This window comes from Cajanus cajan, chromosome 2, assembly GCF_000230855.2.
Source record: "Cajanus cajan strain Asha chromosome 2, NIPB_CcT2T_4, whole genome shotgun sequence".
Taxonomy (NCBI): domain Eukaryota; kingdom Viridiplantae; phylum Streptophyta; class Magnoliopsida; order Fabales; family Fabaceae; genus Cajanus; species Cajanus cajan.
The window spans coordinates 3,811,079-3,883,167 of NC_138518.1; the positions used below are offsets into that span (position 1 = coordinate 3,811,079).

At 31.7% G+C, this 72,089-nt stretch overlaps 2 protein-coding genes and 1 long non-coding RNA gene across 4 annotated transcripts; all 3 read right to left on the minus strand.

Annotated features, from left to right (window-relative positions):
* Positions 1–22,670: 22,670 nt before the first annotated feature.
* Positions 22,671–24,315, minus strand: LOC114915031 (uncharacterized). Of its 2 annotated transcripts, none has more exons than XM_029268992.2 (3): positions 23,726–24,315; positions 23,476–23,636; positions 22,671–22,976 (listed from the first exon to the last, which is right to left on the minus strand). In XM_029268992.2, the coding sequence occupies exons 1-3, from the start codon at positions 23,838–23,840 to the stop codon at positions 22,836–22,838; spliced, it is 417 nt and encodes a 138-aa protein (XP_029124825.2). In that variant the 5' UTR covers positions 23,841–24,315; the 3' UTR covers positions 22,671–22,835. The 2 variants fall into 2 exon arrangements, with proteins under 2 accessions (XP_029124825.2, XP_029124826.2); XM_029268993.2 differs by having other exon boundaries at positions 23,735–24,302.
* A 413-nt stretch (positions 24,316–24,728) lies between these two features.
* Positions 24,729–35,274, minus strand: LOC109819106 (ABC transporter B family member 15). Its single transcript, XM_020384701.3, has 7 exons — positions 34,860–35,274; positions 34,332–34,386; positions 34,040–34,218; positions 33,006–33,463; positions 31,741–32,281; positions 27,155–28,075; positions 24,729–26,583 (listed from the first exon to the last, which is right to left on the minus strand). The coding sequence occupies exons 1-7, from the start codon at positions 35,097–35,099 to the stop codon at positions 25,204–25,206; spliced, it is 3,774 nt and encodes a 1,257-aa protein (XP_020240290.1). The 5' UTR covers positions 35,100–35,274; the 3' UTR covers positions 24,729–25,203.
* LOC145954102 (uncharacterized) lies at positions 26,713–27,148 on the minus strand. Its single transcript, XR_014431269.1, has 2 exons — positions 26,909–27,148; positions 26,713–26,841 (listed from the first exon to the last, which is right to left on the minus strand). It is a non-coding gene; the product is annotated as an uncharacterized LOC145954102 (long non-coding RNA).
* Positions 35,275–72,089: the final 36,815 nt, after the last annotated feature.

Here is a 72,089-nt window from a genome sequence, read left to right on the forward strand (position 1 = left end):
TACCTATATATCACTAATCAAAATAATCATTATAAATCATGTCTCATAAATAAAATAAAGCTCATATAATTAATTAAATAATATTAAAACTCTAAAATAACTATATTAAATATCAAAATAATTTCAAAATTTATTTATATAAAGTATGAAAAATTGGGGTGTTACACTACAATCCCTAACTATTCTCTCGTAGTTCCCTCATTGAATATCCCTCGCAAACCCTTCTCTATTTCCTCGCTACATTTTTCTAGCAATTTTCTCGCTATGTTTATGTAGTTGTTTTGTCGCTATTCCTTCACTATGGGTCCCTAGTTATTCCCTCGCTATATTTCCCTAGCTATTCTCTTTCCATTCCCTCGCTAAATATCCCTCGCAAATCCTTCTTTATTCCTTCACTACATGTCTCTAGCTATTCTATTGTGATTTCGTCACTAACATTCCTTGCTATTTGGTCCTTCACAAGATCTCTCTCTCTATTTCCTAGCAAATCCCTTATTGTTATGTTTCGGTTATCATCGCTAATTATTCGCTATTTTGTCGCAATTTTAGTTTTATATTTAAATATTCTACTTTACCTGCATTTTTCATACGAAAACTTTTAGTTGTGATATTAAAATTGTAGTACTTGTATTTTTCATATCAAACATATTTTGAGTCATCAACTTGCATCGAATAAAATAAAAATACTAAATATTAAGTAAAACAATTCTAAATTACCAACATAAGAAAAATACTCAATACCAACTAACATAATAAAACTCTTTTAGTGAGTTAACAATGCTAATGTAAATAAAAAAGACTAGAATTCAACATTTTCATTCTTGATTCTTCCTAAGTTTTTTGATTGGTGCTGGTGATGGTATCTTTAAGGCAGGTAATATCTCTTTCCTTAAATACTAAATTTATGTGTGCATTTGTTCCTGCACCTGCTGTTGTAAAAGTGGTTGCATTTTTGCTTGTGCCTTCATTTGTGCCTACATATCTACTTGTGCCTTTAATTGTGCTTGTGCCTCCATCTGTGCTTGTAGTTGTGTCTGCAACTTCATTTGGGATTGTGTTTGTAGATTCAATTGTGACTGCATCTGCTATTGCATTTGAGACATTTGTGTAGCTAATGTAGTGATGTCTTCTCCAACTATAGCGATGTTTTGATGCATCTTCCCCATACTTTTTTGCCATAGCATTTTCATATGATTCCTACAAAAAAAAATAATGTATCAAGATATATAGTAATAGATAAATAATGTTTAATTTTTACATTAAAAATATATACACACTCTTACAATGAAATTTTTCATTTTGTTAGAGACATATTCTCCATTTTTTCTTTTATGAACTTTGTTGTACAATTTATCATAAGAAATAGGACGTTTATACTCTATTTCATGTGGAATAATATTTAATTTTAAATAAATACATAAAATACATTTAATTAATATACCACAATTAATGAAAACATAATAGTATAAAATTAATACTTATGATATAAATTTTTTTTATCAAATACAATTAGTCAAGTATACTACAAAGAACTTGAAGTGATTAGCAAAATTTCAGAGGGACGATGAAATTTAATTAGTTCGAGCGATGTATATGTTAAATAAGTTGTTGACTATAACAAGTTGGTGGAGCAGTTTAAATGTTAGGACGTGTCGTATGGATTTGACATAGAGATCGTGGAATACCCTCTTTCTAATGGTGAAGTCTGTGATAGACCACTAATGCAACTGGTGCACCATGCACCACTTTTATTTACCATTAGATGCATCCAACTTACTAGCATATTATACACCCTATCACACAGGATCAAAGTTTCCAAATTTTTGACTGAAATAATTTTTTTAAAAAAAATTACCCAAAAAGTAAATGTTCCAATGTACTGACACAACTGCTATTCACGTTCGGAATGGGCCGTTCTGAAACTAGAACGGCCCATTCCAGATGAAACAATAATAGATGACGAATGGATCAGAACGGGCCGTTCCAGATGAAAAAAAAACACATGACGAATGGATCAGAACGGTTCGTCAAAAATTAGAACGACCCGTTCCGAAATCTGAACGGTCCGTTCCAGATTCAAAAACAACACATGACCAGTTAAACCAGAACGGGCGTTCTGAATCCGGAACGGGCCGTTCTAACTACATATTTGCCATAAAAACTTTTTTAAGCAAAATAATATATTTTTTTCATTCTACTAAATTACATTTAAAATTTAAGTATAGTTTTTTAATTGATAATGTTTTTCTATTAGAATTAGAGGTTTACATTAATTATATGCGTAAATTTCTAATTCTAATTAGAAAATAACACCAAACAAAATTTTCTATTATAAATATAATTTTATCTCATTTAAATTATTGCAAAAATTTGTTAGCTTTTTTTTTACATCTCGACATTTCCCTCTTAAAAAAATGATGTTAACAAATATTTTTAAATTTGATTTACATTAGTTTAATTGCTTTTCAGGTGCATAGACTTTCGTCGTTTTGTTGCCAATGCCACAAACATTAGACGTTGATTAAATGTCACCTAGTGTGAGAAGAGATACTCATTTTCTGTTTGGACTTGCATTGGGTGCTAATGTATGTGGCGTTAAACATAAGTTAGATAAAGGCCCTCTGCCTAATTAGGGTCGGGCGTGAGTTTTTTCATACCAGACACGAGAGAATAGGAGACTCTTTGCCTCAATCACATTAGGTGCGGGTAGTTTGGTTCTAAGTGTGAGTGAGATATGAAGCCCCTTCCTCAATGACATCAAACATCCTATGAATGAAGCCTAAAACTAGGCCTAATAAGCTTAAAACCCAAAAAGTCTTTTACTGAGGCGCATAATACAAGACCAAACAATATAAACTCCTATACTACCAAATATATGAGAAAGGTGGTCATCCATGTAAAGCCTAACTAAAGAGAACCCTAGGCCCACCAAACCCATTGGGCTCACTAAGCTTAGAAGCAGTCAAAAGCCCAAAGGCCCATGAAGCCAAAAACTAGGCCCAATAAGCTTAAACCCAAAAAGTCTTATACTAAGGCCCATAATACAAGACCAAACAATATAAACTCATATACTACCAAATATATGAGAAAGGTGGTCATCCATGTAAAGCCCAAGTAAAGAGAACCTTAGGCCCACCAAACCCATTGGACTCACTAAGCTCATAAGCAATCAAAAGCCCAAAGGCCCATGAAGCCCAAAACTAGGCCCAATAAGCTTAAAACCCAAAAAGTCTTATACTAAGACCCATAATACAAGACCAAACAATATAAACTCTTATACTACCAAATATATGAGAAAGGTGGTCATCCATGTAAAGCCCAAGTAAAGAGAATCCTCGGCCCACTAAACTCATTGGGCTTAAGCCCAAAGGCCCATGAAGCCCAAAACTAGGCCCAATAAGCTTAAAACCAAAAAAGTCTTATACTAAGGCCCATAATATAAGACCAAACAATATAAACTCTTATACTACCAGATATATGAGAAAGGTGGTCATCCATGTAAAACCCAAGTAAAGAGAACCCTAGGCCCACCAAACCCATTGGGCTCACTAAGCTCAGAAGCAGTCAAAAGCCCAAAGGCCCATGAAGCCTAAAACTAGGGCCAATAAGCTTAAAACCCAAAAAGTCTTATACTAAGACCCATAATACAAGACCAAACAATATAAACTCCTATACTACCAAATATATGAGAAAGGTGGTCATCTATGTAAAGCCCAAGTAAGAGAACCCTAGGCCCACCAAACCCATTGGGCTCACTAAGCTTAGAAGCAATCAAAAGCTCAAAGGCCCATGAAGCCCAAAACTAGGCCCAATAAGCTTAAAACCCAAAAAGTCTTATACTAAGACCCATAATACAAGACCAAACAATATAAACTCCTATACTACCAAATATATGAGAAAGGTGGTCATCCATGTAAAGCCCAAGTAAAGAGAACCCTAGGCCCACCAAACCCATTGGACTCACTAAGCTCTGAAGCAGTAAAAAGCCCAAAGGCCCAACACTACAAGAAAATTCCAAATTAGAGAGGGAAAGATCCCTCGCAAATCCCTCGCTAAACAGAATAGCGAGGGATTTGCGAGGGATCATTCCCTCGCTAAATTCAAGTCGCTAATTAGCGACGGATGCATATCCCTCGCTACATTCCTTTGCTTTTCCCTCGCAACCAGCTTCGCTAGTCCGTCGCAAATTTGTGCCGCTAATTCTTCGCTACCGCCTCGCAAATGTAGAACCTAAATTCCCTCGCTAATTGTATTTAATATTCTGTCGCTACTTTGTCGCTACTCCGTCGCAATTATCCCTCGCGATATTGTCGCTAATTCCTCGCAACTCTGTAGCAATATATCAATTGAAGTCCTTCGCAAATCCCTCGCTAAACCCTCGCAAATATGTCCTTCGCAAATCCCTCGCTAAACCCTCACAAATATGTCCTTTGCAAATCCCTCGCTAAACCCTCACAAATATGTCCTTCGCAAATCCCTCGCTAATCCCACGCAAATCTATTAGAGCATATGAATTGAGTTCCCTCGCGAATACCACGCTAATCCCTCGCGAAACCTTCACAACATATCTTTTGAGTTTCCTCGCGAATCCTTCGCTAATATCTCGCGAAACCTTCCTAAATTATATATATACATTATTCTCTCATGAATCCCTGTAAATATGCCACTTAATTTGATATTTTAAATAAATCTAAATCAACTACATAATTTTTTTTTCAATTCGACATGATTTAAAATAAAAGTTGCATTTAACAATATCTCTTACAAAACCAAATTGTTAAATGTCTTACAAAATCCAACTTGTGCATACTATCTTAAAGAAACCTAAACTAATTAATGTCTTACAAAAAGAAAAGCCAAATAACGAGTCATCCTAAATAGTAATCAACCTAAGCTAGTAAAATCATCATCTCGTCCTTGATCCTCCCTATGTTGGTTGGTTGATGGTGTTGTTGATGATTGAACTACTTGAATTATTTACCTCATCATCTTTGGTAATTGTGTTTGCAAAAAAGAGGCCAATGCATTATTTATAACTGCAGTGACCCGTTCTTCTGTCATAGGCGTAAGATTTGTAAAGGCACCTGCAACCTCTGGAGATGAAGCTTGGGTAGAGCTACTAGTTCCAAGATCCAAGCTATGTCCCATGCCATGCACTCTTTTCTTCTTGTTTTCACCTGCAGCTTTTAACCAAAGATCAGAATCAATTACAGGATGAGAAGAAGTGTCTTCTCCATATTTTTTGTGTCATTGATTCTTCATATGTTTCCTACAAATAATAATAAATAAAAAAAAGTGAAATAGTAAGAGGTTAAAAAAGTACATAATCAATCTTAAAATATAAAATAACATACAATAAATTTCTTTGCCCTAGTTGAGACAAATTCACCATCATTTTTTTTGTGAACTTTGTTATACACTTCACGATAAGAAACAGGACGATTCTCTTGTGCCTCCTGTAAAAAAATTACAGTACAAATTGTAAGTAATGAAATTTACCAAAGAAACTCATTAATTTTCAAAACCTTCAACTTAAAGTATATAGTATATAGTGTATTTTACTATATAAGGAATATGAACAAATAAATAAATTAAAGCAAGCTAGGTTATAATAATTTTTGTCCACGCAGGTTTTCAATCTTCAATTTAACTTTCATCTCTACCTAGCAAATCCTTAAATTTGAAAAAAAAAACAAAACAAAAAGAATGAACACCGAAATCATTGGCTATCATGTAATGCTACTGTGAGAATACATATCAGAAATATTCATAAAACATTAGCTAAATTTTCAGCTACATAGTAAAACTTAAAGTACTTACCAACCCTGTCCAAATGGTGGCAATGGTATTTCCCAGTTCTTCCCGCGTAATACCGCACTAGTAAATCTAAACAACCAATGTCAGTCATCATAGGTGATATGAATATTTCTTGGGTAAGCATTATAAATTTAAACTTGAATCACGAAACAGTACATCCAGTTTATAATTTCAGTTACGTATGTGCAATGCCATTCATCTAAAACACTATCTAAAATTTTGACAAGAAAAAAAATAAGAGACTTAAAATAATAAAATATTAGATTGATGTGATAAGTAACAATCACTTATATAATACTAACTCATCTATCATATTTATTGCAATTTTGGGAGAGTATTATTTGGAGGAAATAATCTTTTTCTTTTTTCAAATGCTCTCTCAATCACTGCAAAAAAAAAATTGCATTTAGCGACCACCAAAATTGGTCGCTAAATTGCTAAAATCGGTCGTTATTTGCCTTAGCGACCGAATTAGCGACCGAATTTAAGTAGTCGCAAAAACCCTAGTCGCAAAGCTATATAGCGACCAAAAAAATTTCGGTGGCTGTTTAGCGACCGAAAATTTCGGTCGCAAAATGGTTTCAATGATTTTGGTCGCTGATGTGTATGTGGACTAAATTAGTGACCGAATAAATCAGTCGCTAAATCGGTCGCTAAAGATTTATTTTTTATTTTATTAAATTTTATAGACGTTGCAAATTCGGTCGGTACGAAATACTCATATTTGGCCTCTCAAGGATTCTATTTCACAATACTTCACTTTTCAGCATGTTTTGTCCTTAATTACACAATTTTTGAGAAACTTCCCAGAAGGTCACGCATCCCTATATTACTCCAAGTCAAGCACGTTTAACTGTGAAGTTCTTATGAGATAAGCTACAGAAAGACATATGCATATTGTCAGTATAGGTAGTGCAAATTAATTCATTTAAGTCATCCTCAAATATACAATCTCATACTTATACTATCTTTGGATTCATCTCATTTCGGTGTATCCGAACCCTTATAAAAATATATTTAATAATTATATTACCAATAATAATAATTAAATTATATTTAATTAATCTTTATTTATATACTTACTTTTATAATTAACAATCTACTTATTTCTATTTAAAATTAATATTATGATACAATTTAAATTATCTATTATAAATTTAAAAATTTAAATAATAATTTTTATATTTTAAAATGAGAAGGGTTATGATAACACTGGTATAACTTTTACTAAGTATTATATTGTTCAATAACTTTATATTAAATATGAATTTTGTAAATCCAACCGTTAAATTGAAAGTTCATATCACTTTATATGTTTATATCAAGTTTTGTTAAAATTGAACAACAACTTGACGGTAATCAAAGTGTTCATATTTTAATATATTTCGAAATGTATATGTTACGCCAATTTTATTTTACAAGAATGAAGTATCAAATCATCTTGAATTCATATAAAATTTTGTATATATGATCTAAGAGTAAAAAACTTTCAATCTAACGATTGAATTTATAAAATTTACATTTAATATAAAGTTATTGAGTGATGTAATACTTAGTAAAAGTTACACCTGTGTTATTATAACACTTCTCTTTTAAAATATTATTTTTATAAATTAAATTTTAACATTTTAAATAAATTATTAATTAACTTAATTTATTCATCTTAAATCTAAGATATAAAATTCAAAAAATGTATTTATCCTTGTTTTATTTTTTAATTATCAACCATTAATAAAATACTAATTTAAAATCTTATCAAGTTATATCATAATATTTTCATATCAAGTTTAAAACCAAATATTAGTTATAAAATATGTTAATTTATGTTGTAATTTTATTTCAACATGAAACTTTAAAATAAATGTGTGAATAAAAAAAACTCCGTTAAAACAGTCACGTATTCTATTTGATAGAGAAAAAAGCAATGAAACACATTGTGATGTATTAAAAACTGATCAAAAAGAACCAGCGGGTGGTTTGCCCAATTACTAAAAAATATTTCATTTTATAATTGTTTCACAAATTCTTACTAAGTTTTGTATAAGTCAATTGCTTTTAAACAATGAAACTAGCACGATTATATTAATTGAATTGAATGATTAAGCCTAACTTTTAAAATAACAATTGAAATAAAATAAGATTCATGAAAATAATTTCAAAATATATTAGGTAAATAATTTTTATATATAATAAAATTAAAGACAAGGATTAAAATAATCAATGGAGTTAATGTAATATTCATTTATAAATATTTAAATAAATTATAAGTAGTAAGGTATTATTTAATTTATGTTTAAAATAAAATATTTTATAATATCTAAATGAATTGAATTTTAAGATAAACTATTATATACATATTTAATTAATATAATTTTAAAATATATATGTATAATTAGATATATTTTAAATAAATATTTTTATATTAAAAATTAATTTATCATTAAACAAAATAAAAATATTTCATAATATGGTTGTTGTTGAATCAGTTTTCCATGGTAGGATCATATTCATATATAATAATAGAATCATGTCTCCTCAAAGAAGCGATATCTACTCCAAAGTAGTACGAGCATAATCGAAGATAGATGGTATAACATATTTTAACTAATTGATCTCATATGTTATTGGTGTATATATTTATATATATAATTTATTTTATAATTTTTTATTTATTAAACTAATGGAACATTAATTATATTTTATCAATTTTAGATTTGTTTGATAAATTTTTATTAATCCATATATAAGCCAATTATTTTTAATTTAATGGAACTAACGTGTTTATATCAATTGAACTAGATGTTTAAGTCAATTTTGAAAATAATAATGAAAATAAAATAAGATTTATGAAAAGAAGTTTATTTATCTTAACAAAATTAGAAAGCACAATAAATTATGTATTTTTATATTATCTAATAATGTAATAAAATATTAAGCATGGTAAAAGAGAAATAAATTTCTCAGGAGAAAAATAAATAAATTTTCTAGATAAATTATTATTTAAATTAGTCTAATTTTTTTAAAAAAAGATTCAATTAAAAAGATTATTATTTAATTTTCTTTTATAGCATTATGTTTCTCATTTTTTAATGCATCATGATATATTAATTATCTATCTTAAATTACATAATTTGTATTATTTAAAAAAAATTAATTTTATTAGGAGGGTACTAAATTTTATTTCTTATCATTAATATTTTTATCATTATAAAAATAATATTATATATTTTTATATTTTCTTTCATTTAAAAGAAATATATTTCTAAATTTTTTAAAAAATTTACATTTAGCGACCGATTTTAATTTGGTTACTAAAATTATTATAAATAATATTTTTTTTTTATTTTTTAGCGACCGATTTTAATTTGATCGCTAAAATTATTATTAATAAATTTTTTTTATTTTTTTAGCGACCGATTTTAATTTGGTCGCTAAAATTATTGTAAATAATAATTTTTTATTTTTTTAGCGATCGATTTTAATTTGGTCGCTAAAATTATTATAAATAATAATATTTTTTTTTATTTTTTAGCAACCGATTTTAATTTGGTCGCTAAAATTATTATGAATAAGAATATTTTATTTTTTTAGCGACCGATTTTAATTTGGTCACTAAATTTATTATAAATAATAATTTTTTTTTATTTTTTTAGCGACCGAAACCATTCCGTCGCTATTTTAATCAACAATTATTATTTTAGCGACCGATTTTTGCTACTAAAAAATTCGGTCGCTAAATAAAATTTGCAACTAAATCAAATTCGGTCGTTAATTATGTCGCTATTAGTGACGGAAAAAAATTGGTCACTAATTTCGGTGGCTAAATTGACTTTTTTTTTTTGTAGTGAATAAGCTATCAGAAACATGATTATTCCTCTAAAATAAAATAAACCAACATGCATTCGTACTACTGATTAGGCAAGTATTAGTAAAGTATCAACTTTGAATAATTAGATTTGAAAACAACAAAGAAATGCAATGAAATCCAGAAACAAATGAAAAATAATCAAATATACTGTTAGAATAATTTAAAATATCTTAAATAATTTTTTAGGAATAGTTTCCACACTTTCTTATTATCTCAAGATTTGCTTCCTTAAGGGTTAGCGCTTTATGTTTGTTGAACATAATGTAAAGCACCATACCTTATCATATCAAGTCCATATCAATTCAGTATCTTTATCAGCCAGTAGAATTTCTACGTTCCTTCTATGTTTATCAGCCTGCATTTTCATTAATAGTAAAATACACTATATACTAACAGTGTATATACTAACAGAGAAATACCAAGAAATAAGGATGAACACAGAGGTTTAATGTAAACAATCATTGACTGAAAAAAATACCAAGGCAAAAGAGAAGCAAATTCACTGTATCTAAAATTTGTGCAAACAGAATATAAGAAGAGTGGCTGTAGTGTCTAACTGACTATTTAGAGAACCCACAAACAAATCCAGGCAAAGAGAAACAATAAACATGGTGATTTTGTGACGTGAATAACGAAAATGAAAACAGAGAGCCAGAAATTGCCAATTGCATCATTTATATCTGGCAATGGTAGTTTATCCCTCCAACCCTTGAACCCCCACCCCCACCCCCAATTTTATTTTATTTTATTATAAATTTATTCTACCACTAGGGTACGAATCAAATGATCAAAGTCTCCAGCGGGCGTAAATCCACAACAACAAAAAACATTGTTCAGAGAAAAAGCTTTGATGTTCTAAGATTTCACAAGCACAACATACCCTAACCAAAATTACATTCACCTCCAAAACCCTTAATGACAAAGACCAATAGTAACACGATGATAAACCCTAACCAAAATCATAGTCTATAAGATGATGAAAATGTAACTGCATGTCTCAAAAATGAAAAAGATATGCAGAATCATAAAAGTAAAACCCGGAGGTCAGTATTTTGCTGCATGTACCTTAATAATAGGAGTGGGGGAAGTTTACGCAGGGACGTGATGAGTAGGTTTTTATGTGATTGAGGGAGGCGGTCGACCTTTCACCTTTCGCGTCTCTTGTTCGGCAACAAGGAGGAAGAGTGGAGAAGTGGGCACGGCACCTTTCACCTTTCTACTTTCACCTTTGAAAAAGCAATTTCACTCTTAGAATTTAAGAGAGAAACTAAAAATAAGGCGCTAACAACTATTTTTTCCTTTATTTTATATAAGTATAAAAAATATTAGTTAATATAATTTTTTAAGCAGATTATATTATTAAATATAAATATTTTAAACTTTTTATTTGATAAATTTAAATAACTTTTATCTTTATAAATGAATTTAATTTAAACTATAATTAAAAATAACAATAAGCTAAATAGAAATAATACTGATAAAAATATACAAAAAGATATATTATTATAATTTTAATATGATATTATTTTAAATTCCAAAATAATATTAAAAAATAAATATAAGAAAAAAATTATACATAGTAATAAGTTGTTGTTTTAGTTTTAAAAATAATAAAATACTGGTATTTGGAAAAAATTTAAAATACATTAAAAATGAAGTGAAATATTTACTCTATGCAATTAGTTTTGTTTTAAATCTCATGTATTTATTACTTTTACCTCTTATAATATTAATATTGCTTTTATTTTGAATACTTTTAAATAAAAAATTAAATTAAGTTGATTAAAATTTTTACAATTCAAACTACTGAAACGAATATTACTTAATATTATACGTGTTTTATATTTTTTTTTCAGAGGAAAGGTAAGTGTATTTTTTCTTCACACAATGATGCAATATTTATGAGTTATAGAAAATGCATTAGTAGTAAAATAAATACTTTAAAAAGTAGTATTTCTTTTAACAACATTATAATAGAATTTTTATTTAAAATTTATTTATATATGATATAAATGTACTAAAATTACAATTGTATAAAAATATAATAATATTTGGAACAAAAAACTTATAAAAACAAAATTATTATAGCATACTGATGTGGCAAGAGAGAAGAAAGTAAAGTTATGCTTATTGAAAAGAGATACACACACACACACACATATATATATATATAGAGAGAGTTATAGAGAGAAGGTAAATTAAATTAAATTTATTAAAAAAGATAGAGTAAAAAAAAATATGTTGAGCAAAAACGTTTTTGAAAAAATCGTGATACGTGTTTAGAAAAAAAAAACTTCCTTTATATATAATATGATAATTAACAAATATCTTGATAAAATTGATTAATATATCTATATAATTTATGTGACACCCTTACTACCCCAACACATATATAAATATAATCATATAAATAAACTAAAGAATAAAATTTTTAACGTTGGTAAAAGGGTTCACATAAAACTTTCATATTCATTTATCAATAACCAACATAATAATTGAAAATAAAACTTGAAAGTTTACAAATTGTTTTCAAAATCATATTTACAATTCCAAATCCATATAAAATCTATGTCCTAAAAATCCTCTGCCCCGATGTCACAATATCAGAGCATACCCACAATTCAACTGTTGGCATTCTAGATGTCACTCGTAACCGAATCTTCCTCACCTAAAACATCCACAATTTATACGGTGAGAAAAGAAAATATCTACATGCAAAGTACATACAACCACATCATAATGAAATCATAATTCATATATATACAAGCATGTATCACAATTTATCAATCCATCACAATCCACACAATTTTACGATTAACAATATCATTTCCACATCCATAATTCAAGCCAATCTTACAATTAACACTATGTCAAGACCTCGCCACATCTGACACAAGTGATACGGGTTAATTGCCTCACTCAACCCACACCATACTAGGGTTCGTATCATCCCTGATCATCTAGGACTACGCTCGTCCCTGAAGCATCACCTACCCAGGGTTCGTATCATCCCTGATCATTTAGGAGTACGCTCGTCCCTGAAGCATGAGTGTGAGGAACCACAATTACAATCTATACAGTCTCTTGCAATTAACCCTATGCCAGGGCTGCCATAATCGACATAAGTGGTGTGTGTTAACTGTCTTACTCATCTCACACCATGCTAGGGTCACGCCCTCCCTGTAGCACCACTTACTCAGGGGTCGTGCCATCCCTAGTCATTAATGTGAGGAAACATATCGCAATCACATTCTTAATCATGTCCATACAACATCTCATCTCATATCACGATTTCATATCACATACACAATTCCATATCACATACTCAACAAATAAGTTTAACAAAATAAGGGTTTACACATCCCTCAAGCAATTCACATCTAGATCATCAATTCTTATTAAATAATATAATAATAACATTCATAAATTAATATAATAAACAATAGAATTATCAATTTAATATAATTTTAACATAAATAGTAAAATCTCCAATTGTCCCAAAACCTAGCTCACAGACACTTTTCTACAATTTCGTTCTCTTTCCCAGATCACCATTCTTACAAATTATTAGCATATTTATAATCCTCAACACATACAGAATCTAATGAGATCCTCAATTCCTCAAATAGAAATCATCCAATTTTCACAACCTAACTTACAGGTACTTTTCTATAATTTCGTTCTCTCTCCCAGAGCATCATTTTTACAAATTAATCATATATCCATATTCCAAAATAAATACAGAATCAAATAAGACCAATAATTCTTCAAACATAAATAATTATAAAATTACTCATAATCCTAAGAGATTCTTCCTCTACCCAATTCCCTCATGCAACTCTACATATAAATAATTCCCTTTTCCCCCGTACCTGGATAAATAGGAACTAGGGCATAACCTCCTCCTTTCTTTCCTTAAACAAGGACCGAGACTAAAACTGGGGCAGAACCTCATCCTCTGAGTTTCTCTTGGTCTTTAGAGAGAAGAAGAGGAAAAAAGAGCATAAGAGAGAAGGAAGAAAAGGTGTGTGAAAATGAGAGAAATGAGGGTCTATTTATAGGAATTCTGGCTCACCTACCGGAACGGCCTGTACTGAAAGCGGAACGGCCCATTCCGGAACCTTCAAGTATACACAAAATTTTCCACTGGAACGGCCCGTTACAACTAAAATATTTTAAGTATTTTTCTTATTCTGGAACGGCCCGTTTCACTTTGGGAACGGCCCGTTCTGGAACAACCCAAATAGGCAAATTTTCTACTTTGGAACGACCCGTTATGCTACTTAAAAATGGGTTCATTTTCATCATTTGGAACGGCCTGTTCCACTTTTGGAACGGCCCGTTCTGGGCAATCAAACATAGGTATATTTAGTCATTTGGAACGGCCCGTTCCAATTTTGGAACAGCCCGTTCCGGGCTACTGATCCACCCTAATTGGGCCCTTGGCCCAGTGAAAATTGGGCTTTACAATTTATGCTTACTTTAATTTTTCAAGTATTATATATGAAATATAAGCTAAATATTTATTTAGAGTTTTTTAATGTTGATCCTTCCAATTTTTTAAAATTATTTTTAATCCTTATAGGATTATCCTTTCTCAATTTCAATCTTTATAATATTTTTTTTGAAAGTTTAGTCAATATAAGTTTATATTTTTTCTTTCTAATTTTTAGTTGTTAGTACGAAGTTACATGAACTAAAGTAAAAGAAAATTATAATATATATTTAATGAACTAAAATTTGAAAAATGCATATTTATAAGGATAAAAATTTAAAGAACTAAAATTGAGAAAACATGAACTTACAAAGACTAAATTCATATATAAATCAAAATAAACAAAAATATTTTAATTATCATAATTAAGAAAACAAAACATATACGGACTAAATTCATATTGTAAACATATAAATTATATTTAAAATTTATGATGATATAAATATATATATATATATATATATATATATATATATATATATATATGTGTGTGTGTGTGTGTGTGTGTGTGTGTGTGTGTGTTTTAAAAAATATATATGAGTGAAAATTCAGTTACTTCAAAAGTAACTCTTAAGAGTTATTTAATGAATGTAATTATGTTATATATTGAATTTCTTATTCAATAAATTAAGTCTAAAAATTTGTATACTTTATCTTTTAATCAATAGTTTTATTTAATAGATAATGTTAGATAATATTTAATAATTTTTAAAATTAATATTAGATAATATTTAATAATTTTAAAAATATTTTTAAATATTCAATAATTAAAAAAAATGAAGAGATAACAAATAAGATAAAATATATATAAGTAAAATAAAAAGAAAAAAATATGAGAAATTTCAAATTCTTACTTTTTTGGGAGAATTTGAAATTATATTATTTCAAGAAATTTTACAAATACTTTAATTTCAAATTCTACTAGCAACGAAATCTCTTATTTGCGAGGGATTAGCGAAAAACCTTTTCCCTCACTAATTTGCGACGAATTTGCTAGGCATTTGCGAGGGCTATACTTATAACTCATTAGCGAGGGATTTGCGACAAGAAAACTCCCTCGCTAAATGAAAAATTCGTTTTTATATTTTGGCTCATAATTTTGCGAGGGATTTGCGAGGGCCTATGTTCCTCGCTAATTAAATAAGCACTAGCTTTAGCAACGGATTTGCGAGGAGATGAAGGTTGGTCGCAAAATGATCCTATTTAGCGAGGGATATAAATCCAAGCTATTTCCTCGCTAATTAGCGAGGGATTAGAGAGGAACTGTATTCCTCGCTAGTCCCTCGCTAATTAGTGAGGAAATAGCTTGGATTTATATCCCTCGCTAAATTCCCTCGCTAATCCGCGAAATTCTTGTAGTGCAATAAGCTTAAAACCCAAAAAGTTGAAATGTGTTTATATATATATATATATTCATAAAAGTTGAAAAGATTATATCCAATTCCAAACAAGGAGTGATTTAGTTATTCATTTCCATGGTAGCCTTCAAGAAAAAGATGGAAAGAGGAAGAAAATATACTAATGATTTGATATTAAGCTCCAAAATGAGTGTCAAAAACAAAGTTTATCATGCCCAATATATTTGAGAAATAACTTACTAATCAAGATGTATCTACTTGTCAATGCTTCATCAATTAAGAAATACACAGTTAAATGTGTTTAGGGTTTATGTTGATTTGTGATAATAGTCGTAGCACAGATAGAAAATAGATGGAATTGGACATGTACCATTCCATGTATTCATTTGTGTGAAACAATGGACCTTGCATTGGATGACCTATCAATGTGTGCTCACGTCTGTTGTTCCATATGTTGACCTATCTGGCCAGAACGGCTCGTTCCAAAATCAGAACAGCCCATTCTGGTTCAACTGGTCATGTGCTTTTTTTGAATCTGGAACGGCCCCCATATTCAAAAATAACACATGACCAGTTGAACCAGAACGAGCCGTCCTGATTTCGGAACGGGCCGTTCTGATCCATTCGTCATGTGTTATTTTTTCATCTGGAATGGCCCGTTCTGATCCATTCTTCACATGTTATTGTTTCATTTGGAACGGGCCGTTCTGATTTCAGAACGTCCCATTCCGAACGTGAATAATAGTTGTGTCAGTACATTGGAACATGTGCTTTTTGGGTAATTTTTTAAAAAAAAATTATTTCAATAAAAAATTCAGAAACTTTGATCTTGTGTGATAGGTGTAACACCCCAATTTTCAAAAAGGTTATTATTATTATTATTATTATTATTAGATGGTATTTGGTCATAATTATTTTAATAATTATAGAGGAATATTATTTTGTACGTTTTAAATAATTATTATTTTGGACAATTATTTTGTACGTATTAAATAAGTATTTTTATTAGCATTTTTAAATAAATATTTATATGTTTTAAGAGAAGGTTGATTTTATATGATATTTTGTTATTGAAATTATATTATTATATTTAGGGTCAGAAATATATTATTATTATAGAGAAAAAATATTTTATAATATACATGTATTTATTTTATTTAATTATTTTGAGGAAAATTAGAAGTGGGTTAGAAGAGAAGGAAAATGGGTTGGGTTGACCCAGTCCAATGGATTAATTTTAAGAAAGGAGTCAGGTGGTGTTAACCCTATCTGCCTCATTTGCGTTCTGAAGGGTTAGGGAAAAAAAGAGGAGAAACAAAGAGCTCTAAGGAAGAGTACTCAGGAACGATCTTAGATCACACCAAGACCATTCATCTTCTGCTCATCCAGGTACGGGGGGATGGGTTTCTTCATATGTGAATATAGGGGTGTTCGGGTAGTGAGGGCAATCCCTAAGTCCCTCTAGGAACTCTATTTAAAATTCTGAACGATTATCTGTGCAATCGATGTTCTAAATTCTTAATTCATTTGGAAGAACTTATTTCTTGAATTGTCTTCGAATTCCATTGGGGCTTTCTTGTTAATTCTTTATCCTTAAATTTGATGACTTGAATTTTATGTGTTAAGAAGAGTTTAGATTTTTTTTGTAAAACCAATGGAAACCAATTTTTGAGGCTTGAGATGTGTATGGATTGATTTGGAACGTATGAAGAATATAAATGGAGTTAAACTGAACCAACGGGGTGTAGAAGTAGTGAAAATTGGTAAAAAACCTTGTTGGAACTCGTAAAACGCAGGTTTAATTGCACAGAGGGGAGTCTGGGCAGAGATTTGGGCGCTCAGCGCCAGTTTTGGGCGCTCAGCGCCAGTTTTGGGCGTCGGGCATCGGGACCCCGACATACGTTTGTAATTTTGCGATATCTTTCTGTGTAGTTATCCAAATCGAGTGCCGTTTGTTTTGTTAGAAACTAGACATCTGGGGCTACCATTTAGACACAAGAATCGTGTAAAAATATTAATATTTGATCAAGTTATGTGAGTTGCAATTTGAGCCTTCCAATCTGTGTGCGAACCACAACATCAATTTTTGTGAGCCCTGAATGGTAACCTAAACGACTTTATTAGGATTTGTGTTCTTCATGAAAGTTGTAGATATTGATGTTAGGATTCTAATGGAGTTGGGATCACTTAGAAAGGATATGTATATCTCGAGTTATGGTTAAATTATTAACTGAATGTCATAGATATTGTGATGTGTGTGAAGAATTATGTGAAATTTGTGATCTATGATGTTGATAACTTAATGATAGGTACCTAGCATGTGAGGATGATATTGCATGGATTGTTATTGACATGTGATGATGTTATATAATGGAGATGCATTAATTATGAGTTACGTGGGATGCATGAGTTGCATGAGACTTATGAGTTGCATGTGGTGCTTGAGAAGCCAGACGTGGCTATATTGCATTGGACCCTGGGCCCAGAGAGGGGTTGAGACAGGGGGGGACCATGACGGGAGGCATTCCATGCTTGGGCCGTTGGGTGTTTAACTGCGCAGCTCACTGGCCATAGAGGGTTTAACGGTGGGTGGATTGCCTTTGCACGGGCCGCTGGATGTTTAACCGTGCAACATACCGGCCCTGGGAGGGTGTGAGAACGGTATGCCCGCATTGCCAACAACTAAGGGAATTGACGAGGTACGCCCATTGTGCGGAGTGCCAAGTTGAGACTCTTAGGAGAGGAGATGTGTATGAGCATATAGTGAGCATGTGTATGAAAGCTTGTATGATTGAAAAAAAATGATGTTTGGTAATTATATGAGATGTATTTGTTGTTTATAGTTAATGATGATATTTTGGTGCACGGTGTGGGGTGGGAATTGGGTAGCTCTATGTTCATATATGATGTTATCTATCTCTCACCGTCCTGTTTTTATGTGGTTTTCTTTTAGGTGAAGATGAAGGCACTCATAGTGTTGAGTTCTAAAGGAAAAAGGTTCTACTCCGATAGGATGTGACATTGGGGCATGAATTTAGGATGCTTTAGTTATGAATTGTTATTTGTCGTTTGAGGAGACTTATTTTTAGGAGTTTTATATTCACCTTATATTTGTAAATTCCGGATCCCTTTCATTTTTCTTTAGAGACCTTGATAATTTTCTTTTAAGAGTAAAACTTTATTATTATTATTATTATTATTTCTATTTATTTCAAGACTTGTGAACCTATGAGTTTTTATTAAAATATGTGGACCCTTCTTGATGTTATATTTATTGAATTATTCTTATTGTTGTTACTTATCTATTATGGGGTAGAAGGGTGTCACAATAGGGTGTATGATAGGTAATAGGATTAGATGCATCCAATGGTGAATAAAAGTGGTGCATCCATACACCACTTGTATAAGTGATCTTTCAGAGAATTTACCCTTTCTAATATATATATATATATATATATATATATATATATATATATATATATAGGGACGAATCTACATACAATTAAGTGGGGGTACTTGTCCCCACTACCATTTTACACATACACAATTTTTTTTATTCAAAAAATAATATATTTTAAAAATGAAAGTTATATTCTAATAATATATATATACACACACACACACACACACACACACACACATATATATATATATATATATATATATATATATATTTAAATAATCATATGTATAAAATATAAATTCAGAGAAAATGTTTATTTATTTGATATTTGTCAAACTTTCGAATGAGATTAGTTCTCATATATGATAAAATAAAATTTGTAGCATGCATGTTTACCTTTTGTGCTTTCTGTTTATTGTATATATTGATAAAAAATAAAAATAGTAATAATTGTAAGATTGTATACGTTGATTTTAAAAACATCAAAATAGGAAAGATTGAAAGATTTATGTTTTATTTATAATTTTTATTATAAAATATGTTTTAAAATAAATTATCATCTAAAAATTTATACCACATATTAAAAACATGTTTATATCATAAATAAATTAAACTTGATTTTATAAAATTTAACATATTTATTTTGATGTTTTTATTAATGTTAAATTATTATAAAGTGGTCTTTAAGATTGTAGTTCTAACCAAACATTTAAAAAATGTCTATGACAGATAAATATGTCATATTTAGTACATGTATTTTTAAAGAAAGTTGGATTCAAACCTTTTAAATTATAATATAACATAGTCTGTTCTAGTTTATTTTCATCCTTAATCGTAATTGTAGATATAAAAACTTGTAAAAAATAATTATAATATATATTTATACTTTTAAAAGTTATATGTAAAATTTTTAATATTACAAATATATGAATAAGTATTACCCCCACTATCTAAATTTTTTGGATCCATCACTATATATATATATATATATATATATATATATATATATATATATAGAGAGAGAGAGAGAGAGAGAGAGAGAGAGAGGAGGGTTATAATAACACTGATTTAATTTTTACTAACTATTACACTGTTCAATAACTTTATATTAAATGTGAATTTTATAAATTTAACCATTAGATTGAAAGATCATATCACTTTATATGTTTATATCAAATTTTATTAGAATTGAACAACAACTTGAAGGTAATCAAATTGTTCATATTTTAATATATTTTGAAATGTATATTGTTCCTGCGTGGGAACACTCCTCTCGTCGTTCTTCCTTCCTGATCTCCTAAGTCTTTAGTCCCGACCGAACACTGTCTTCAAAGGGTGTGGAGGGTACCTGCAAAGGCACTCCAACGATCAAGTAAGTATTCAGTATGGAGCAATAAATGCCTTTATGTTGAATAGTAACGTACCTCATTTATGTCACATCACCTGTGTATTTATAGAGACACAATTGGGCCTGGTGGGCCTTCAGTCTTGGGAGATGGGTAACACCTGAATTAACCTTAATCTCTTCCTAATCAGGCATGGTAATTACTGTATAATAAGTGTCTAATTTTGTCACGTGTTGTTCTAACTGGTCTTTGTTGAAGTCCTCGGCCAGGTACAAGGCCGAGAGGGTATTCGGCCTATCCTAAGGCCGAGGAGGTGTTCGGCCTATCCTAAGGCCGAGGGGGTGTTCGGCCTATCCTAAGGCCGAGTGGGTGTGGTAGTGTGTATACGGCTGGTCCTTGTCGAAGTCCTCAGCCCGGTACGAAGCCGACAAGGTTTTCGGCCCACCCTAAGGCCGAGGAGGCTTTCGGTTTAAGTCAATGCCGAGGGTTTTGCTCCATGCTCTTCTGAGTTGGTCTTTGTTGAAGTCCTCGGCTAGGTACAAGGCCGAGAGGGTGTTCGGCCTACCCTGAGGCCGAGGAGGTGTTCGGACTATCCTAAGCCCGAGGGGGTGTAGTAGTGTGCTACACCGGTTCGGGTCCCCCTTTCGGCCTACTATCTGACCGAAGGGGTACCCACTTGTGAATAGCGTCTTTGTCGGTTCGGGCACCCCTATCGACTTATTGCTTGATCGAAGAGGTGCCTCCTAGTACATATATATTACATCAATTTTGTTTTATAAGAATGAAGTATCAAATCATTTTAGATTAATATAAAACTTTGTATATATGATTTAAGAGTAAAAAAATTTCAATCTAACGGTTGGATTTACAAATTTCACATTTAATATAAAGTTATTGAACAGTGTAATACTTAGTAAAAGTTACACCGATGTTATTATAACCCTCCTCACACACACACACACACACCCACACACACACACACACATATATGACTTCTTTCTTGTCCAAAACACTACATTCAATTTTATGCGTTATTTGAATTTCTTTTACTTTGAACACTAAAGTAATGATGTATGTTCTTAATAACAGTTTTGTACTGGGGGACTCTTTACATAGTTTCATTAGTGATGATTTTATCTATGATAGGAGGAATTTAAGTAATTTTAAGTAAGGATGTATGTTATTACTCACAAATTTTATGTGTCAATCTTGTTGGGATATCTACTCTTATAGTGATGTTGCATATTTGGTTTAAAATGTATGTAGTTGTGTCTCAAGTTGGGCACACCCTTTGTTTGTAGTGGAATTCGTCTATGAGTTCTTTTTATTTGAACTAGCACGAAATCGTTTCAATTTAGGTATTTTATAGTAAACTTTCTTAAGAACAGAAAGATTATCAAACAGAGTGATTAATAAGAATTTGTTTCCAGATTTTCATAAATAATTATCAAACAACAATTTTCATGCATATAAACACTCAAATGAACGGAATGAACAATACATATATTGGCAATACAAATCATTGTCCAATTTACACAATTATCAAGTTATAAAATGATGATTTTAAGAACGACAAACTATGAACTATGAAATTAAACTAAACTACACTAATTCTATGAAAAGAAATCAAAACGTGGCCAAGAAACCATACCCAACAGCAATCCCATGCACGGAAGCCATATACGCAGGCAGAAAGTGCTTACAAAAGTGCAAGTATGAAATTTCTGACCCCTCTGAAGTGACAGACTCTTCATATTTATAGAATTAATCGAGAGTGGTTAATTTCCATCATGGGTATGTAACTGCTGCCCACTATACTAATTATGCGGCTTAAAGGTAACTTCTCCCAACCGTTCCATTCAAGTTTTTATTTTTTAACTTGATCTTCGATAACTGCTTTGGTGCACTTATTTAACTGCCTAAAACCTCCGGTAACCACCTCTTGCATTTTTTCGAGTCATTTTCGAGCATGCATGCTTATAGTTTTTGATGTTCGATTTGTCTAGTAAGTACCTTGTCAATCAACTTCTTCGAGTGGCCCTTACATCCATACTAAAAAAGAGGATATTAAAATTGTTGGATTAACAAAATATTTGATCCAAATTTGTTTACTTTTTGTTTTCTACTACAACACACGTTTTTTACATCGGTTCCGTGAAGTCATCTATATCGGTTCTAAAACCAATGTAGAATAGAGCGACATAAAAAAATATATAGATTTTTACATCAGTTCTCAGAACTGATGTAGATTAGAACATAAATCTACATTGGCTCTGCTAAAAATCGATGTAGATTTATGTCTTAATTTACATCGATTTTAGGTGAATCGATGTAGATTTATCTCCCCTTCTACATTCCTAATCTCATTGTTCCCACATAGGACTTCCTTTTCAAGTGGATGGAGGGCATGTGTTTTTTAAAATTGAACATTTTGCAAGCCAAAACAACATTCAATCCAAATATGTATAAACATCTTATTCAAGGAAAGATAAATTAAATAGTACTTCTAATTTCCAATAAAACACTACCAACAAGAGAATGCATGGAACTAAATAAAAGCTGCACAAAACAGAGACGAATGCTTCTTTTGTTTATTTTCTTGCCACTCTTTGATATCAACATCTATCCTTGGCTTCACGTTTGTATTGAATCCCAGATACGATTCATATCCAACACATGATTGGAGGGCCTGTGAAAACCAATAACATCAAACACACACACCCGGTTTCAATTAATACAAATAGTTACAATTATAGTGAATCATAGTGAATTAATACAAATAGTTACAATTTTGTGACAAGTTAGGCAATTCACATATCACCTAGTAGATCAACTTTTTCCCCTATACAACAAACCACATAATAAAAATTCCTTAAAACAACCTAGTTTATGTAAATATATCATGTAGTACCAATTATACGAGTTTGTACAAGTTCCATGTATCTATCTTTAGACCACTGTTAAGAAAATTAAACCCACAATGATGCAGTAGCAGACGTGAAGCCAGTTCACTCCCCATTCAATGATTTAGCCTTCACAATGATACTACACATTCCATAAACGATGTGATTTCTCTATACAACCACTTTCATCTGGAATTTCTAGACCACATACCCCTTATCCAAGCATCACCTATTTCCTTAAACAAACAAGTCAAATCAACTACCAAAAACATAAAAAATCCTCACCTCAAAAGCATTTTCTCCAGGCACTCCATCTTCTGCTTGCAGTTTACTGGATTCCGGATTGACCACATCCCACAAGAAACCATTGTCATGTCCAATAGAAATCTTGTCAAATTCCCTGTCAATAGCTCTACATTGAGGCTCCACATGTGCCACATACTTATCTATAATTCCATACAACAAAAAATGCATTCGGTGTTTAATATAGTTCCAATAAAGGGCCAAAATTTTGGATTTATAACAATGAATTAACCTGAATAACCTTTGTTAACCAACGATATCACGCCTCGCACGTCACCGGAGTTGCCCACCCTAAAGATCCCGCCGTTGCCGGAGAGGTCAGCGAGCACAGCGTCGCAGCTGGCCATGGCGTCGAGGTTGTACCCGATGGAGGGCCCGCACTTCTTGAGCACCACTGCCTTGTCCTCGACGCCGATGAAGGTGGCATGGTCGTACTTGATGAAGCAGCCGTCGAGCTACACGACACCGCTGTAGGTCTGGCGGCAGATGTCGTCGGCGCGCGACGCAGGTGGCGCAGTCCGACATGGCAAGGTCACTGCGGCACTAGTAGAGGTCGTACAACGCGTCCTCAAAGCGAGAAGAGAGAGTTATTCACAGAGAGAGGGCTCTTGCGCAAGTTTAGGGTTTTGTTCTCGATACTACATCGGTTATTAGGTGAACCGATGTAGATCTATTTATAATTATTTACAAAATTGCCACCGCGCATTTAATACTACATCGGTCCCACTAAAAACGATGTAGAACACTCAATATTTACATCGGTCCCAGCCATAACCAATGTAAATATACTTTATATTATATACTTATTTACAAAAATGTCACCGCATTTGATTTCTACATCGATTTTACCTAAATCGATGTAGAATTGACGATATTAAATAGTAACTTTCTAGTAGTGGTTGGATAAATTAGTTGAAATAATTTAGATATAATAAAATAGATGATGGATTATAAAAAAGAACAATTTGATTGCATGGATTTTTTCTCTCGAAAGGTTGACGAAATTCACTTATACACATTATTAATTAATAAATTAATGAGTTTTCAAATATCTTGGTATTATATTGACATTAGAATATACAGAAATTTAAAATTTTCATGTAGTTAGTGTTCAAATTAACTATAACATGAAATGTAAGGTACATTGAATATAAATATAACCACAAATTATGTATAATTTTAGGAATTTGTTTACTCAATATAATTATATAATTATATATACATTTAAGCATGAATGAGATGAAGTTTATGAATATAATTGCATTTAAAACAATAGAGCATCGCTTAAAAATGTTTCATTTGCCAAACATAGTTTCAAGGGCAAACTCAACATTTTTATTTTGAAGATTACATACATTTTAAGTCAAATAAAATTAATTATCATATAACTTATGCATATAATATGAGAAATTTAAGAAGTTGGGGGAGACAAAGACTGTTATAGGCATTGCTTAGCTTACTTTTCACCAGTTACCACAACAACCTCGTCATTCTTCTTTGTAGCTATCTCCTATGAAGCCCAAAATAAAGGTTTAATGTATCTGGCAGCTTGGTTTTTGGTTAGCTTATTTTGAGCCATTTGAATACAAATTTAAAAAAGTTTTTAAAAAATTTTCTACCGAAAATAAAGATTCTTTTTCTTTCTAATAGAACAGTTTTCGGAAGCACGTACTCCTATCTTATAACTAAATAGACCCTTCATGTATAGAGTTAACCTTCATGTTTGGTTGGTCTTCTTTGTAGATTCACCAAAGAGTAATAAGCTCCACTTGGCCCCTCAGCCAACAAAGACGAGTGGGTTCCTTTCTCCACAACCTTTCCCTTATCCAACACAGCGATTTGATCACAGTTTTGTATTGTGCTCAACCTGTGAGCCACCACCACACTTGTTCTCCCCACCATCACCCTTTCTAGGGCATCTTGCACCAGTTTCTCTGATTGGCTATCTAGGGCACTGGTGGCTTCATCCAACAACAACACCTCAGGGTTCTTCAATATGGCTCTAGCTATTGCAATTCTTTGCTTTTGACCCCCAGAGAGTTGCACTCCTCTATCACCACACCATGTGTCATAACCATCCTTCAGGCTTGCGATGAAATCATGAGCATTGGCTGCCCTTGCTGCTTCCATGATCTCACTTTCATCAATCTTGTTAGGTCCCCCATATGCAATGTTTTCCCTTATGCTCCCACCAAACAGTGTTGGTTCTTGGCTCACAAGAGCAATGTGCTTCCTTAGTGACCTAAGGTGGTATGATTTTATGTCCCTACCATCTATGGTCACAGTCCCTTTCAAAGGGTCATAGAATCTCTCAATTAGGCCGATTATTGTTGACTTTCCAGACCCACTTTGCCCTACCAAAGCTGTGGATTTCCCTGCATCAATTTTGATTGAGAAGCCTTCGAAGATCATCACATTGGGCCTAGCTGGGTATGCAAAATGAACATCATGAAGCTCTATCTTTCCTGTTAATTTCTCAGGCTTGAGCCCATCTAGGTCATCAGGCTCAATTTTTGTGTACCTGTCCAAGATTGCAAAAACTGAGCCCACAGCATCAGCACCTTTGGCTAAGTCATTGGTCATGCTTCCAGCATCTGCAATCACCCTTCCTGTGCTCACCAAGATCATGAAGGTCTCAAACAATGCTTTGGCATTGATGTAGCCATGAAACACAAGCTTTCCACCATACCAAAAGTCCAAAGCCCAAGTGCAAAATGTGAGGCTTTGGGAACATGCAAGGCCTACACCTGCGAACCATGACTGTCGAATGCTTTCACGACTTGGGCCTTCTTGGGCTTTTTCGAGCATTTTGAGGATCCTGTCCTGAGAAGAAAAGGCTGTGATTGTTCTAAGGTTGGAAACAGCTTCGGCAGCTATCTTGCTGCATTCATCTTGGGCCTTGATGGCCTTGCTTGACATGCTCTTGAGAAGGACACGCCTTGTGTAGAAGCAAGCAATGATAATGGGCTGAACTGCTATCATAACAATGGCCAACCTCCATGCAATGATTAGGCCCATAGTAAAAGCTATTACCACTGCAGAAATAGTTTGCACCACTAGAGCCATTCTGTCTCCAACTAAAGACCTCACCTGTACCAAGCATGAAATACCATAGGTGAATACAAAGTTATTGAAAGATAATTACCAAGAATTAAGTCATGACAATAACAATGCAAAAGGTAAAGTTTTAATCATGCAATAAATATTTAGAATCTCTTATACAAACTAGCTAGGAACACTTTTGAGAATTTTTTTATTGGATACAAAGAATATTTTAAAGTAGATAAACTCTCAAAAAAACACTCCTACTTGTATCTAAATAGACTCTTAGATTATTAAAAAGTTGACCTAATGAATATCAACAGCATAATAATGATCCAAAAAAGAAGGAAAACTTGTAAACTATGATCAAAACCTAATGAATATCAACAGCATAATAATGATCCAAAAAAGAAGGAAAACTTGTAAACTATGATCAAAAGGGAAATGGTCATTAATTTGTACAAATTTACTTGCATGAAAATTGTGTACTACTGAGATGGCATGGTTTAATGTATCAGATTAATTATGTGTTTGTTCTTTATATACTAGCTACAAAATAAAAATGCATGACGTGCAATAAAGCATATGTATTTGGGCAAAAATAACAAGAAAAGCATACCACATTGGCTTCTTTGGCAAGTCTAGAGCAAACAGCACCAGTGGAATTTTCATCCTGATCAAACCATCCAACTTCAAAAGTGAGTATCTTAGAAAGCATTCGTTCTCTGACCCTCTTAGTCAAGTACTCTCCCATGTAAGCAAAATTATAGTGTTGGAGAATATTAACCACCAAGGAAAACACAGCCAACCCTAGGAAGCAAAGTGAATAGATCATGGTTTTCCTCTTTATCTCATCATGGTCTTGGAGAAAGTAAACAGATATCACCGACCCCATCGCAAATGCATACACAGGCTGAATTGCACCAAACAACACAGCATTCAAACATCCTAAACACGCTTGCTTCCACTCGGGAATGTTCAATGCTAGCAACCTTCGAAACGAGGGAAGTGGAAGCTTCATATCTTCCACAACAACCTCTTCAACAACATCATCGCCAGCACCGCCAACTCGAGAGATCGAGTTTGCGGAGCTGGAACGACTCACAAGGGAGAGTCTACGACTGCTTGAGTTGTGAATGTCTTTGTTTGATATAGATGATGAAGGAAGAGGAGGAGGAGGAAGGTGGAAATGGGTTTCTTCTTTTTCGTTTTTCGCTTGTTGGAGACGAACTAGTGAAGTGTAGAGACCATTGTCATTTTCGATTAGTTCATGGTGTGACCCCATCTCCATGATCTTCCCATTTTGCACCACAGCGATCACATCTGCGTTTCTTATGGTGGATAATCGATGAGCGATGATTATGGTGGTGCGTCCCACTGCTGCTTTGTCCAATGCTTCTTGCACTACTCGTTCAGATTCAGAATCTAGGGCACTTGTAGCTTCGTCCAACAAGAGAATTCGTGGCTTTTTAATTATTGCTCTTGCTATAGCAATTCTTTGCTTTTGTCCCCCTGACATTTGAATTCCCCTCTCTCCAACCTGTAGACATAAAATATCTTCTTGTAAATAGTTTAGTTTTGATACATTGTAAAGGGTTTTGTACCTTACACAAGTAAAAAATAGGGTTAAACAAGCCCATCACAAAATGAAATTAAGAAATTGTACTAATCATCCTAGAGTATGAAAATTGTACCAATCATTTTTATCTGGGATAAAATTAGACAAACCTACATTGTAATTGTAAAAAAAGTTTATATTATCAACATTACTACTTTTAAAGTAATTATCATAAAATTCATTTATAATATGACAATCCAAGACTTACATTATTACTCTGTTACTGTTTTTTACTCTCATATCAATTCAAAACTTTGATTCTTACTGTTTCAATATTTTAGTTCTTTTAGAAGTCTAATATAATTTTATGTAATTTTTTTTTTCAATTTACATTTTTATGTACAGTTGAATAATTAAGATTAGTTTAAATGAGACATTAATAATATTTTTCAGTAGAGAAATAATAAATGGAAGCAATTTAGCCTAAATATGTATAAATTTAATTTTTTTAATCTGTGTGCAAAAAGTTAAAATATCTAAAGAATTGAAATGGTAGAATGAGTAATTAAATCCATAAACGTATATTAATTTTAAATTAAAGTAAACTTAATTGGATTCTATTTACGGAGTCAATTATCATGACACAACAACAGGATTTTAAAACAAATGACTAATTCGAAGTGACAAGGGAAATATTCTTGTTTAATGTATTAAACTTGGGTATGCTAGCTTCGCTAATAAACTATTGACACCTGTACAGGTATTATCTTGACTAGTATATAATAATTATCATAATACGTTCGATGCACTGTACTTGGCAACACTTTTTTTTTTTTTTTTTTTTAAAGATTCGGAAGTATGTGAGAGAGGCTATGTATCAAGTGATTATTAGAAAATGTGGTCTCGTACTATCATAGGCGTGAAATAAACTTATTAATCAATTGCATAAAGTCGATCGTGACAGGGAAAGTGTGAAAAGGGTGCAAGTAATTGTTTATCTATTTTGGGATAGTCAATGATAATGATTGATGTCTCTGTATATTTCTCCCAAGTCTTTCAAGCAGATTATCTATGCTATACATGACATTATTAAAATTCTCCAAATAAAATTAACTGGACATGTGTTAGTGTTTGCTGAAACTTTCCCACCTAATAATTAATTAAAAAATTTAGCCAAGAAGCATAATTAATTAATTCTGAATTTGAAAACCACGTAAAAGCTGGTATCATTCACCAAAATAGCACATAAGTTTGTTCACTAATCGATTAAATCAATGGTGGAGCGGGTTTAGTTTCTTAAATAATGGTGTTATAATGGGAACACGTGAATAGATATTGTTTCTTCGACACCTAACATATTATTTGCCAATAGTTTGAGAGAGATAAAAACATAACTATGATATAAGTGATGTGGTGTATGACATGGTGTGAAAAGATGTAGAGAAAAATAATGAATGTTAATATTGGGTATTTAAAAAATAGTTTTTAACAATTATTATTTTACTTATATCTTTTCAACTACGTGAATAAGGTTCTTCATCGTTTATTACGTGTAAGATTTACATAGCTTATTTGTTTCTTTATTATTATTTATATGAAGAAGTAATTTTTTTTTTCACAAAGTGAATCTATATGGCCTATAAGATAAAATAGTCCTTCTAATTACAAATTTATATCCAAATTAATAGTCGAACCCTATTTCTTAATTAGTTAAAAAACACTTACACGAGTGTTTTTTTACATAAAAAAAATGTGTTGAACTATCTAAATTAACGAATTTTGATAGAGTAAACACTAAATAGCTTTCAAACGTGAATAATGATTTTTCTCATTTAATTAATTAGTGCTAATAACTTCCGGGCAAGAACTACTTAGCTAGAGTCATGACATAACCTTTTTTTATGAATAAATAATTTTGAATTTTTAGCACATAAAATATTAATATTTTTTGTGTACAAGTTTAACTATAAAGATATCTATATGTCTATATGATATATATACAGAGTGTACGCCGTCGTGTCTATTTTAACATTATTTTTTAAAATATTGGTTTTCAAATATATTTTTTTTTTATCGTCATGAGTTGTTCTAAGATGTTTTGAATACATGCTATTAGGTAATGGTTTGATAAAAAAAATTAAGGTCAACATGCCGGCCATATATACGGAATCTGATCTTAAAAACCATTTGATGGTAAGCCATTTGGAGGAAGTTGATGTGCTTTACGTACGTGGACCACCAAATTACTATATGGTGTTTTGTTTTACCATGGTACAAAATTATTAGGATGAACACGAGTCACTTGGATGAAGGACATCATGAAATCAAAGAATCATTCATGTCACTCCATAATATATCGCTATCAAATATTACCAAATGGTTGAGTAAATCATCCATTTAGTCTTTTAAAGTATATATTTTTCTAATAGTTCTTAAATTATTGAAATTATATAAATAGTTTTTAAAGTATTAAAAGTTATGTTATATAATCTCTCAACTATTAAATTCTTTTTCAGATTAATCCTTCAATATTAGTAAAAATATATTAATCAAAAGAGACTAACCAGATGAAATTCAGTAATTTGTAAACTAATTATTATATAATTTTATTAATTTGAAGACTATTAAGAAGAATACAATAGCTTATGATTAAATTGATGGTTTATTTGTGAAAAATATAATAATAAAATATTATATTTTACACAATTAAAAAAATTCTCCTCTTCAACACTTTAACCTCATGTCCTACAAAATCTTAATTATTTTAATTTTTAAATGATTTTTTAACTCAAATTTCTTGCAAACATCCAATTATTAGTTTGAGTATAACAAATTACACTAAATGAATCTAAAAATTAAGCTAAATTATGTTTTTAGTCTTTTTAATTATTTTTAGGATTTAATTTAGTTATATTATTTTTAAAAGATTTAATTTAATTTTTTAATTTTAAAAAAAATATTTAATATTATCTTTTCGTTCAAATTGATGTTAACGATTTTAATAAAATTAAATAAAAGAATAATATTAATTTTTTTTTAAAAAATCAAAAGACCAAATTAAACATTTAAAAAATAGTCAGATAAAATTGAACATTTTAAAAGTAGTAGGACCAAATTAAAAAAAAATTATCTAATATATTTTGGTCTAGATAAATTTAAATTTTCTTTAATTATCTTAACAAGATTATAAATGAATACTTTACGTTAAGAAAAAATGATAAAAAATAAAGGATTTATCTAATAAAAAAATTATTATAAATAGGTAAAAAAATTCAAATTTATCTATAAAAAAAAAGGTTGTTCAATTTAATTAGTCCATCTTTATAACATGTTCATTATTTTTAAATAATTCAATTTGATCATCTAATTTTTAAATGATATTATCCTTTCATCAATTTCAAACAAATGAATAACAATGAATTTTTTTTAAAATTTAAAAGATCAAATTAAATCCTTTAAAAATAATAAAATTAAATTAAATCTTATAAAATAACGACAAGTATAATTTAACTTAAATCTTATTATTTTTCCTCTATTTTTTTATCCAAACAAGCAAGGGTAAATCTTCCATGTTGTGTGACACATATAGCATGCTAACACATATTCATTTGAGAAATGAGAAGTAATTAATTAGTAAGTAGACTGACCTGAGTATGATACCCTTGTGGCAACTGTGAGATGAAATTATGAGCATTGGAAGCCTTGGCAGCCTGGAGAACCTCTTCCTGAGTGGCATCCTCTCTTCCAAAGAGCACATTCTCCATAATGCTGGTTGCAAACAGTGCAGGCTCTTGGCTCACCAACCCCATCTGAGACCTCAACCACTTGAGTTGCAACCTATGAATGGCCACACCATCCACACGTATCTCTCCCTCAATTGGGTCATAAAACCTTTGCAAAAGTGACACCACAGTGGATTTTCCTGAGCCACTCCCTCCAACCAGTGCCACTGTTTTCCCTGCTGGAACCCTTAGGCTGAAATCGTTCAGAATAACACTCTCTGGCCTTGATGGGTACGCAAAGTTTACGTGCTCGAACTCCACTTCCCCTGAAACGTTCTCCAGAATCTCACCACCCATGTTCGCCGAATCAATCTTTGGAACCCTTTTTATCACCTCCATTATGCGTTCTCCTGCAGTGCTTGCTTCTGAGAAGTACTTCACGTTCGATAACCCAGAACCTAATGCTCTGTGTCACAAACAAAATACTTGCTATAAACTCTCACTTTGATCTTCCAATTATGATGATCATCATAGGATTTTCAATGATTGCAGGACTTTCAATTTAGCCGAAATTTATTCATAAATTTTACTGCATTTCATTTAATGAGTTTATTTTTTAATTTTGTAAAAAAGAGTAATTAATATTTGTGATTTTTAACTATTAATAAAGAATATTAGAGTAAGTGTTATTGACATTGATTAGAATTTTCATCACAAATGTTACGTGTAATGCTTTAGATATTTTTAAAATTATTAATGAACTGAAATTAAAATTTTACTTAGATATTTTCTATGATATAAATTAAGATTAATAATAAAAAAAGCACATTGATTATTAGTGAGGTGAACTCTTAATTTTAATTAAAAAATAACGTTGAAAGTTGAAACTACTAGAAATTGTTGTATAATAAAAAGATATCTGTTGTCTATAAAGCTTTGGTTAATCTCCATGCGACAAGTAGTCGAGTATTTCAGTTTATAAGAGTTAATAAAACTTGAACATGTGTCACATTGAAAAGTATGAGTATAATATTTAAGAGCTTCTCTATTAAAAAAAAAGTTTATTTTTTTATTTTTTTATTTTGTGCAGAAAACTTTTAAAACACTTTGATATCCGTGTATTTAACAATTTCTTGAAATTGGTTAAATGAATTAAATGGAATGATGAGATAAAGGTTAGGTGTAATTACAATCCACCAAGAGCTATGGCTGCTCCAACTGCAAACACAGTCCCACCTTTAGCCCCATGGTACATGACCAATCTGCTACCATAGTAGGACATGAAAGCCCATATAGCAAAGACAACACCATTGCTTCCAATGGCCAAGCCTTTTGCTAAGCCTTGTCTCAGACCCAACTCAACAGAGCCTTTAAGAGCATCAGAGAAAGCATCTATGGTCTTGCTTTCCCCAACAAAGGAATAAACGGTTCTGATGGAAGATATTGCTTGTTCTGCTATGGTGCCAGCCTTGTTGTACTCTTCTCTTATCTTGCTGGCCAACCCCATTAGTGTCCTCCCGTACATAAAACCAGGGATCACAAGTAGAGCCACAAAAGGGAACCCCACAATGGCCAATCTCCATAATAGTGCAAAAGCCACTATGTAGCTCCCAACAAACATAGAGGCATTCATCAAAAAATTCGGAACCTGGTTTTTAAATTGGAAAAGCAATTGTTAATGTCACAAATGCAATCAAAAAATAAAAAATTACTAATATTTTAACCCAAAATTCTTAACTCAGTCCTTGTGTGTATTTAATAAGTGAATAATTAGATACAGTTTAGTTTCTCAGGTATTATCTGTACTGTTATCCAATTCTTTTGATGCAAATTTTTATTTTGATGTAAATTATCGAAGTGCAACTTTTTATTTATTTATAGAAAAATAGTACAACTTGCACTTAAAAAGGTTATATATAAGTTTTATATTGATGCAATATAAAACAGTTTTATACAATTAATTAATTATAATTTAACATAAATAAAAAATTCATACTTTTATAATGATTCTTTTAAATATCTTATAAATCATGATTTCTGATTGACTGTGTAAAACTTACATTATTAGTATAACATCATTAAATTCCACACATTATATTTTAATAAATCATGTATCATTCGAGGAATTTATGACAAGAAGTGAAAAACTTGATTTAATATCAAAATTGAAATAGCTTTAATTTAGAAAAAAGCACGTTATTATGAGTTTTGGTTTTTTGCACACCTTTTCACTAAGAACATCTTGAATTACGAGGCTGTCATTGGAGACACTGGTGATGACCTCAGATGTGCTTGTGACATGCAAGTCAAAGTATGCTACTTCTTGCCTTAGCACTGCTTTTAGATACTTGACTCTCATTCTTGCAGCTTGTCTTTCACCAGTTCTTGTCCAACAATAACCCTCTAAAATCCCCCAAAGTTAAAATAGTACAATGTTAATACTTTTATATCATGCAAAAGAAAGATAAGTCAGTCAAAGTCAAAAATCAAAATCATAGCAAAATAGACACACTCACCTAAGAAACAAGCAACAAAAGACCCACCGGCCAGGTATAACAACACCACAGCATTCTGCATAACAAAATAATAAATCTAAATTAAATAATTTTAAGCTAGAGAGAGAGGAATGGAAAAGAGAGAGAGAGAGAGAGAGAGCCTATTTTCTTTGTGTTGAACTAGAGAGAGGGGGAAAGAAAAAAGAGTTAACGAAAACTGAGATTCAGGTCCTTACTACTTAGGTGTTGTTTATGTTGTTCACAGATAAAAATTGAAGTTTCACTTCTATAATCACGTTATCATTTAATGCAAATCTTTATCATACAGATGATTAAAGATTCCAAATCAAATTCTGATTTTGATAAAATAACACAAACACCTCCCATTTAAATTACTTATGAACACAAACACTATTTATAGTACTTATGAAGCATGACTCTGATACGGACATCAGGCACGATATAGACATAGATAAAACGTTATGCAGATGTATCTATGCTTTATAGTAAAGTACTGTATTTAAGTTTTAACTAAAAATAAAACAAAACCTTGTTGACGCTGTGGATGATAGTGCTGCCTTTGTCGCTAGAAAAATCACCAATATTGTTCATAATATGGCTGGTGACAAACAACACCAAAGGGGTGCCTATGCCATCACCAATGGCCCCAATCAGACCCAAAATCATGAGACACCAGTCTAGGCCATCGGCATGCATGAAAATGGACCTAAAAGAGCCATTCTTCCTAGCCATGGGAACAGAACTGTTGTGATCATCACCACCACCCATTTGGCACCCTTTAATTAATAATTAGTTTCCTCAGAAACAACCAACAGCAGTAAGATTCTCTGACCACTAGTGAGTGTGTGTGTGAGGCTTCTTCTTCCGTTATGTTCGTAAGACCCTCTCAGTGGCCTTATTATTCAATATATTGCAACGTTATGATGGATTTTATAGGAAGGAGAGAGTGGCGTGGGGTTGGGAGTGTGGAGTGGTGGGGGCCAAAAGCAACTAAAAAAAAAGAAAGGTCAGGGTTGTGTGATTCTTGGTAACATGTGGGGAGGCTTATTACAGAGTGTTTGCAAATTAATTATAATGCGAAACCACATGTTTGACTTATAATAATGCAGCCCCAAAAGCGTCATTAATGACGTTTCGTAGCAACACAGCATAATCCAATTCCGAACCCAGAGAACAGTTTTTCAAAGAGACATTATGTTTATATGTTCATTTTTTATATATAAATAATATCGTGAGATAAGAATATAAGCGAGAAATTAACGTACCTCTTTCTAAATTTAATATAAATAAATATTTACTCCATTTGTTTAAAATTTGAAAATAAGTTTTTTTTTTAAACAAGTGCTTTTTAAAAAATAATTCTTTAAAAAATAGATAGAAGTTGTTTATAGAAAAAACAAAGAAATTGTTTATTTTAAGAATATAAATTTAAACAAACACATAAAAAATAGAGAGTACTTATTTTAGTTAAAAAAGAATTTTTATAAGAAAGCAAATTTAAATAAATAGACTCAACTCGTGATTCAAAATATAAGTGATTTTATCATTATTAATGAAATTATCATTAAATTACTCTTTATTTAAGTTTGGTTTTACTTACAAAGATCTTTTATTCTCGTGATAGCAATTAAATGGCTCTCAAAATGGAGAAAAATGGATCAAATAAGTCATTAGTCAACTGAAACTACATTTGAATCTCTTAGGCCAGTTTAGTTCAAAAGAGAAAAGGTGGGGAATTTTAATAGAGGAGAGGAGAGAAGTAGTTACAAATTTGGTTTGGTTGAGAAGAGGAGAGAGGAGGAAAGGAAAGGGGAATTTTTATTAGAAATTTTGTATGGTTGAGAAGAAGAGAGGACATATAATTCTTTTCTTGTTTAGTTTTTAAAGGGAGAAAAGAAATTTAAAAATCAATTTATTTTTATATTTTTATAATTTTAAATTAAATAATATAAGTAGGAATATTTTGGATATTATAATAAAAATATTTAAAAATTACTCATCTCTCCTCCCTTCCCTTCCAAATCCCTCTAATATTATATTGGACGAGAACTAAAATTAGATGAAGAGTTTTGCTTCCCTTTCTTCCTAAAATTTGAACAAAACAAGAAAGAAATTTAAAAATTTCTCCTCTCCCTTCCATTCCCCTCCAACCAAACACAATGTTAAACAAAGATTTTGAGTTCAAATTTTATAAATGAAACAAAAAATGTGATTAAGAGAAAAGATTCTATTTAAGGTAGTCAATTTAGTTTCTTGACAAATAGCAAATATTAATAAAGTTGATAGATATTTTACACCAATAATATAATAAAAAAATAAAGAAAAAGAGTATTTTACTTAAAAACAAGTTTCAATAGAATTAAATCTTTCAATAATTAGTTGGAAGGGCATTATAGAAAATAAAATTTATTTTCTTACTGAGATTAAAAATATTAAATGAGGCTAACTAATATTTTTAATTAGCATAAATTATTTATATTTATGCTTATTTTAGAGGTTGGAGGGAAAAAATAAATAATAGGTACAATAGAAAAAGTTAAAGAAAAAATTAAATTATAAAAATTATTATAAGATTAATATAATTTTTAGAAATTAATAATCCCAAAAATGCCAAAAACAAACAGAAAATGGAATAATGATATATTTATATTTATACTGGCATAATTAATTAATTTTTGATAGTTGGTATAAAATTATGGAAAATCTTAAGTTAATTGAAATATAAAAATTTAGAAAGTACTACATTAAGAAATTTATACAATATACTTTTAAATTAATTGAGATATAAATTAAAAATTAAAAAACATGTTTGGTACCTATATATACAATATTGGACATTAATTTAAATATTTTTTAGGTACCCATACTTTTAGACCTTTATGATAATTAATTAGTAAATTTATGTTAAATTCTAACTATGATTTATTTATATTTTATATTCACTAGATTATAGTGTTCACGTTAATTGAATAATTATGAGTGACTATTACATGATGAAACACATGTTCACCATCATTATTGACAAATTTGGGAGTCATAAATAGAGGTACTACATTTGTAAATCAAATTAATTACTTTAATTGATTATCCAACATTTTATCGATTGACTAATGTTTAACTTATCTCTATTTTGAATTAATCGTAGTTATTCAAAAATCAAACTCCATTTTTCCATGAAGACATCTACAAAAGATGAGTATTTTCCTTTCTTAAGTCAATTTGAGGATTGATTTATGTTTTTGTATACTGTTTTAGTTTTCCTTTTGTATATTGGCTAGTTTACTTTAGATTAATTGTTATTTGACAACATTGATACACTGTTATAGTAATTGTTCATTGTTATTAATTAATGTCAGTTATTGTTAACTTTAACTTTATTATTAACTTTCTTAGTTTTCTATGCACTTTAATTTGTATATTATTTCAATTTAAATGATAAATATTATATTTTATATATGTTTATATTGAACTGAATAACAATATGTTGTTTTAAATTGTTTGAAATGTATTTTTATCATACAAGTTTTGAAAAATTTTAAAAATGAACAGGCTATTAAAAAAATGCACGTTATATATAATGAGTGCGACTATAGGTATCATAGAATATGCACCTTCTATTATAAGTGTGGTTACACCCATCATAGAATATGGCTCTCAATATAATTAAATTATCACATTTTGTATTCATATTATGACGGATGTTGATCACTTAACATAGAAAGAGAACTTACTATTCACATGTTAATTCATCATAAAATATGTGAACATTTTATACCGTTGAGATTTATATAGCATCCAAAGCCAACATAAAATATATAAAATAATCGAAATAAAATGCTCCAAACGCATGAATGATATGCACTAACAAAAGGTGGGAAAGTTTTGTTCCACTTATTCATAAATTAGTGTTTCTGCCTTATATTTTCTTTTTATCTTTTTCTGATTTTCTCATCATGTTATATCTATCATTTTCTCATCCATAGTTTTCCATGTTTCTCTTTATCTGTGTTCTCCATTCACCTCAATCCTTAATCCACGCCCAAAACGGATACGTTTAACTTTTCTTTCCAAAATACATTTTTCTCTACCACTAAATATGGAAACCTTGTATTCCCATTTTAGATATATAAACATATTTTTTTTCAACCAAACCAACAGCACCTCAAAATAGAAAACCTATTACATAGGTAAACTTTTTCTATAAACACGGTCGGCCAATACACACCTTAATGCTATTAAATTTTAAACTGTCGATCAAGTGTCTTATAAAGTGTATAATGTAAAAGCTGACCCGAATATATATATATATATATATATATATATATATATATATATATATATATATATATATATATATATATATATACTCTATGTTTTTACGTTTAACTTTGATGTATTATTAATGCAGAAAGTTTTATACTATAATTAATAAGTAATTATTATTGTTATGAATTTTAAGATAGTTAATTATAAAAGTTAATATACTTATTATAGGTAATATAAATGGTGACTGGATAATCATATAAAATTTCTTTATATTATGGATGTATACATTGTTCACTTTATTTTTTAACATATTAATTCTTTTATAAATAAAAAAGTAAGTGATAAATTATTTTTAAAGATTAATAAAGTAAGTATAACTTTTTGCTTATACCATGGTACATTATTAAAGCTGACTCAACAAATTTTTTAGGGGGTGGGTGGTTTTTCTTGAATTTGATACATAGCAAGTTCTCAGTTAAGTTCCATCACCCCAAAGGTAGTACAGAGTGCCTTTCTAGCTACTTGCAGTGGAAGTGTGGAACTCTCTGTGATGCAAATTTAGGAAAGGATATCATGGCTTGTTTCAAACGTTATTGATGGTTAATTATGAATGTCATTAATTATAGTTGTCATGGAATAATGTACACTTAATCACAAGTAGTGCTCAATGAAGAAACTACAAAGATCCACTGGATCAGTAGGGAATATCTTTGTCTTGATTTTCTCTCCTTGTGCACTCATGCAATGGTGGCTTTTGCATCAAAAGCTAGGGTGTGTAAGGGAATCTTGCGATAGAGAATAACCTATCTGGATGTAATCAGTTGCTTTAAATTTTCATCATTTCCATATCACTAACTTTATTCTATTTTTGACAAAAGCGTATCATTTTATCGATGGAAGATCCGTATAATATATATATTTTTTAAATACATGGAATTTAATCGGGATAAAATTTAGACTTAGTATTTCAAGGATTTCTATTAGTGCTTTCTGAGTCAAAATTAAATTTTTCAATAGTGCAAAACAATGATACAACAACAGAATTTAATGTCGTCTACTATCCACCCAACATAATAAGTGAGGTGGTAGCAAAATGGTAATATTAGACAATTTTTTATGTCGATTATTTAATCGATATGGAAAAGACTTTCTCTATCAAATGTTAAATTATTTGACATAAATGTCCTTTTTATGTTGGTTAAATGTGTCGACATAAAAAACCTTTCAATAAGCACGAACAAATCATGTCATAGTATTCTCATTTTCATTCTCTCATTTCTCCTACCTTTCTAATCCTTTCAGCGATGACACAAAACCTCTCGCTCGCCTCCTTGCACCCTTTGGTGACAACCTTTGTGATGCTTAATTGGGGGTTCTATGGTGCATATAATTTGGGGTTGGTTTGGAGTTGGATAGATGATTTGGGTTTTTTTGGAAGGGTTTTGGGGAAGAAGTGTGACATACTTTATTCTATATGCACTATAACAAAATTTAGTATTACCAACAATTATTTAATGACAATAAATTAATTACTTCTATTTTATTATTTAATAAAAATATTAATGACTATTATATAATAGTCACTAAAAAGGTATTTACATCACATCAAAATTTACTATTAACTACAATTATTTGTTAGAAAAAACTTAAGTCCCACATCGACTAGAAATAAAATAATTAAAGAATATATAAGTGAGTGATAACTCTCACCTTACAAGTATGTTTTATAAGGTTGAGTTAGGCCTATAACTATCTATTCTAAGTTGGTATTTAAGAGATAAGATGATTAAAAAAATTAAAGAATATATACTTAGAAGATGACCTTCATCTTTTAAGTCTCACATCAATTATAAATAAGGTAACTAAAGAGTATTTGTACTCATTTTACAAGTCCTACATCAATTTGAAATAAGATAATTAAATAATATTATAAATCTTTTCTTAAACTTTTAGCGGCAATTTTAAATGCCAGTAACAAATGACACAAAAAGTTATACACTTTTCCCGACCATTATGAGGGTCTTTACCAACATATAGAATAATTGTCGGTAAATGTTTTAATGACACTGCATACAATGGCTAATGTGTGAAATGTCGGTAAAAGATTTTGTAGCAATTTTTATTGCCACTAAAAATTATATTAAATGCCACTAAAAGTCCATTTTATTGTAGTGATGTTAAAATAAGTGTATAATTTGAAATTGAAGAACAAGATTTCTAAAAGAAAAGTTAATTAATTGAATAAAAATAATTCTCCAAGAGGGATATCAAATAACAACTAGAACAAATGTTACTCCAGCATGAGTGTCTAATAAAGATAAATGACACCAAATGAAGTATAACATCATGTCCTAAACATAATTAAATAGCAAAAACTCAAATTCTAATTATGTTCTAATGTCACATCTATTAGAGAATAAAACCCAACACAAGGTCTAGGTCTCGTCTCCAACATTATCAACGTCACTTGGAGCAACATGCATGCACACAAAAATACAATAAAGAAAATAGGAGTGAGAAATATCTCATTTAGGCTCAAGGTGTAGAACATAATTGGATAGTCAAACACACATAAAAAATATATAGCAACAAGAAGTTGTATCAATAGCATGATAAAGCAATAAAAACACATAACATTAACAAATATAGCATTGCATGTTCAGCCATGGAGTCAGAATATGCTTCATCACACAATTACTCATTTCACACTTAATACAATAGGCACAGACTTCAAGAACGGGTTAGATTGGATTGAGTAAATTAGATCAAACATAATTAAATTATTTATTTATTATTAAAATTTAAATATTTCATAATCGAAGTAAATCATTTAATATCTTGTCACAAATGCAATGTTATCAACTCAAAGTAAATAATAATACAAATTAAATTAATTGATTTGCTACATTATTATCAACTCAAACAATTAATATTAATACAAAATAAGATTTAAAATAATTAAATATGTTATATTGATACAATGCAATCAACCCAAAAACACAAAACTTGTTACTGATCAAGAGTTACAAAATGTTTTGTCTTGAGCATGTGATCATCTAAACACTAACTTGTTATTATATATTTTTATTATATATGATTGAGTAAAGTTGGATTATGGATAAAAAAAATGTTAGCCGACCTGTATAGTGCTGATTTTGACTGGGTTAGGTTGGGTTTGATCTAAATACTAAAAAAAATTCTATTCAAACTTACTTGGTTGATATAGGTTAGTTTGAGTTTGTGAGTTACCCATACCTGTTTACACCCTAGTCGGATCACACCCTCATTATACTCTACACTAGGGGAGATACACCAAGATGCATCAAGACAACGATGTCATGCAAGTTTCATCCCATGCACATAAATGGACAAAATTAGGGCTCCCGAATTCATTTGTTCCCAAGGTCATAAAAATCTCCAAGCTTTTACACAAAGAGGACCTTCCCTAACATTGTATTTCATATCGTATCCATTAAAATTAACACTTATGCATATAATGCATGTTACGCAAGACTTGATGTAATTATCACGTTATCACATTATGGCAATATCATAAGTACATAATGTACACACATTACTCATATCACTACTAGGCCAACATGCCTAAACTTTGTCCATGCTACGCCTTAGCTTAGACATAACATAATGTGACCATCACATGGTCCACACACAAACACAACACATTATATTCCATAAGTGTCACATGTTCATAATTCAAACACACAATGTCCATAATAGCACCCGATAATATCTCATGATAGAATATTATGAAATCATCTAATCATATATTAATACCTCAACCATAGTCATTAGTATATTAACATCAAACTAATAATTTAAATTAATAACTTAATTAGTCTCATTGATGTCACACATTAATTCCATAGGCATCACTATCACCAAAACACCTTAAGTCATTAGCAATGAACTTAGGTCATCACTTAATCACAATTGTTCTCCTTTATAATTTCTCTTTCCTAAACATTGATGTAGCTAGATACCTCAACTCATTCATAAGATTATGCACTTAGGGTAAAGTCATTCACCATTACCACTCACAACTATAATTCCATAACTTAATCTTGTATGACCTTATGTGGTACAAACATGATATATATATATATATATATATATATGTTATCTTAATTTTTTTAAAAAGCTAAGACAATTATCAATAACTTCTATATTGATTTCAAGAGCTAATTATGTCATATATTATTTTTAAAATTTACAAAATTGCAGTTTTTAAGCATAAATTTGACAGCTTGACCTATGTTCACTATTTTTATCATAACTTGAGTTTTAGACCTCTGTTTTGAATGTTTCAATGACATTGGAAAGATAGAATCCATGATTACATTCATATGAAGATCATAAAACTTAATTATGACATTATCAAGCCTAATGTGGAATTTTTTATGCTCGATGTCGAGAAGACAAAATCCTTATTGCAACATTTGCACCCAACATGAAGGTCACGTCTAGTGCGAAAACCACATAGGAACATTGTCAAATGGTTCTCAATGAGGCTTATTTGATGCTCGATTCCTTAAGAATAGGGAACACTATGTATAACCATGCCAAGTGCCATAAATTTGCACCTAGTGTGACACCAATTCATGAAAACCTTGTAAAATGTGCAAAAAGTCGCACATTATGAAACCAAAACCCCAAAACTTCAAACAAATCAGTAAAAATCATGATTAAAAACTAATAATACTCTATTATACCACCAATTACTCAAATCAAACATCAATTTCATTTACTCATGCAATTAACATCAAATTTTATTTTACTCTAATCAAGGGTTTTCTAGAGGAACTATAAGCACTCACTAATCCTGAAATAATTCAAATTACACAAAATTAATTGCATAAATATATATATATATATATATTTATATATATCTTCACAAATAAGACACATAAGAAGAGCTTGAAACACAAATTTATAGTTTATAAATCTGAATTGAGATGTCTTTCTCACAACATATGTACATGAACAAATAAGAAATTGATGGTCAATCTCACTATCCAACATATATTCTATACACAAAGTGAGACTACATACTCATCCCTTTACCTTGATGAGTTCTAGATGTAGGGTATGGATATTCAATGTGATCTTTAATAATGTCTGGTCACTAGTGGAAAAATGAGTTTTTAAAATTGAGGTTTTAAGAACGGTTAAATGAGCACCGATCTAAAAAGTTATGTAGTGGCATTTTTGTAAATATAAACAACATTTTTAATATTAGTTAACTTATAATCGATATTAAAAGCCCTTTTAAAATCGGTTATTAAATAACCGATCTTAAAAGATATGTCTAAGAGCACTTTTTAAGATTGGTTACTAAATAATCGATCTTGTATGGGATCTACAAGATTGGTTATAAGTTACCCGATCTTAAATGGTGTGTCTGGGAGCTCCTTAAGATCGGTTATTAAATAATCGATCTTGTAGACCCTATACAAGTCGATTATTTAGTAATCAATCTTAAAAGGTGCTCTCAGAAACACCTTTTAAGATCAGTTATTAAATAATCGATCTTATAAATCCCATACAAGATTAGTTCTTGAAATAACCAATCTTAAAACTCAAATATAGGAGCTTATGTCTCCTATATTTGATTATAATGCATATGTAATGACATGGACTACATATTATCATGCATGTGGTGCTAGTAAAGCATCACACTTGTGCATTATTGCTAGCAATATACTATAGTAGTTTAGGAGTATATGCTAAGTCACACCCTCTCACTAAAAGGACTTACTACCAGGGTCTAGTCGAGATATATCCCATACTCACGAGGGCAAGACTAGGATTTCCAAACAGAGTTATTCCCAAGGTTAGCTCCCAAGCTTTTACACAAGAGACCTTTTCTGATGGTGTATTTTGCATCGTGCCCTAACAAAAACATTTTTATGTATATGATGAATGACAAACAGACTCTATGTATTACATTTGTATGATTTCATAATCTCACATTTTACACATTCAACATGTCTCATTACTCATCACTTGCCTTCATATATTTATTAATGAAGATCAATTCACATCTACATCAACATAACATTACAAGAGTTACAACATAGCAGGGTTAAACAATAGAACAATATAAGAATCATAGGCAGAATGATGCCCAACGACACACTTCCTATGCCCGATGCAATACCTTTAGAGGACCATATTGGTCTTTGTCTAGATCATGCCCAGCGTGACTGAGTCTATGCCAATGAGAACACCACTGAGAGCTTTCTAGAGTGCCCACACCTATTGTGAGTCAACTCACACTTAACAGAAGCATCATCATAAAACCCTGAGGCTTTCGCACCTAGCGAGGGTCATCCCACACCCGATGTGATAGACACCAAGAGCAAAGTTTACTCTCAAACTCGACAACACCTAACACGTCCCAAGTGGCACTTGACGACGTATCAAAAATAACACGCAACAGAAACACAAAATTTGCGAGTCACACTTCAAATTAATTACCCAAAAACATACAATTGAATCAGTAAAAGCATTCTATAACAAGCAATAAACATTTCATATCATTCAATTTACACATACAACCACTATCCTTTCACTATCATCACAACAAGTTCTCTTAAGGTTTACCATGGGAACCCACAAGAACCTCAAATCATACAATTACCATAAAGAAAATAAAATTAATCATACATTAATTTAAACAATTCATATCATTAATCACGTTCAAGAAGAACAAGAAGTAAAATAGACACATTTGGAGAAGACCCCTCATACATGAACACACAACATACATAGAATTGGGGGTCAATCCCACTACAACATACGTACCCACACCCAAAGTGAGGTTTCTCGCTTTCCCTTACTTGGATAAACTCTAGATGATGGGACAACTTCGGGATGATTTCCTTCTTGCTTCTATTCTCTGAGTTCTGAAACACGTACGTAAAAATAAAGGTGTAAAAATATTTGATCAGAAAACTTCTCTTTTTAAAACCCTAACCTCCCTTTGACCCTCTAGTTAAAACATACTAACTACGATTACAAATTCTTTTCTTTTTTAATAAAATATTATACTATCCTTTTAATAAAATATCATATAATCCATTCTAAAATATGTTATATAATTAGATAAATATTAAATAGATCCTATTAATAAGATAAAATACCAAAATTACTAATCTGACACCCTTACTACCCCAACACATATATTGTAATAATAAAAACTGACAAATAAATTTTTCAATTTCGGTAAAAAGGGTTCACATAAAAATCTTCAAAATTATTCTTCAACAACCACAATAATAATATAAAAAAATGAAACGCAAGAGTTTACAAATTGTTTTCAAAAATAACGTTTACAATTCCAAATCTATATAAAACCTATGTTCTAAATTCCTCTGCCCCGATGTCACAATATCAGAGCATCCCCACAATTCAACTGTTGGCATTCTAGATGTCACTCGAAGCCGGATCTTCCTCACCTAAAACATCCACAATTTATACGGTGAGAAAAGAAAATATCTATATGCAAAGCACATACAAACACACCACAATTGTAATCTCATCATAACTCGTTGCTTAATAAAATAATTACAAGCGTTCATATATATATTATAATTTATCAATCATTCATCATCTTCACATCTCAATTCACAACTACATCAATCCATCACAATCCACATAAATCTTACAATTAACACTATGTCAAGACCACGCCACAACTGACACAAGTGATACGGGTTAACTGCCTCACTCATCCCACACCATGCCAGGGGCACGCTCGTCCCTGAAGCATCACCTACCCAGGGTTCGTCTCATCCCTGGTCATTAGTGTGAGGAACCACAAGTACATTACAATCCACACAATCTCTTGCAATTAACCCTATGCCAGGGCTGCCATATGTGACATAAGTGATGCGTGTTAATTGCCTCACTCATCCTACACTATGCCAAGGGCACGCTCGTCCTTGAAGCATCACTACTCAAGGTTCGTCTCATCCCTGGTCATTAGTGTGAGGTTCCACAATCACAATCATAATCATATCCACACAACATCTCATTTCATCTCAATTCCATATTACATGCACAACATATAAGTCTAACAAAATAAGGGTTTACACACCATTCGAACAATTCACATCTAGATCATCAATTCTTATCAAATAATATACCAATAACATTCATAAATTAATATTATAAATAATGGAATTATCAATTTAATAAAACTTTAACATAAACAATAAAACCCCCAATTCTTTCAAAACCTAACTCACGGGCACTTTTCTACAGTTTCGTTCTCCCTCTCAGATCATCATTCTTATAAATTAAATATATATTTCTAATCCTCAACACATACAGAATCTAATGGTATCATTAATTCCTCAAACAGAAATATTTCAATTTTTCCAAAACCTAGCCTACAGGCACTTTTCTATAATTTCGTTCTCTCTCCTAGAGCATCATTTTTACAAACAAAATATATATTTATTGTCCTAAATATATACAGAATCAAATAATGCCAATAATTCTTCAAACAGAAATATTTCTAAAATTGCTCATATTTCTAAGGGGTTCTTCCTCTACCCAATTCCCTCATGTAACTCTATATATAAATAATTTCCTTTTCCCCCGTACCTGGATATGAAGAAGCTGAATCTAGACTAGATCTGGTTGATCTCCCTCGCTGGGTTCCCCCCGGTCTGAAGCAAAAAGTAGAGGAAAGAAGAGAGAGCAGAAGAAAAGAATTCAGAATCAAAATGAGAGGTGTGCTTTTTGGGAGTGACAAACAACTCTATTTATAGGCTTTTTACGCCGGAACGGCCCGTTCCAAATACGGAACAGCCCGTTCCGGACCTTTAAAACATGGCTAAAAATCACATCCAGAACGGCCCGTTCCAAAACCAGAACGGCCCGTTCTGGTTTACCCACAACGGTCACGCCCCGTTCCAAGCCCGTTCTCAATTAGGGTTAATGGCATATTTAATAGTCCGGAACGACCCGTTCCATCTTGAGAACGGCCCGTTTTGGGATATTAACTCACACACAACTTGGTAGTTTGGAACGGCCCGTTCCAATTCCGGAACGGCCCGTTCCGAGCTACTAAATCACATGCTTTTTGGTAGTTTGGAACGGCCCGTTCCAATTCCGGAACAGCCCGTTCCAAGCTACTAAATCACCCCTATCACCTTTATAAAATCACCAAAATACCCTTAAAAAAATAAAATTGAAATAGAAAAATGGGGTGTTACAACTAATAAAATACTTATAATATATTAAAAAACAGAGTGTTACAATTTTTAAATAAAATACAAATTGCGTCTATTTTATGTTAGTATATATAGTTTTTATGATTTTTTTTATTGAGAAATATTTATAAAATAATTACAATTTATATTTTATATTAAACATATAGAACCTATTAAAATGTGAATATAAAGTAAAACTTAATTAGATGTTTTATGGAATAAAAATTGCAATAAAATTCTATCTTTTTTTTTTCTTTATGTGAAAATAAACTATCGTTTTTCCTTTCCTTTAGTTTTTTTTTTTAAAACAAACCTTGCCTTTTTGTACCTACCAACTTTCGTTTCTAATGGAAGAAAACATAATGAGAACTACATAGCAGTTTACAATTACAAACGCATTGACATGGTGCATATATAGTATATTAAAATTAATAATTAAAAAGTAATTTGTATTCGCGAAATGTAATTTTTATTAATTAAATATTATTTTAAATTATAAATACACATGTCTTTTAATTATAAATTATCATAATTGAAACCTTTATAATAATTACTTTAAAAAATATATATTTCTGATAATTTTTAATTAATTAAAACTTTTACATAAAAAAATGTATCAAAATTAAACTCATATAACTTAAACAATATAAAATATATAATCTGTTGACCTAAGCAACGCCGGAAATTGTTTTGCTACAAATACTTAAAAGCGAATTTCATCATGACGTATTTGCATACGAAATATGATAGGATATACTACATACCTCAGTAAAAAAGAAAGGATATACTATATACCATGCACACGTAACGGCACACGTGTCCATTCATAAGTCGAAGCTAAAATCAGCCATTAATTATATATTTATTTTATAATGATATAAAATATATCACTATAAATACAACATATATAAATATAAATTTATTTAATATAAAATTATATACAATTTTAATATTAATTTTAAATGAGATTCAACATATATTTTATGTCATTATAATTTGTATATATTTTTATAATAATATATTTATAATATAAATAAAAATAATTTATAATAATAATAACTATATTACTTTAGGAGATGTATGATCACATGATAATTTTATTTTTTAAGTGAATGTATATGTTTATTTTTTGAAATAAGAATCTGTTATTACTTCGTACGCATGCTCAGTTCAAAATATATTTTTCTACGTTACATGATGTACATTGTTTTGCTACAAGTATTTAAAAATGATTTTATTCAAGCTTGACGTATTTGCATACTACATGAGGAGATACGACTGATATAATTAGTATTATTGAATTTAATAAAATAACTAATGCTATTACTGATTAGTATGATTGAACGTTAAATAGTGATCAAATGAAATTAGACTAGTTTATATGTTCCTAAATCTTATTTTTTAATTATTCTTTCATTCACTAGTGTAAAAGAGACTTTTTACGTCAGCTATTTTAAGGTTTTTATACCAGAAAAACTTCCGACGTAAAAGTGGGAGACGAAAATTTACGTCAGCATTTAAGACCGACGTAAATTTACGTCGGAGATTTTTGACCACCGACGTAAAAAAGTTGCAAAACCAAAAAAAAAATTACGCTAGAACGGGCCGTTCTGCAAGGAAAACGGCCCGTGCTACAAGGAGAACGCCTCGTTCTCCTTGTAAAATAGGCCGTTCTCCTTGCAGAACGAGCCGTTCTCTTTGCAGAACGGCCCGTTCTCCTCGTAAAACGGGCTATTCTCCTTGCAGGACGGCCCGTTCTCCTGAGAGTCGTGTCCCTAACTTGAACTGGTAGTCCATATTCAAGATCCAAAAGGCCTTGTACAAATTTTGCATTCCTTGTCATACTCTACTCCTGTCTGCAGCCAAAGATAAACATTATGATACCATGCAATCTGGTGAATAAAGAAAATAGAAAAGCGAAAAGAGCGAAGAAGATAAGAAAGGAACCTTCGAACGTAGGAAAGGAACGAAGAACGAGAAGGAAATTGGAGTGCTCCCAACCAATGGCGCGCGAAGCGTGTGCGAAACAATGCATTTTTGAATGGAGAGGCGCTACGCAACTTAACTATGCATTTATAAAAAACTATTTTACATCGGAGAACAAAGGGTCTGAAGTAAATTCAATAATCTATGTCGGTTGTAGCCGAGGTCCGACGTAGATTGTTAAATTTACGTCGGACCCTTTGTTGTCCGACGTAAAAAAGTTTGCATTATTTTCAAAAATGCCACCGCGTCATTTTTACGTCAAATATTTTTTGGTCCGACATGAAAACACAGACGTAAAAAGCCTCTTTTGCACTAGTGATTGATTCCATCAATATTTTATTTCTAATCATTAATGATCTAATATATATTTATATCTAATACAAGTATTTAATTTTTTGAATTCTAACAAATTTTATTCAACAATAAAACATTATTAAATTTAATTTCAATTATGTTAATTTATATTTTTGAAGCATATTTTTATAGTCCCGATTGAATCACTTTATCTACTTTTTCATATCTTCATATCCTTCACTAAAATATCTTTAAGGGAGTGTTTGATACAAAACAAAATTCTTCATTCTTGAGAATTATGACTTATCAGAATTATAAATATTGAGAATCATGATATATAGGAATCGTGAAAGTATAAAGCCCCTCGCCCAACACGACCTCGTCCACCGCCGCTCCTCCCTCCCTCTCTCCCTTCAGTACTTCTCCACCTTCCTCCTCACCATGCGCCGCGAGTGGTCCGGCATCGACGCCCTCCGCCTCGAAAAATTTTATCTCCTCCTCCGCACCTTCCTCGCTACATTCTTCTCCCTCCTCAAAACTCACTCCTGGGACTATCAAGCAGAACAACCCGTTCTCTATGCAGAACGGGCCGTTGTCCAAGCAGAACGACCCGTTCTGCTTGCACTCATTTTTATTATTTTTTTTTTAAAAATTTTTTTATGACTTTTTACGTCGGACCTTGGCATGTCCGACGTAAATTTACATCGGTTTTCTCAATCGACGTAAATTTACGTCTCCCGCATTAACGTCGGACTTTTTCCTGACATAAAAAACTTTAAATAACTGACATAAGTTACCTCTTTTGTACTAGTACCTCTAGAATAATTTCATAAAAACCTATGCAAAAATCATTTCTAGAAAAAATGTTACTTAGATTTTTTTTAAAAATAACAAATCAAATGCAGAAAACTAGTATTCCTGACATAAAATTTCTAGCAAACTAAAAACATTCTATTTAGAAAATGTCCTTTTAGCATGTAAATAAGAATAATAAAGATTTCAATAAATAAGATTCACCATAATAATTGTTATGGTTGTAGTAAGGGTAACACATGAAATAAAAGCACAAATCCAACATAAGTGCTAAAAGATTTACTTTTTTATAATGTTGATTAATTTGTTGGTAATAAAAGATATACTTTACTTTAGTTTTGCATAAATATATTATACGTGACTATAATTGGTGAGTACCTGTATCTCATATAAGATATAAACTATACAACAAAGATTAATTGTATATAAATCACAATAGCTAAAAGTATTTTCATACAAATATTAAAAAATCACATAAAAACATATTAAGGTTAAGAAGTAATACTAATATCATATAAAAGTTTTTTACATGAAAATATATTAATATTTAAATCATTAAAGTAAAAACAAATTTAAAATAACCTACAATAAAAATATACCATACAAAAATGATCATTTTTCATCAAAGCATATTAAAATATTAAAAAATAGGTACTATAATATTTAAATTTTAGAGTGAGAAAAAAAATATTTTACATAAAAAGTATTATATAAATTATTGTGGTAGAAATTATAGCTTGTTTAAATAATTTTTTAATGTAATTTTTTATTTTAAACCTTTTATATTTATTTTTAAAATTTGAAGTTTTAACATTTTAAAAATATAACTAAAATGTAATGACTCTTTGGAAATAAATAATGATATTATAATATTATTGAAAAATAATTACTCAACTATGATTATTATATATTTTTCAATTAAGATAATTAAAAAATCAACTCATAAATATACATAAAAATAAGAATGTTTTAAATAAAGTAAATTAATAAAGTATAGATTTTTCATAAGCAAATTTTGTATTTTTTTTAAATATCAATTTTCATTGTCCATTTATAACTTTGTAATTATATTTTAAATATACTATTTTTAAGTTTTGGTGCTTGTAAGATTATTTTTTTTTTGTCCTTTTTATTTTATTTTAGTCTATAATTAATATATATATATATATAATTTATTTTAGTCCCTATAATAGTAGAGAGTAAAAGCAAATTATTCACATTACAAGAGGAGGGGTTTAGATCATCTTGACCTAGATGCAATGCTAGAAGTGCCACTGCAACGTTGAGTATTATGTTCCATACTTGATTTAGCCATTATTGAGTGTTGCTGTCTAAATTTGGTAACAATGTTGTTTTCTTATAAAATCTCCTAAAACAATTTTTTTTAAATTTTTTCTTGATTTAATAATGCTTTTAGCTCTTTTAAATTTGAGGTATTTTTTTAAAATTTTAAATTTATGTTTTTAGTCCTTAAAATATAAAAAATTATCATTTTGACCCCTCACATCTTTAATTTATCTTTTTGGTCCTCCAAATTTAGAATATGTATTTTTAAACCCCAAAATATATATAAAAAATTATTATTTTAGTTTCTCTATTTAAATGTCATTAATTAATCTATTACATAATTCTTTTACTAGTGTCATTATCAGTGAAAGCATCATAGTAGACAAATTAATACTATAAAATTGTCTTAATTTATCACTGTCAATTAAGTTATTATCAATACTACAAAATTTTCTTAATCTACAAAACTGTCAATCATGTTATTATTAGTATCATTGCCGATCAAAGCATTATATTAGACCGACCAATATTACAAAACTAAATTTTTTATTGTCAATTATGCTATCAGTGTGAAGGCTAAAATAATATTTTTGAAATTATAGGGACTAAAATGATAAATTTTAAATTTGAGAAACTAAAATAATAATTTTTATATTTTGAGGATGTACTAAAAACACGCGTTATAAGTTTGAAGGATAAAAAAATATTTAGGAACTAAAAAATATTCTTTTTTTTTTTTGAAATTACAAGAACTAAAAACAAATTTTAAATTTGGGAGATAAAAAAATAATTACCCTAAATTTAGTGTAACCTTGTACATTTTTGTCAATTATTGTATTTTATCAATAATTGTGAGTTACATTGATTATGTGGTGTGTGTTGTTTTTGGAGTAGTTGTTGAGCAACTCTGAGAGTTGAGGAACTCCTAAAAAGTTTTGGATTGGAGAGAGTTTTTCTGGATAGATGTATAGTTTGACCTTGAGGGGAGAATATATAATGTTTCTTTTGACAATTGAGCTGTGTAAGTTCATTCTCAATATTCCTAGTGAGATAAACTAAAGAGAAGGACTATGGAGCTCCAATCTTCCTTTCTTTTTTCTAGATTCCCCAAAGGCTTAAGAGATTCTTGTTGATCTTTGGAGTAGTGATTTGAAGTGTAGGAGGTTAAGAATTAAGGTTGTGTTGGTGTAGAGCTTCAATGTTGACTTGGAGATTCATTTTCTTCCTTCTTCCTCTTCTTCTCGGTTTGAATATTTTCAGAGGTAATGGAAACTATAACTCACTCCATTGTTAATATATGTTGTATATGTTGTTAGAAATCCTTTAAATTTGTGGCTGTTTTGATTGTTAATATTGGAATTGTTGAGTTTTGATGATTTTGAAGTATGTTGAGATGAATTTGTTGGTTTTTGATCAAGTTGTGATTGTAGGTTGACAATTTGGTTGGATTCATGTTGTTTATGATGCTTATGTATGGTTTAGTACATTGTATGTTACCATTCTTCTAGATTTTAGGTGATTTGGGACAATTCATGAGTTTGCTATGTGAAGAACTCATTGTTGCACCAAACATGTCTTCTAGGCATCGTGCGTGGCTTCAACTAGAGGCTTTTGTCTTGCTCACGTTAGACGTAGGATTGGTGCCATCAAGTGTGAGGAGAAAGAATCATCTTGAGTTGAATCATGACAGGTGAGGTTTGAATGACACCGGGTGCGAGGTGAGAGAATTTCCTCGGGTTGGGTTGACACCATGCGCCAAAAAGGAGTGGCATCAGATGTGAGGAGAGAAAACTTCTTCGGGTTAGTTTAGGGCCAGGTGTGGGACTTTGCTGGCTAGACTTGGGGGTCCAAGGGTCTCTACATAATCCACACTAGGCTTGGGTTGTATAGTGTCGAGTGTGGATGAGGTAGAGAGATCCTTGCCTCAATGGTGTTGAGCACAAGATGTGGGGTGCTGGGTGTGATTTACTTTGAAAATTCTTGTTATATGATTGATTAAATGGTGAACATGAATATGTTAAGTGAATCTATTACATGTTATATGTTGATTGGTGATAATTGTTTCATGTATGTTGATCAGGGATAACATATATAAATGGTTATATGATTGAATTGTTGAGATGAATTGGTATGCTATAAACTAATTTCTATTGATAGTTCTATATACATTGACCCGAGGTAATGCATATAGATATATGTTGTTGAGATGTGATGTTGAGAATGTTATAGACATTTAGGCATGATTTGTTAACATGTTAAGGTGTTGTTGTTGAGAGTGCTATAAACATTTAGGCATGTTGATTGACTTAAGACTAAATTATAGGATGTTTTGCGAAAGTTGGATATCTCATTGCGAGGATATTTGTGCGGTACTTTAGGAGGGTAGTTGTTGAAAAATCCTTCTTGAGTAGGTGTTAAACTCTTGGAGTGGATTGGTGAGTCTTTTGTAGAGCCTTAGTCAATGTTTGAGTAAGGTATGAAATCAATAGCTAACATCCTTAACTAATTACTAGAGAGGTGTGTGATACCATCAGGGTAGTTAATTGGGCTATACTCCATAGGAGACTTGGTTAATGCATGTCAATGTCGTGGTAAGTTTGCACCTAAGCTATGTTATACCTGATGGTGGTATAGGACTTTTCTAGTTTAAATGGCAACATTCGAGAATCATGTGTATGGATTGTTATCCCAATTTAACTATCGATTTAGCAAGTTTGTAGGGTTTAAAAATTATCAATTGGTTTGGTAGGGTAAAGTCACTTAGACCACTCATATGTTGTAGAAAATCTCCATAGGTGAATGCATGACAATGCATTTGTTAATTAAGGTGTATGCATATGATGTGGTGTGATTTCATTTTGTTCATATGCTTGTTGATTTCATGAATTGAATGGCATTGTTGTGTTGAAATATGATATTGACATATGTTGTTGAACTGGTTACTCTTGTAAAACGTTGAATGTCATGTCTACTAGGTGATTGGGTGTGGTGCTAAGTTGTAGATCATGTTGTATTATGTTGGATGGTTTACATGCTAATGTTTTGGTTAGCATAATTGTATTTCTTTTATACTCCTTATATGTCGATTCATTTCAAATCTAGCTTATCACTAGTACAAAATATGGAATTTACGTTAGTGTATTCTCATCGAACATACAAAAACCAAACGTAAAAAAATGCGGTGGCATTTTTTAAATTAAACCATTTTTTTTACATCGGACAACACGGGATCCGACATAAAATTTGAAATTAATGTCAGACTCTAGCTAAACCCGACATAGATTTCAAATTTTATGTTGGACCTCGTGTAGTCCAACGTAAAAACCTTATTATTATATCCCCTCCCTTGCCTTCATTTCTTTGCGTGCATGAGGGTTTTATGTTCATTACATTCAGGCGATTATTCTGACAAAGCATTTCTACATAACCTGGGTGTTTTCGATCACGGTGAATGGCGACGATGGTGGTGGCGACATCCATTCGTCATTCCAAATCATTTTATCCGATTGGATTGAAGCTTTTGGACGCACGTTTTTCTAAGGTTAGCGTGTAAGGGTATTCGAAGCTTTTGGAGGATTTGAGAGGTTAGTGCTCACATTATTTGTGCGTGTTGTTCTAGATTCACATTATGTTATTGGAATTAAAATCGCATTTGCAAATTGTTGTTACTATCTTTTTTACTTTATTCGTTGTTTTATTAATGACATTTTTATCTTTTTAGGATTATGGCAGATTCGGGGTATGGCAATGTCAGGAGGGAAGGTAGATTTGTCACCTGATTGTCTGGGTTGACAGCGGGACGAATTGTTGCGAAGAGGACACAGGTTGAGGTGGATCCTCATTCTAGCAAGGCGTCAGGCCCAAATGTTGAAAAAGTTTAGGAGCTATTTGGGAGTCATAGCTCGATGATATGTTTCTATTATCATTCCATTGTGGGATGACGTTGAGGAGGCTGACAAGAACCTCATGTGGCAGGATATTCAGGTATATACTTGCACATTCCTTCAATATTATATAATTTAATTACGTTATTTAACATTTGTTGTTATTTTGACAGCAAAATTTTGAGATTCCCAACACTGAGGTGATGAGGAAGAAGATTTTATCTGCCCTTGGCACCAGATGGAGGGACTTCAAGACTTTCTTGACAGGGAGTATGTATTTGAAAAGCAACAAGATGAGACTCCCTGTCTAAAGTACCATATTAGTGACGAGGAGTGGATGCAATTTCGTGCTAGTCAATTAGACCCTTCTCGGAAGGTTAGTTATTGATAATTCTTGCATTAACACATAGTACTTATGGTATATTGTAATATCATTTTCTTATTTGCATTATTGTAGGCGAAAAGACTAGCTGTCCAATAACGGCAGAAGCTGAATGATGCACCCTATCTATTGTTACGAGGGGGATATGAATTGAAAATGAAGAAACTCATGAAGGCTAGGGCGGAGGCATCGGGTTGAGTCTGCTGACCTTATGGATCCACCTCCCCACTATGAGATGTGGATAGTAGCTCGAACAAAATCAGATGGGCAAATGACTTCTCAGTCTGCAAGGGTCATTATTGATAAAATAGTAAGCAAAAATATACATATTAACACTCTTAATTTCAACTCATTCAATTCATAAGTGATGTAGTTTAGGGTATACTTACTTATTGTTAATATGTTGTAAGATGATTTAGTTGAGCAGGACACCTAGGGCTCATTTATTCCCCATGGTCGGGATGATATACTCACAACGACCATAGGAAAACTAGAGCACCCAGGGCGTGTGCATTGTATTGGTGGTTCTTGGAGTCTTCGAGATTACTTTGGTGCACCACCAACGAGGATCAATGTCGACTCTTGCAGTCAGGAGGCCTTACAGAAAACAGAGATGCAATTTCAGGAAAAATTGAAATTCTAACTCATTCTCAGCAATAGACTGTAGTTGCTGATGATGTTGTTCGAGTGAGCATCAAAGGGAGTTGTGCGGCTGTAGATCCCTCAGGGGAACATACTCACACTGATGTACCAAACTAGTGTGAGTTATATGTTGAGGATGATCCCCCACGTATAGTGGCTATTGGTCGAGTATTTGAGGGTGGATCAACCATCCATGGTATCCCTCTACAGCTAGACTGGACGCGGGTTGTGGTTGACTATGTTCAAGATGCTACTACTGCAATGCCTATGCCCAATACAGAGGTTCAACTAGTGGAGCAGACAAGCAGCACATTCTTGGCTTGGCCAAGACGTTTGGTGATGCCACTTTCAGCACGGACAAAGGTAATTCTATTATTGCTCTTTTGTATTCTTATAATTCTATTATTGTTTAACTAACTATTATCATTTTTTAGGATTTTATCAATCGGGGTAAGTTGGTAATAAGAGAACTTGTTATTGATGATGCTGATATCACAGAAACTGAGGATGATCCCATATTTAGGCTTTTAACCATATTACCACGATTGAAAAAGAAATCGATTCAGATATAGTGGGACAAGAGAATTTTTGGAGTTGAAATTTCTAATGTTCCACTATACATTTCCCTGCCCAATGCATTAGAGATTGTTGGGGGAAACTCCATGTTAAATATTTCTATCATACAACTGTGAGTCATGTAAATGATATTTTCATTTATGAGTCTGAAATTACAATAATTACATTGAACTTATAATTAATTATGTTAGGTACATGGAAAAATTGAGTGTGGAGCAAGCACAATCAAAAGTATATGGATTTCTTGAGCCTCAATCCATCCAAAAATTAGGGAACATGAAGGTCCAAATCCAGTAATACATGCAAACATGGATGAGTGACTCAGAAAAACATATATACATGGCTCCATATATTCAAGGGTTAGTTTTTTAATTTGTTTTTTAATCATGGTAATTTTATAACTAATTTTTCCATCATACAATGTAGGTCCCATTGACAGTTAACTGTAATCATTCCTAAGGATTACACCGTGGTGTGGTTTTGTTCACTACATCGAAAACCAAGCCACTAAATGAAAAGCCTATTACAAGGGTAACTATAATTTTTCATTATGTTTTAAAAGTGTAAGTATATATATTGGCTAACATTTGTCTTTATTTCAATTAATTAGAATCGTGTCTGGAACTAATATTTTAAGTGGAAGAGCTAGATCAAAGACATTGCACTTCATATACCCTAAGGTTAGCAAATTATTTAATAGAGACAATAATATTTGAATTTATCAACTTTCAAAATAATATTGTTATTTGTTTCTCATTTTAGTGTAATAGGCAAACAAACTCGTTTGAATGTGGCTATTACATCATGTATTGGATGAGAGTCGTAGTTTCTATGGGTATTACTGATTCTTGGGTGGAGGTAATTCATTTCAACATTTATTTAAGTATATTTACTTTTATGAGAATTAACATTGCATGTTAACGATAATTAAATTAATGTTATTGCATGTTAACAACAGTTAAATTAATGTAATTCACAAAGATAAGAGAGCAATGGACAACTTGTTTTTCTTCCTCAAAGTATATAATAGTTAGATTTCTAAGTTTAGTTAGTTATGTTCATAGTTTGATAGCAATGACCAACTTATGTTTTGTAGCTTTTTTAGGATAATTGGATTTACATTGTCTTAATTTATGTTTTTTGATATTTATACGTTATTTTCTTTTTGTAATTAAATTTTGAAATATAAGTTATATTTGAATTTGTAGTCTAGACTCTATGCAAGTTTTGGGTGTATGAAAAAATAAAGCAAATTTTTTTTAAAAAAAAGCACAAAATTACGTTGGACTATACATAGTCTGACGTAAATTTGTGCGTTATTTTTTTTTCTTTGTATGGCAACCATTTTACGTCGGATGTGGAGGAAGTCCGACGTAATATTATGTCGGCTAAATCACTCGACGTAAATTTACGTCTCCAGCATTGACGTTGTTTGTGGTGGAATTCATTTGAGTCCTTTTTATTTGAACTAGCACGAGATTGTTTCAATTTAGGTATTTTACGGCTAAATTTCTTAAAGAATGGAGATAGATGAGACAGATTGACTAATAAGCATTTGTTTCCAGATTTTCGTGAACAATTACGAAACAGTAATTTTCATGCATGTAGACACTAAAATAGACACAATGGACAACATATATATTTGCAATACAAATCATCGTCCAATTCGCATAATGAGCAAGTTACAATTACAATATTAAAGTTCAACAACCTATAACTACAGGATTAAAAGAAACTACACTAATCCTAGAAAAAGAAAAGAAATGTGGTCAAGAATTTTCCATACCCAACGATTCCATGCACGAAAGCCATATGCGCAGGCGGTGGAGTGCTCGTGAATGCAAGTATGAGTTTTTCCGACCTCTTTTGAGGGGGTATGATTTCCATATTTATAGATTTTACTCGAGAGCGGTTAATCCTGTGTAAATGCGTCGTGGGTGTGTAACCGCTGACCACTATGCTGATTTCGTGGAATCCATGTAACTTCTCATAACTGTTCCCTCCACGTTCTTTATTTCTTCAACCAAGTTTTTTGGTAACTACCTTAGTGTAACTGCTTAACTGCTCAAAGAACCCTCCACCTCTTACATTTTTTGACCAATCCTCGAGTACGCACATTTATGGCTTCTAATACTTTCTTGGTAGATACCTATTTGTTTGTCTTTCTTTCGAGCAACTTCAAAAGCATAGCTTTCGAGTGATATAGCTTTCGAGTGACCCTAACAACGTCAGACTTATTTACGATGTAAAAATTTCAAAATAACAGACATAAAATACTTTTTTGTAGTAATGTATCTTTGCATGTTTCTTGGTGGTTGGACTGCAATAATCATGTTTTCATGGAAGTAAGATAGTGATAAATTGGATGTGAATGTTTCTCGGACCATGCTATTGGTGAGTAGTTTGATGTTATTTTTGGAGTGGTTGTTAGTAGTTGCGTGACCAGCAACCTAGGGTTTATATTTTCATAGCTAGATTACTTTATATATACTTACACACATAATATATATATATATATATATATATATATATATATATTAACATTCATAATTAATACTCATGTATCTTTTAACAAATTAGTGTACATATCTTATATTATTTATCTTTCCTAAAAACTCACCTTTCATCTAACCAATTAAAGTGTATATTCTTTAAAAAAAATTATAATTAATGCATTTTACAAAATTAAGAGAATACTTTTTACTTAAGGATATCTGAGTCTAAAAATAATTAATATATAAAATAATATAAATTGGATCTTATATAAGAGAACAAACAATTATTCTAAGTTTAATTTTATAAATAGAAATAAACGTAGTAAATGGCAACCAAATTAATTTCAATCACTAAAGTTAGTAAATTTTATGACTAGTGACCACAATTGATTTTTTTATATGCTCCTTCTGTTCTTTAATAAGTGTCATCATATGTTAATTTACAGATCAAGAAAATCTAATAAATAGATGAAAAATAATTATAATGTTAAAAAATATTCTTATGATTAAATTTCTTTATTAAAAATAATACAACACAATAAACAGGCTTATTATAAAAATGAGGGAAATATATTTAATAAATATTATGAAAAATATAAATAAAAAATAAATATTTAATATTATATTAAGATACACTTATTTTTTCTAAAAACACACTTATTATAAAAATGAGGGAGTCTTATTTATGTATATGATTACATATTGTTTTACTAAATAATATCTTTTTCCTTTGACTCATTGAGTCGAAATCCTGACTCGAATCCTCCGCGAGATTTTCCAAAGTAGTCAATTAAAGTACGATTTTCTGTTTCTTTCCTATTGAAATATTACAACTATTCCAAATCAAGAGCATTCGGGATTTTAAAAATAGAGGTATGATGCACATGTTAAGTTCACACTAAGTTCCATATTAAAAAACCTTAAGAGCCCGAAATTTCATGTTCACAACTAATGCCTCGATAGTGATGAATGATTATTATACAATAATTAAGATACTTGGTTGCACAATATCGATTAAATAACAGATTACAAACTAGAATACTACTATAAAATACTAGTATGAATTTGAGGTAGAGTACAAATTGAACGCAAAAAAAAAAAGTTTTTCTTTCCTTTTTTTAGTATAGATTGACTAACTAAATTTATGCTAATCATGTCTAAAACACATTGCCATCTTTGAATGTGATGTTTTTTTAGAGTAAAACAACACCACCAACAAGAAGATTTGAGATTAGTAAAAGTTGTCTGTCTTTTGACAGATATATTAATTTATGGTAAAGAAATATTTTCTTGTTGAACGACGGTTTCTTATAAAAGTTTTATTAGTATATTATATAGAGAAAATATAACTTAACAAATAAGGCACATGAGCCGTATGCAAGTATTCTTCATATCGTCCATATGTTAAATATACCAACAATTGTACAAGTTAAAATATAAGTTAAAAATATGTCTAAATCTTTTTATAACAGTTAGGTATTTTGAGTAGCTGCTTGAAAAACGTTTTAATACTTTTCTTAACAGTTAAAATGAGTATTTTATGAAAAAATAACAAAAGTTATATTCTTAATTTTTTAAAAGAAAAAATTATCAAAACACACCTTTTGTTGTTTTTTTGTACTTATATTTGAGCTGGATAACATGACAATAATTTTTAAGATTCACCATAATTAACTTCAAAATTTGTATGGAATAAATAATAAGTCATTGATTTGAATGGTGTTAAAAATTTTTCAATCTTTCTTGAATTTGAAAATTTGTGTATATATAAAAAATTATGGATAGAGATCTCACTAATATAACTAATTAGTGGATCAAGTTTTTATATAAAGATTATTTATTAATAAATTTGATGGATATTTTGTATTAATAATATTATTAATATTCTTTACCTTGTCGTATGCAACAGGTTGTGAAGGTAAATTTATAAAATGCTACCACAGTACGTAATAGAAGAATTAGAGGTTCATTTTTTTCAGCAATGTAAATGATGACGAAGGGGATAGTTTTCAGGGCCACCTTGTTCTGATATAATCATATAATACTGATAAGCATCTGTCATGTTGTTTTTGGAAGCTTCAATGTTTCTGCTATATAAATATGCAGTGGTAATCTGAACGCGTTCCACATATATGCTGCTTCTTCATGCATCATGATTGTAGTGTTGTGGGGGTCATAAGGCTATTTTAATATCTTTTGCTTTCTTTTTTCCTGATGGTTGTTGGGTTGGATATTCTGTTTCACATCTTTTTGTAACATGATCACTATGATATTCTCTGTTTCTCATTTTTTTTTATAATATTACTATCCTGTGGCTGTGGATGAACTTAGTAATAATATAATTATGTTGTCTATAGAAAGAAAACATACAATTTTTTATTAGCATTTGCAACTTGAACCATTAACATGGTTATTCAATTATTTAATAACAAAATCTTAGATATGTTTTTAGTTGTTACTCTAATTTATTTTTAGTCTTTTAAATTTAAAACTAATTTTTTAATTTTATAATTTAAAAAGAAAATTATTTTAGTCTATCGATTTAAATATTGATAGTAAATCATCTATACCAAACAAAATTTATTTATTATTAATTAAAATGTCTCACAAAATTTATGAATTAATATCTTTAGTGAAAACATCATATGAAATTTTGCCCTTGTGACTCAATGTATATTATTGTTAGTTTTGAGAGATTAAGATAATTTTTTTTAAAAGAATTATATAATTTAAAATATTAATTTTAAATTTAAAATATAAAACAAATTTGTCCAAGGGATAAAGAGATATTTAAGTAAAAAATAAAATAGCGAGGAATACTCTCAAATGGTAGTGATGATTTGACTAGAAATTAGAAAAGAAAGGCAATTATATTACTTTGGATTTCTTTATCCTACTTTGGCAATCACTTGTGTCCCCCTTACATGTATTGATGTGTGGGAACCGATAACAATATGTGAAAAGTGAAAGACAGATAAATATGATAGATGAATGAAATCATTGAGTTGCCGTGCTGCTAAAAAGATTCATTTGATTTGTGATGCTAATTGAGAATCGAGTTACAAAATGTGATTGTGACTAGACAAAGCACATTTATAGGTACGAACACAACACACAATGGACACTTCTCCAAAGTGTTTTAAGATATGAAATCACTACCATATGATAATCTCCTTTATTCCCAGGAATTGTATCACCTAGGATCTGTTTACGGTAGAATTCGTTTACGAGTCCTTTTTATTCGAACTAGCACATAATTGTTTCAATTTAGGTATTTTACAATATTTTTTTAATTAAGAATTTTGAAATAGACGAGACAGAACTAATTACCAAAAGTTGGTTTCCAGATTTTCATGAATAATGATTAGATAATAATTGGCATGTATGTAAATACTTAAGCGAACAGAATGAATGATGCATACATTGGCAATACAAATCATCGTCCAATTTGCATAATGATCAAGTTACAATGTTAAGACTAAACAACCTACAACTACGGAATTAAAAGAAACAACACTAATCTAGAAAAAGAAAGAAATTGTGGCCAAGAAATGGTCATACCCAGCATTTCCAGACACAGGAGCCATATGCACAGGCAGTGAGTGCTTGTAAGAGTGCAAGTATGAAATTTCCAACCCCTTTTGAGAGGTATGATTCCCATATTATAGATTTTACTTGAGAGCGGTTAATCTTGTATCGATGAGTCGTGGGTGGTAACCGCTGACCACTATGCTGATTTCATGGAATACATGTAACTTCTCATAACTGTCTCCTCCACGTTCTTTGTTTCTTCGACCAAGTCTTGGTAGCTACCTTAGTGTAACTGCTTAATCTGCTCAGAGAACCTTCCACCTCTTACGATTTTTGACCAATTCTCAAGTTTGCACATTTAGGGCTTCTAATACTTTCTTGGAAGGTACCTATTTATTTGTCTTTCTTTCGAGTAGCTTCAAAGGTGTAGTTTTCGAGTGATATAGCTTTCGAGTAGTCCTAACAAATTCCCCCCTAGGAATTTAGTTTCAATGAACACACTGGGGTGAAGGAGAATTGAATTCCTATCGAGAATTCTCTTCAACTCTTTCTTGAATTTTCTTGTTTGATGATAATTAGTAACTTGTACTCCTTCGATGAAAACCTACTTCGGATCACCAATTTAATGCACTTGCCGTTTGATTTGACCTTGGTTGCTCCTCTGAATATTTTGACGGTGCATGCTTGCGTTTCCCCAAAAGTTTGTCCGTTGAAAAAATGTTTTGGCGGCTGTTTTTGAATTGTTTGAATTAATTTGATTTAATACGTGGATCCGCTTTTTTTACCCTCAGGCCCAATTATCTTGCTTTTAAGGTCTTTTACCCTAAAGTAAAAATTACTTTCACCACTTCCTTCCTTCGTGGACAAGTTTCCCTCTCTACCTTCTCTGGTTTCTTGCTTCTTCTCCGGTCTTGCATTCTTCTTCTTTGTTCTTGCAAAACTTCTTGCCTTTCATCACCATGGCTTCCTCCGCTGCATCAACCTCTGCAATCACCTCCGCTCTTTCTCCTACAAAAGCCTCTGCATCGTCTACCCAAACTACTCCTTTGCTGATGGCCAATGCCACGGTTTGCACCGTGAAAGATGGAGATGAGACCTTCGTCCCTACTCCGGGCATGGAAGAGGCAAGTCTCAAGATTTTCCAGTCCCAGGTACTTCTCCCTTTCTCCCTTGAGGATGGCACTGTTCATGCTTTCTTAGGTCCGTTTATGGGTCAAAATAAGAAAAAATTTGGTAATACCTTGTTTCTTGAAGATTCTTCTACCTTCCCTTTCATTCATTCTGCCGAGATAGACTTGTCTCTGTTTGGAGATACCACTAAGATTTTTAGGGCATTCCCCCCCACTAAAGATAGGCACTCACAATGGTTGGCACGCGTGGAAGGTGCAATGAGTTCTATGTGGGTAGAAACTGGCATATTTGAATTTATCCAACTCGCTAAGTTTAACCTACATCTTTTCGACCCCCAAATGCTTCTTTCTACGATCTTTTTCTAGAATAGAGAAACTCGAGCTTTCGAGTTTCCATGTGGTTTTGTGTGTCCTACCTTGCTAGATATTGCTGCTATTACTGGCTTGGAACCTATCGGGGATAGGTTCTACCCAGATGCTTTTGAGGAGGAAATTTCGATTAAGGAAACCTCTATATCTTGGGATAAGAAAACTTATTTGGCTTTTATTAATGCTCATATGGGAAAACCAGATACTCCCATTTCGACCTCAGAGCATATTGCTTTCTTGATGTATTGGTTATCCGCTTGTGTTTTCTGCACCCCCTCTCTCCAAGTCCCTAAATACTATTATATCTTGGCTCAAGCCCTGCATCTAAAAAAGAAAATCTGTTTGAGCAAGCATTTGTTGGCCTCTCTGTATACCTGTCTCGATGAAGCCTCGGAGAGCCTCTTTCGTGAATCTAGTCCTCGTAATCTCTCCTGACCACTATGGTTACTACAACTATGGCTCAATGCAATTTTAGAGAAAAAGCTTTTACTTACTTCATCTTTTACTCCGGTATGTGAACTCGAAGGGGCCTGTTTGACCACTCTTAGCCCTCAAAAGCGTTCGATCAACAATTTCGCAAAATACATTGACACTATTCTCAGTTTCATCGAATTCAGTGAAGACTTGGCCCCTTTTATACGTACTACTTTGATGGGCCCACCTTGGCTTCGACAAAATAACCAAGTTGGACATATGTCTCCGGATTCTCTCGAGATGTGGTTTGGGTTCCTATCTTGGGATGTAATAATATCCAGAATGCGACAAAAAGATGTTAGAATTTACCCTTACCAACCTCAAATTTTTTGTCGACAATTTGGTCTTTGCCAGATGATTCCTCTTCCTCTTCGATGTAAGGAAAGCATCGACGCTGATATTTGTGTCGAGAAAGGGGATTATCAGGAAGTGTTGGATTTCATTTTATGTCCTGAAAAAGAACTTAGGCTCACACTTTGCACTTTGTCTCCTTCCTTCTTAGTGTCGAAGTGTTTTCTTAGATGGTGGTGTGAATACTATGTAGATAAACTTCTCAACTTTGATTATTTTTTGAAGAAGCTGATTAACTCTCCTCTTTCTTCGCAGGGTCCGAAATTTTCAGGTACTTATAAGAACCAAATTATTATTTATCAATTCGAGCAATTTTTTAAAGTTTGTTATCGACCTGACAACATTGGTCGAACCATCTTTGATGCATCCGTCTCTTTATCGAAAATGGTACAAAGGAACATCCGCTTAAAAAAGGTTATTAATCCTCGAGGAAAAACTGATTTCAAAAAAGTTTGCCCTAAAAATATTCCTTGTCTTCCAAGTGCTCGTTTTGGTTTGGTTAAATATTTATCTCGCCCTCCCTGGGTGAAGACACTCGACCCATTTTACCTTGAGCGCAAAGAAATTCCTGTAAAGGATCGAGTTACTTATGCGAGATGTTCCGTGTACGATTTTCCTCGAAGGAGATGGTGGCCATTGTGTTGGGTCGATAATTGCAATCCCCCTCCTGGTAATTGTCTTTAACAAGAATATTGTGCAATTCCCTCTTGTATTTATCTCATCCTTGCTTTGTATTGTGTAGCTGCTATCCCTTAGCGTGTCCCTCAACATGCTGAAAAAACTCCTAACTGGGAAAGTGATGATGATGATGACAACTTCATTGAAGACTCGAAAAAGAAAGACCATTTCTGACAAAGTTTCCTTACGTTCTAAGGTACAACTCTTTTCTTTTCAAATTAATCTTTCGATTAGATTAACTTAATAATATTAGTCTTTCTAAGTATTTTTCTATTTCCAGAGCCTCGAGACCTCGAAAAAGAAAAAAGCAGACTCGAAAAGTGCCAAGACTGTGAGTGATTCATGTTTGTCTTTTATATTTTCTCTTTTCTCATTTTTCTTGCTTCTTCAGATTTCGACCACAAAAAAGCTGGATAAAGGAAAGGGGAAACTACAGATTCCTCTTCCCAAGAAAACTTAGAAGCCCCCTGTCAAGAAATTCCTTAAGGATGCTATGAAATTTGTTCCTAAGGTATTTAGCTTTTAACTCGACTTCCAACTTCCATATTTCTTCGATTTCTCTAAAAATTTTCTTTAATTACAAAATGTCGAGATAATCCAACTCGATTCTTCTCGAGAAATGTCTAAGGATATTCCTCCTCCTACTGGGGAATCACAACAGGTTCGAGTTTCACTGATCTTTACTTTTCTATACTTCTTCCTTGTTTTTAACTTCATCATTTTGCAGTTGGCTACTCCTCAATTGAACATCGTCGAGATGGCCTCGACAGAAATTCCTCCCCAAAGTAATGAAGGCAAGGTTCCCTTGTCGAAGCCTCTAGTGAACACGGAAACTCCTCACCAGTCCTCACAAGATGAAGCTCCTTCTTTCGAGCTTAAGCCTTCCATTAGTCCAAATCGTGGTATATTTCTTCTTTTATTAATTTCTATCATTTGTTGTAAAGAACTATGTCTTTCTTTCTTACTTTCTTTTCTCTATGCAGATTCAACTGATTCTCCAAAACCTTTTACTCCTTCTCCTTCGACCTAAGGCGGTGTTGAATCTTCAGTGCCACCACTTTCTTCGATCCCCTCTACTAATTTGGACTTAATTAGTTTTTTCAATGAAGATGATGAGGTTGACAATATTTTTGACGTTCTAGAAAATTGGACAAGTGGTCCTTCTGTCTCGGAGAAGATTCCCAAACCTGTTTCTGAGTCGACTATTACTTTTCAACCTCTGGTCGAATCATTCCGGTCAAAGACCTATGTGGATGACCTCGATCAAGCATTCCTCATTCCGGAATTCAAAATCAAGGTTGAGCAAATGGTAGATGATTTGCTAGCCTACCCAGACCTTCCTCCTACAATTCACCTCGAACTCCAATAATTTATCAAACCCTTCACTCTTACTTGGGATCTCCGGTCCAAATGGTCGAACACATTTCAAGAGGTGGCCTAAATTGAAGTTGAGAGTGAGGATGATCGTGCCAAACTCGAAAATCTTCGACAAGAGTTGCTCTCCATCAGGAAATCTATGAAGAGATGATTCCTGCTTTGAAGAAATTGCAACAGGAGGAAGGAGATGTCGAAAAGTCTATTGAGGCTTTACAGCATGAGTTGAATAACCTCCGCTCGAAACAAGTTGCTTTAAAAGCTCAAAGTCAAGAGGTTATTCAGCATCAAAAAAGTCTCAAGGAGGAAGGTAAGGTGATATCTTCGAGACTTGCGAAGACCCTGGAACAGAAGAAACACCTGGAGACTCAGTGTGCTTCTCGAAGGCAAAGCTTGGATGAAGCTTATCAGGCTTATAGAAGTTTTAAATCCAAGTTTTGTAATATTGATTGATTTGAGAACATGTCAATTTGTTGTTATTTTTTATATTCGTTTCAAAACTCTGACCTTTTATGGAAGCATTTTAAGTATTTCCCATTAATCACTTTGCTTGCTGCATTCGAATTTATTTCTTTAATCACGTACGCATTTTTTGAGTATAATTGATCGATTACAAAAGGACCTTCCCAACTATAAGACCACTTGCCTAAGTGTTGAGACTTTTGATCCATGAGAAGAATTACTTTTAACACTAAGTCTCCAACCTGAAAACTGTGCGCTTTGACTCTTATTATATGTTTTCTCGATTCTTTCCTTTTATTGAACAAGATTTTGCAATGCTATCAACCTTTCTTCCTCTAAAGACAACAACTCATCATACATTAGATTCCAATAATCTTCGATAGGCAAATCATTCTGTTTCTGTATGTGAATTGATTGTAAATTAATGTCTATAGGAAGAATAGCCTCATGCCCATACATTAATTTGTATAGGGTAGTTTTTGTGGCATCTCTTGGCGAATTTCTATAAGCCCACAACACTTGGACAAGTGTTTCGTGCCAACTTCGAGGCTTGCTTGAGATATGTTTCTTAATCAAACTGATAAGTATTTTATTAGCAGCCTCTACTTGTCCATTTGCTTGTGCATAATACGATGTCGAAGTTGCTAACTTAATCCCTCTCGATTGAGCATATTGAGCAACTTTTCGACCAGTAAAAATCGTGCCTTGATCAGTAGTAATTTTTTGAGGGATCTCATACCTTGTTATGATATGATCTTCAACAAAATCAATTATGTCTTTTTGTTCAACTTCTTTCAAAGGAATTGCCTCAACCCATTTTGTAAAATAATCTATAGCAACTAATATATACTTGTGATTTTTCGAGGAGGGTAGATGAATTTTCCCTATTATGTCAATTGCCCAACCTCGAAATGGCCAAGGTTTAATAATCGAATGTAGTTCACTTGCTGGTACCTTTTGTATTGGTCCATGTTTTTGACATTCCTCGTAGCTTCTCGCGAATTCGATGCAATCCTTAATCATGGTTGGCCAATAGAACCTTTTTCTTGACAAGGACCACTTTTTTACCTGCTTGATGTACTCCACAGATACTTTCATGTACTTCTGTCATAGCTATATAACTTTCATGATTCCCGAGGCACTTAAATAGAATCCCATCGAAACCCTTCTTGTATAATTTTTTATTTAACATGACGTAACTAAGGGCTTGGAGTTTGATTTTTCTTTCGACTTTCAAATTTGGTATTTGAAGGTACTCGACTAATTCTTTCCTCTAGTCTTAATGGCTCGGTGTACTAACATTTAGGCTTTCCAAATTACATATTAGTTCATTCTTTGTATGAATCAAAGATTCGAGACACATCCCTTACTCATTTTATACCCTGATGCGAGTTTAGCCAATTCATTTGCAATTGTGTTCGTATTTCGAGAAATATGTTCTAACTCAACTTCATCGAACGTGTTTAATAACTTAATGGCTCGACTCTTGCATTCGACCAGTTTTTCATTTGAACATTTGTTCTCTTGCGTTAATTGTTTAATGACAAGTTGCGAGTCTCCTCAAACTACTACATTCCTAGCACCTAACTCTTTGAGGATCTCGAGTCCAGTAATGAGCGCTTGATATTCAGTTTCATTATTCAAGTATCTTTTGTTTGTTTTCAATGATAATTTGGTCGGAATTCCGTCAGGGGAAATGATTAACAAACTTATCCCAGTTCCTAACTCGTGTTTCGAGCCATCAAAAAATAACTCCCAAGGTTTGGTTGTTAAGTAATTGATTTCTTCAGTTATTTTCAATTGATCCACGAGAAAATCCGCAATTATTTGTCCCTTTGTGGATTTCAAAGGAACGAAAATAGTGAATATTCAGTTAACGCAAGTGCCCATTTGCCAATTCGAGAATGTAACACAGGTTTACACAACATGTACTTAATAACATTACTTCGACAGAAAACCAAAACATTAAAGGGTCTAAGATAATACTTCAACTTTGTACAAGCAAAATAAAGACTTAAACATAATTTCTCTAAAGGAGTATATCTATTTTCAGCTCCCACTAACATTCTACTTAGATAATAAATGACTCTTTCGATGCCATTATCATCATCTTGCGCCAGCATGCCCGTAATAGTCGAATCGTTAGCTGAAATATACAACTTTAATTGTCTTCCTTTAGAGGGTGGTGAAAGTATTGGAGGATGAGCCAAATAAGCTTTGATTTCCTCGAATGCTTTCTAGTGCTCTTCTTCCCATCGAAATTCCTCCTCCTTTTTCAAACGTAATAATGGAGAAAACACATTATTTTTGCCAGATAAATTCGATATGAATCTTCTAAGAAAATTTACTTTACCTAGGAGAGATTGAAGTTCTTTCTTGTTCGATGGAGGTCTAGTTTCCATGATAGCCTTAGTCTTGTTCTTATCCACTTCGATCCCTTTTTGGTGTATGATAAATCCCAGAAACTCTCCTGCTGTAACACCAAAAGCACATTTTAGTGGATTCATTTTTAGACCATGTTTCCTCATTCTCTCGAAAGATGATTTTAGATGGCATAAGTGTTCCTCTCTTCGTTTCGACCCAACAATTATATCATCAATATACACTTGTACAAAGTTACCAATTAAATCATGGAATATTAAATTCATTGCCCTTTGATATGTGGCACCTGCATTCTTTAATCCAAATGGCATCATCACCCATTCATACACGCCTAATGCTCCTGGACATCGAAAAGCAGTTTTCGATACATCATTAGCTGCAATATAAATTTGGTTATATCCAGAATAACCATCAAGTAAGCTTATAATTTCGTTACCTGCAGCGGTATCTATCATCGTCTTAGCGATAGGCATAGGATATTCATCCTTGGGGGTAGCTATGTTAAGGTCTCGAAAGTCAATACATACCCTGAGTTTCCCATTTTTCTTGATAACGGGCACAATATTCGACACCCATTCAACATACCTTGAGGTCTTGATGAACTTGGCCTTCAACAACCTCTCGATTTCCTCTTTTATCTTATCAATTACTGCTAGAGCAAATCTTCGAGGATTTTGCTTAACCGGCTTCTTCCCAGGAATTTTTGGTAGTCTATGCTCTACTAATCCTCGATCCAGACCAGACATTTCATCATAATCCCAAGCGAAGCAATCTTTATATTCATGTAGCACTCCAATCACTTCTTCCCTCAGCTTTCCTTACAAGAGTTTGCTGATATAAGTAATCTTCTTGTTTTCGACAGTTCCCAAATTAACTTCTTCGAGTGGATCTTGGGATTCCAACTTGTGTTCCTTATTGGTTAACCTTTCGAAAACCAATGGTGAATCGTCGAAAATACAATCTAACTTTGTTTCTGACTTTTTCCCTATATCAACTCTCACATCTTCAACCTCCTTGTTTGCTTGATCATTGTTTGTTTTTTCTTTTCCTTCTTCTTCGGCCATGGTGGCTGGCTCGTCTTTTTCTGTTTTTCCAGTATTTTCATGATTTATGGCCTTCTCGACCGTTTGTTTGGCCATA

What these genes read in the sequence shown, in the direction of transcription:
- LOC114915031 (XM_029268992.2), bottom strand. Translation starts at nt 23,840, where the DNA reads ATGGCCAGCTGCGACGCTGTGCTCGCTGACCTCTCCGGCAACGGCGGG. An exon ending in GGTTAACAAAGGTTATTCAG is followed by an intron (nt 23,637 to 23,725) that starts GTTAATTCATTG and finishes ATGGAATTATAG; the next exon opens with ATAAGTATGTGGCACATGTG. An exon ending in CTGGAGAAAATGCTTTTGAG is followed by an intron (nt 22,977 to 23,475) that starts GTGAGGATTTTT and finishes TGGTTTTCACAG; the next exon opens with GCCCTCCAATCATGTGTTGG.
- LOC109819106 (XM_020384701.3), bottom strand. Translation starts at nt 35,099, where the DNA reads ATGGGTGGTGGTGATGATCACAACAGTTCTGTTCCCATGGCTAGGAAG. An exon ending in TTTTGTTGCTTGTTTCTTAG is followed by an intron (nt 34,219 to 34,331) that starts GTGAGTGTGTCT and finishes GGGGGATTTTAG; the next exon opens with AGGGTTATTGTTGGACAAGA. An exon ending in TTGCCAAAGAAGCCAATGTG is followed by an intron (nt 26,584 to 27,154) that starts GTATGCTTTTCT and finishes TGCTTGGTACAG; the next exon opens with GTGAGGTCTTTAGTTGGAGA.